The sequence below is a fragment of the Beta vulgaris genome, chromosome 9 (assembly GCF_026745355.1).
Source record: "Beta vulgaris subsp. vulgaris cultivar EL10 chromosome 9, EL10.2, whole genome shotgun sequence".
In the NCBI taxonomy this organism is placed as follows: domain Eukaryota; kingdom Viridiplantae; phylum Streptophyta; class Magnoliopsida; order Caryophyllales; family Amaranthaceae; genus Beta; species Beta vulgaris.
In genome coordinates, this window is record NC_079210.1 from 44,257,604 (window position 1) to 44,329,692 (window position 72,089).

Sequence of the window (72,089 nt, forward strand, 5' to 3'; positions counted from 1 at the left end):
CGCCACCCTAGACCGAATATACCAATAGGCCTCCTGCTTAGCATTTAGATCATCAAGTGCTGATTCGAGCTTCGCACATAAGGCGCAACTCTCGTCTGTAACGGGCCGTTGTTGAGCCTCATGCAACGACTTTTCGGCCTTCTCAATCTGTTTCGACAAGTTTCCGAAACTTTTCTTGCTCCACGCCACCAATCCAGTGGCAATAGCTTCCAGTTTAGCAGGGACCGATGAACCAACCGCGTTGACCCAAGTTTCTCGTACCACGTTCTCGCACCCCTCTTCTAAAAGCCAACTAGTCTCAAACTTGAACTTCCGCTTCCCATGTACTCTTCTCGGTTGTGTAGGTGCAGCCCATCTCAGGACAATGGGTACATGGTCAGATTTATAGCGGACCAAATGCTCAATATACGCCTCGGGAAAAAGCGAAAGCCACTCCATCGTAACCAGGAACCGGTCGAGCCTCTCTCTAACCCGCGTTTCCGGGCTACTACCCCTTTCCCAAGTATACCATTGACCTACTACTCTTAGATCTCCAAGGCTGCACTCCTCAACAACACCACGAAAACCTTCCATCTCCTTTCTTTCACGACTCGCTCCACCTTCCTTCTCCCCATATTCCATAATCTCGTTAAAGTCCCCACCAACTACCAAAGGAAGAGCAGTAGCATTACATAAAGACCGAAGAAGAGACCATGTTTTATTTTTATTGACTTCCTCCGGCCAGCCATAAACACCGACGAACCTCCACATAGCACCACCCTTACTGACCACATCTCCGCATATATGATTTTGGGAGCAGGAGACCAACGTAAAAGAAATTGTAACATTATTCCAGTAAAGGCATAGGCCACCCGAAAGACCCACACTCGAAACACCAATAGCATTCGTGAAGCCTATGCGATCCTTCAACTGTTCAGCAACATCTTTTTTTATTTTCGTTTCGGACAAAAATAATATGTCCGGAGCTAGAGACGTAGACCATCTCTTTAATTGACGAACTGTCCAGGGGTTGCCCAAGCCCCGACAGTTCCAGCACATAAGATTCATAATGCCGGGCGGGGTTGGGTTTCACCAACCACCGCCTCGACAGTTACCTCAACACTGCCAGGAATAACAACATCACCCATCTTCTGTTTTTTCACATCAGTTATATCATCTACAAGATCATCATTAACCAACATATAATCCGGAAATTTACGCTTATCACCAGGGGGACAGTTATTAGAAATAAGCGTATCATGCAGAGTAGTTTCATTAATATCCATGGGGACCACCCGAGCCTTCATTTTATTTCGTCGAGTCTTTGAGGGACCTGACTTAGCACCAGCCGTAAAAGTATAAGGAGGGGAAGGAAGGGTTGAAAACTCCAGAGACTTACTTGGGTCAGCAGGGAGCATGGTGGTAGCCATTATGGTACCCTGAGCAGGACCCGAGGCACAAGCCTCATGACTTGGCTCGGATGGAGGGATAGGGGTCACATGAATACCTCTTGTCTCCTTAGGTGGCGAGGAGGGACTGCCATCAAAGTTGATGGTGCGAGCACAGTTAAGAAAAGCTTTCGTTTCCTCCTCTAGCCTTTGGCGTCCTTTTCGCGGAGAGGCTCGCAGCCATGAGCCCCACTGCTTATCAAACTCCTTGTCATCTTCATGGTTTACCGGACAATCGCGCTCGATATGGCCTATGGTGCCACACACATAACAGAAGGTTGGAAGTCGTTCATATTTTAATTCAACTAAGGCAGTTTCGCCCTTCCTCAGCGCAATTCTTTGAACCCTACGCAAAGGTTGAGTAACATCCAGCATCACACGTAGCCTTGCCGACTTGTCCCACCGAATCCCGTCAAAATCAACTTCCAGAACCTCTCCCAAACTATCTCCAATAAGGCGTATATGTTTTTCAGTCCTGAATGATAAGGGCAAATTATAGAGCCGTACCCAGAAGGGGCAAGACTTTAGGGAAATATTTGAGGGTTGCAAATCCCCATCAATCTCCTGTAGTAGAACTAAGTTTTGATCAAAAGTCCAGGGCCGCCCAGCCAAAACCTTAGTTTTATCTTTATTCGTAGCAAATTGAATAACAAAAAGACCGTTCTCGATCGGCCGAAACAAAGCACCATTAGAGAGTGACCACACTTGGTTGAGCGTACGTTTTAGGGCTTCAAAATTGAAAGAACGCACAGTCAAAACCTTCCCCACCAATGACAAATTGATATCTTGATGACTTTCATCACTGTCAACTCCATCAAGAGATATCAGATTGTCCTCAGCTTCTGTTATTTTCAGATTCGAGACTTTAAAAGAGATCTCGTCAGCCATAGCAAGAAAGCCACAATCCCAAGAAGGGATTCGAAGGCTCGAACTATCGAGTAGAAATAATGGAACACCAAGACTTCAGAAAACTCGAAACCCTAGAGAGAAACCCTAGCTCGAGACTATAGATGCACTTTAATTCACTCGAACTTGAGCCGGATTTGGAGCTTTTGCAACCCAATTTATTTCTCTTATCTCTAATTTTCTCTCTTCTTCATTATTTTTCACTTCCAAATTTCTCTCTCCCTAGCTGTTTTTCAACTCCAAAATTTTCTCCTACATTGTTTCTCTCTCTCTCCTTCAAATTTTTAACATTGATTGAAATTAATGAATAGCAGAATAGCAAAAACAAATATTTGAGCTTCAAATTTCATCAAAGGTGAAATTTATTTCAAATTTGAATTCAACACTAGAGTTTGCAATAGTCTTCAAGGCCGGAATTGATGGTTGATAATGCAAAAGATGATTTAAGAGTCAACTAGTTTTAGATTTCTCTTACCTCAAAATTTCTCTCATTCAAAGTTTCACTCTCCTTCAGGCTTCATGGTCTTTCTCAACTTAATCAAACAAATTGATGAACTATAAAATATGATTTGAGAAAGTTAGGTTTCATCAATAGCTAAAACAAATAATGAAGTTCATCAATGATGGACTTATTTTGACATTTGAAATCAATATTGTTGTTCCAAATGAGCCAACACTGATGTTCATTTAAGTTAATAATCAAAAATGTTTGCTCATTTTCACTAACATAGAAATGTTTTCCCATATGAGAAAGTTTGCTCATGTGAGCGAATGAGCACAAGTTATTAGAAATGAGTAGAATGTGTTCATTTGGAAAATTTCAAATGAGCAATGAGAAAAAAATAGTATTAGATATACCATGAGCATTGTATACTCGATTTTACTACAAATTTTCTTTCCCCATTTGCTTTTAAATATCTAGAGTGACACGGTCTCTTGGGTTAAAACAAAAAAAAAATCTTCAATTTGACCATAACTCCATTTTAAATATCTAGGGTACTAATCATCACCCTATCATTCTGATTGAGAAATTATGTGACTAAGAAACAAATTAAACATATTTTATAAGTTTAAATTGCAACAAGTCACATAAAAACACAATCTTACAAATGAGAGTTTTAGTTCATTTAATCCATGTAAATAAAAAAAATTAGAAATTGCATGGCATAAGTTTTGATCCCATGACATCAAGTTCATATACTAAAGTTTTAACCACTAGACCAAGTTGTATTTTGTGTTATCATGTTAAAGTCCAATATTGATAAATGAAAATTTTTGTTACCCGCGACATAGCTCGGGACTAAAAACTAGTTTTTAATTAAAAGGTGGTATATATTGAATATTTGGGTACTGTCAAATTGAATTTCTAACAAAACATATCAAAAATCAAGATATACCTTATATAATAAATTTCTTTCAATATATTAACATTTTACCATTAACACAATAATTGAATCACCAATTAATTGCTTTTCTTTCTTCCTCTTTCTCTTTTCTTGCTATTCCACCGACAGCAACACTACGTCGATTGTCATTTATCAATTAGTATTAATTATAATCGTAAAATGGTAATATATTAAAAAAAATTGTTATATAAGATAGTTTTTTAAAAGAAAAATTTTAAAAGGTAATTTTTTGAAAAAAGTTGATTATAAAAAATATTTTTTAGAAAATTTTCCTAAGAGTCATCAAAACTTCTCGAGGAAAATACCAAGGGCACCTCCAAAATATTTTGCTAGTTAAGATAGTCTAAAATTAATCTAGAATTGAGGAAAATGCAAGTATAGTTGCTTTTGATTAAAAAATTGAGGATGAAACCTTATAAAATGCAACAATCAGGAAAGATTCATAAAATGCAAATACAAAGTCCTTTATTCCTTGCAAAGGAAATTCAATCATCACTCTCACAACACATCAACAAGATGAGGATGAAGTTCTGACTGCAAATCATACCTCAATATGTTCATCCTTTAGCACAACACTGCAAATATTGTCGAGTACAAACCCATTGCATTGCATTCCATAAAATATATTCCAAAACTGGGCCGCTTACAAAGAATTATTTACAGTTTCATCTGGGCAAATTTCAGATTATACACAATGCAGTAATGTTCATCTTTTACCACCATATCGAGCTAAGAATTCCGGGAGGACGGCATTGAAGAGAGATAGTAAAAGGTAGAAGGGAGATGGTACGACAAATGGGGTCGAAAAACGACACCCACTTCTCTTCACTACCGGCCTGAAAGTTTTCAATATATGTTAGAGAAGAGCAACGAGTCCCAGAAAACAGAACACTATGATTATGCTAGCAGCAATAAGTTGAGGAACAGCCAAACCTGAAGATGCTCTGCTACCTCTTGAATGCAAGTACATCATTGTTTTGTTCACTAATGGTAGTTCACCAGCCATTACTCTTCGCTTACCCAGCAATTTTAGGCTGCAAATGTTTTCAGAGTATTATTTTGAGAAGCAACCATTACCATATGCATGAGTGCGTGAGATATATCTTTAAGGGTAAAAGTACAATAGCAGAGGCCATAAGGAGAAGTTTGATCTAGAATTTCCTATAGTCGTGAGGTAGAGCTAGAACCACTACGTTACTCGGACTCTTCATGGTATCTTGTATACCCATGCCAGATCCTCGACATTTCGACATGAGTACAGACAATTCGAGACTTCATCTTGGTCCAAAATCATGGAAATTTTTCCTAAATAAAGTTTAGTCAAACACTTAAACATGTATTCATGTCAAATACCAGTACCCATATCCGAGTAACAGAAAATGATATAATTGTTATTATTATGAGTATGAAGTCCTAAAAAGCTTGATAAAGGGGACAGGTATATCAGTGCCAGCACAGTGCTTCAACCTACGGAATTTTACTGGTCAAAATGACAACGAGAAAAGTGGGGAAGACTTCCAGAAATTTCATTGTCTAAAGCAATGAGCTCAAAAAAACAGAGCATTTAGCCATTTACTGTAAGTCTAGAACTATCTCATCTCCCTTCAAAAGAAAAAAAAAACTATTTCATCTTAATTTAATTCTTTCTACTCAAAATAAGTAATTACCCAAACAATATTGACTATAGGGTATAGACCAGCTTCATACCAATAATTTTGGTGCTCGAGGCAAGGTTAAGAAGATTGAGTGCTAGGCGTAGCAGACGTCACTCCTCAATGACCAGAAACATTCAGAATATACAGCTCACCACTAGGTGGCTCAGTGGCACAAGAGAAGCAATAGATTTAAGTGCAAGATGGAAAAGAACAGTTTAAAAATATGACCTGTGGCTAAGATGATCTTTCTCACAAACACAAAAAAGTAATTCATCATATATTGTATCAACATTAGAATTCACCAGATTCATTATGTTGCATTAACAGCAAGTGGAGTTCCTAAGATCTCAAAGATGCGTTTTTTTCCTTAGGTGATGAAACTGGCATGGGCCATTAGGCCAAGGCAGTAAATTACCCCTAATGAAACTTGAACTCATGATCACAAGCTATAACCACTAAAGGCAATCTTGGTAATCTGACCTGGGGTACACAAATAGACAATGCATGCGTATAACCACAAAAGTAGAGGAAGGGCAGTGCTAAGATCTCGAAGATAGCTTAATTATAAGGCTTAACAGTTAACACGATCAAACACTTAGTAAGATAGCATTATCAGAGCTATCTGATATTCTGATGTCATATGCAGATCCAATCCACCATTCAATGGATGCAGTCTTACATCTAATTTCAGTGACAGATACTACATGCAGACCACAGGTCAAACCAATTATATTGAATTGAAAGCAAGATGGAAAGTATACAAATAACAGAGAAAAGTACCCCATCTACATGTACTAATGATAAAAGCCTTCTCAGAAATACAATGTCTATAGAAACCAGTCTATCATGTCTTCAGTTACCAATACTCCAACATTGTAAAACACAATGGAATGCAAAGACTATTTCCCTTTCCGGCTTTCAGACAGAACATAAAAATAAAAAAGGGACAACCTTTTCATTTTTCAGATTTAAGGATTTGTATATCCTAGAGGCCTGGACTTCTACTTTTCCCCACTTCAACTAGTTTACATCATGTCAACAATTATCAATGTCTCCTGTTTTGTTTAGGTCTAATGTCACCAGGAATTCACATACATCTCCCAACATCTTATTATGAGAAAAAATCAAATGGCCATCTAGTAGTAATAATGATGTCCTGCTTGAGTACTGCAAACAAATCAGTACTTGTATCCTAGCTACTTGACTTTTTACCATAGCCAAAGTAATCCCATGTTCATGACAGTGATGTTCCCTAAGGAACTCTTAAGTTTCAACCCTCTTCCCTTCTCATAGGGGCACCGGAGTTATGGAAGGTAAAACAAATGATCAGCATCATCATCAGCAAATCTGAGGAAATCTAGTTTTCCCATTAGCCAAAAGGGTGGTGTTAGAAATTAAAAATCAAAAAAAGAAAAGAATAAAAAGCAGCATCAACTATGATGGGTATCAACAAATGATTTGTTCTTATCAAAGCCAAGAGGCATATACACAGCTCTCTCTCATAATACGAAAGGGAAAAAAATGAGAGAAAAGAACGAGACGAAAGAACTAGAAGGAAACGGCTGGAGTTTCGAAAACGAGGAAACATAAGGTGCCAGCCATTTCCAGGCTGCATTAGCAATAAAACAGTTGGAGTTTCGAGAATCCAAACGTTTAAAGGAAACCTTGGGTCCCCAAGGTTATTTGTGCTCTATGGCCCAACACCAAAACTTGGAGCTTTACTAAAGCAGAATCAATGATATAAAAAAATAGAACAACCCAAAATTTGAAAGATTATACTCAAATCGCATAGCGGAGTAGACATGTGCTACTATGCTGCACTGCACTTGCATATTAGCTTTTAAAGTGGAGTTAGCTTTTGGCTTCAGTAAGGACAGAGTAGCAATACTGCTCCAAATGAAGTGTGGAAGATCAGAGAGCTGACGGAATAGCTGAATAAACAAGCATATCTCGGATCTGAGACCTTTCACATAAACAAAAAACACAGAAAGAATCAGGTTGGGATTCGATATGTTCCTGTGCTGGGAGAATGCAACTTATAATTGGCAAAGCATTTTCAATGGCCAGTCAACCTTTCTCTTTCATGACAAAATGATCAAGGTGGTAAATGTAAACATTATGCATCTCCTTTAAAAGTAATCAATATATCAAATTCCCACTGGTTGGTTGACAAACAGCATATGCTCTATTCTTTTAAGCCCATTAGATGTTTCATTGCCTGGAACATAGCTGAGGATTCTATGCATTCCTAGAAATTTACTCAAAAAGCTGATACAAGGGTTATTAAAAAGCCTCTATCTACTTGAAGGAAAGACTGACCTACCACTTCCAGAGTTCCAGTCCTATTTTTTTCCACACTCTGCAGCAGCTACAATTAGATTACCTTTACGGAGAAAATGTAAGGTTACACATGTTCTAGGGTTATCAGATGCTGAAAAAGGGCCAGTCAAAGGAGTGATGCATGTCGAAATTCGAACCAACTACTAATTTTCTTCGATAGTCTACCTTGCATTTCAGAGAAGGTGGCTTCCTAAAGCTACATCAAATCTTAAAAGCTCCTCACTGATATTTTAGCACCCATCTCCTCTAATGCATGAAGGAACTTTTTTCCTTTTTGAAGTGTAATGCTTGAGAGATATCAGCGTATTAGTTTTGGCTACACTTATCCTCTAATTTTTTTCAGCAAGTGATGTGTATAGCAAGGGATGGAAAACATAATTCTTCATAATTTGTGTAATTTATCAAAGATAAAGTAGAAGCAACCAATGCAGGTCCAGATGAGTATGTGACTGGTGCCAACTATAGAGTTGCTTAGTATAAAACTATAGATTTTAAAAGTTGTCATGTTATCTTAGGTCAAGTCTTGCCTTTCCGAAGCTGGTTAGTACAGCATCTTGGCTATGCCTAGATCCTTTAAAGCCTTTTTCAGAGTAATGGTAAAATCCACTCACATCCCTCACCCATAAATAATGAGACCATATGTCTGAGAAAACTTGGGGAAGTCGATCACAATTCTCAAATAGTGAATTACTGGCAAAACATAGGAGTGATATTCTCTTTAAAAGATAGAAGCTTCAGATAAAGATGTCGAACACTGTCCCAGTGGTACGAGTTTTCTCAGGCGGAAATATTAATGAGCAGTAGGAACTTAGCCTAGACAACAAGTTGGCCACAAAAAAGGAGCCACTGATTAATACATACACATGTTATCTAACGAGAAAAGTAAACACGGATAACATCTCAATGAAGTTAGGATTAAATCCCTAGATGGTAAAAAAAATAGCAAGGTTCTTGCAATAAACCTTGTTTACATTGTGTACAGGCTCTATTTGGAATTCAAAATCAAGCAGCAGTGCTTAGCTTGTTCTCTCCAGAAGCAGCCATGTGTGATGCATGTGACAAAACAATGGTAGTTTATGGAAACACAGCTTCAAGTTCCTCTTTAATATCAGCTGTTAAATAACAGACCTACCTTTTGCCTTTTAGCCACATGTCTAATAGGCTACCAATTACTTTCCCTACACCTTTCCTCGAGTGTGTAAGCAACTCAATATTCTGTTTAGTTCCTGATTTCAGACCCATAATGCCTCATTGTCCATACTTTTCTTCCTTTAGAAAACGCAGAATCACTTACGAACGGGTTACAACTTACAAGTAGTCAAGTACTTGTACCAGAAGGAGCTTTTACCAAAAATTATAAAAAGCTTTCAAAATCTTCCTTTCACAACTTCAATTAGGAAGCCTTTCAATTAACTAGGTTAGCCCTTCATTTACGAACATTTTCTTCTGCTCTTATAGGCAGTAGCGCTATTAGCTTATCGCCAATTACAGGGTTTCCTTAAAACTTTTCCTAGTTTTCCTTCTTCTCTAGTAAAGATGTCCTATGAGAACTTACGAGTTTGAGCTATTAACTTGTATTTCACTGTCTTCAACTTCCTCAGTATGACCACAATAACTTTCACATGATTAATCCAACCCTTAAATACTTCAAATCAAGAAATAACTGCCTAGATAGATACCAATACACACTCAGCTAGGGGTATATCAGATCCCACTGTCTTAATACTCCCTTCCTAGCATACCTACTTTGTGATACTCCATTTAATTCACAATGTGGAAGCGTTTATCCCCATTAAGCGCAAAAAAACAATTAGGAAGGGAAACAAAAAAGACCCTCCTTACGACGATGAAGCCATATCCAAGGAGTGTGTGGTAAGCTCCTTGATACCAAGGACGTGAAAAACCACTCGACTTGGACTAGCCCAAAACCACCACCCTTGCGAAGTCTACTTGTTATATTAAACTATCTAAACCATCATCTTTATATAGAATCCTTCAAAGCTTGGTAATGTATATGCTAATGCTGCACAGTATGCATCTTTGCTATAATTGCTCTCATCAACAAACCAAGTTGCCAGCTCATAAATCTAATCAAGCAATCCCCACTTTGCTTACAAAAGTGGACTACCACACCACATATTTTTATCTCTCAACTTTTTTCATCTGACCCACCAAAAGCTTTCTTCCATTATTACCTAATTGGCATAATCTATCTCTCAAATAACTTTCTAATTATTTTTCTCCTCTTATCTTTTATAATCAAAATCAAGTAACAGTCCACATGAAAACATGTTATACAGAATAACACAATAAACCATCAATAATTATATACCGCCTATGTAAATGTTGCACAATAAAGAGTAACTAAACCGCAAATAGTAAGTAAACTGCAGAGAGTAACGGAACTGAACGGAATGACTGAACTAACTGAAAATAAGTCCAAAAGAACGGGGTCTAATCTAAATGAAACTTGTTCATGCGCATAACATCTAAATAATTTATAAACACGAAGGAGAAACCAAATAATTACCTGGTATAAGGAGGAGGGCAAAAAACGATGATATAATCAGCAGAACCACAAGTAAAAGTACTAGTCTTATCATCATAAGCATAACTATACGAACGTGGACAAGCTTCCTTAAAAAAAACCGAGTACACCGACGGCGGACACGTGTCAGGCGTATCATATCCTTCACTACAACAATACTGTGGGTCCCCAAAAGCCTCACACGCGCTCTTACACGCGACAACACCACTCCCACGTGCGCCGCCAACACTAAGCTCTCTAGGACACGCGCGGTTGATGTCCACTAAACACCCAGTTGGGCTACAATCACCTCCACGCCCGCCAAGTGGCACCACCAGAATGGGCAGATTATAACCGTCAACGAGGCTGACGTCATAAAAGTCAAGCCCACCTGCGCCGTTTAAGGTGAACTCTGCCAGCGTGGCAGGAGGAATAGCGCCGGCGCCACCGCAGCCGAGTTTACCGGAGGCGCAATCTCCGGTGAGACAGGTGAGTTTTCCGGCGGATGGGTCGCCGGAGCAGAGGGTACGGGCCCAGATTCGGCCCGACCATGATTTGGGGAAGGTGAGAGTGCGGGATTTTCCGGTGAGGAGAGAGAAACCGGTGGTGGGGACAGGTGGGGAAGTTGCGCCGGAGAGAAGACCTGGCCATATTGTGTGTCTGCACTTGTTTACTAGTCGGAATTTTGCAGCTTCACTTGTTTCTATTTATGGAGATAATAATTATTATTATTATGTGATGTTAGAGAGTAATTGATTAGTTAATGATAGGAAAAAGGAAGGAAAGAGAAGAGGATTACCTGATGAGAGGAGAGAGAAAGTGATGAGGAAGAAGAAGATGAAATTGCGAGCCATTGGAATTTGGAAAGGAAGGAGGGAATGGGATGATACTTTGCCGGGAAAAGAGGATTTTGTAAAAAGGAGTGAAGAAATAAAAGCAAGGTTTCCACTTAACTCTTCTTTCTTCTTCTTCCTTCTTTTATTATTTTATTTTTTGAAAAGAAATAAAGCAAGTTTTCCAAATAAAGCTAACCTTCTTTTTATTCATCAACCCGTCTTGTGTGGACCCGTTTCACATTAAAAATAGTATGAATCAGGCTTAGACATGTGCCCCACTACAAACTAATCACTTCCGCTCTCCAAAATCCGCGCGATTTTCTCTCTTTTCAATAAAATTCTCTCGCCCTAAAATTTTAACAGAAACAGTTGTTCAGAACAAACATACACTATATCATTTTAAAATACACTATATCATGTCAAAATACACTATCATGTCAAACACTACAACGATCGATTATGATAATTTTGTGTAATATACAAATGAACTACACTATAACATTTCAAAATACACTATATTATGTCAAAACACATTATATCATGCAACACTATCATGTCAACAAACACAGCAAAATACTATCATATCAAAATACACTATATCATTTCAAAAAACACTATATCATGTCAATATACACAGTGGCGGATCTAGGATTTCTATGTAGGGTGGGCCGACCTTATTGATTAATTTCTTTGAAAATCGCCTGCTCCACCATACCTATTTGCATTACTATCCCAAATAGGTTACTTATAATTATCTAGGATCATGGGGTGGGCCGAAGCCCGGGTAGGCCACCCCCTAGATCCGCCCCTGAATAATACACTATAACATGCAACACTATCATGACAAAAAACTCAACAAAACACTATGATTTTAAAATACACTATATCATTTTAAAATACACTATATTATTTCAAAATACACTATATTATTTTAAAAATCCACTATCAAGAGAGTGAAGTTATTAGAGGATAAAAAAGTTATCAGGAGAGAGTTAAGAGCGGAAGATTGGATGTGACAAAAACAGAAAGTTGTAATCATTAAAACTCACGTGAGATGGATATAGTATATACTAAGTTAGTGTGCATCGGGTTCATATTAGTTTTTTTCTTTATTCATTTATTTTGGGTTGTTGATATAGCCAGCAAAATAGATGTGTACCCATCACCCGACTCGAGACCCACTTTTCACCTGAAAATAACTACTCGAAGTACAATTGTTATTTGAAATAACCCAACTCGAATAACTCAACCATAAATGACCCGAAAATGATAACTTGAACCCCAAGCGGCCCAAAAATAATAATGAACATTTTTCATAAACATTAATTACGTGTTTTATTTGTCTGCGAGAAAAAAAGCGGACATTACCTGAATTGATCCGACCCAAACCAACCCGAAATCAAATGGAACCTCCCCAATGTTAATCTGACTCATCAAAACAAGCACCCGGACATACTAAGACACGAAGATGACTCGAATGTGACCCGACCCAAATCAAACTAAAATCAATTGGAACTGACCCAATGTTGATCTGACGCATCAAAACTAGAGGTGATCATCTGCGACCTTGGACGGGTTGCGGGGCGAGCGTAATCTTTAATTTTTGTCCAACAGGCCTAATATGCCTAATCCAAGCCATTTTATGCTACACCAAGGGCTGCGGGCCAAAAAACGCAGACCTTAGGGCTATTTTGACCGCATCCCTTGATGTTTTTTCCACTAGTGTTTTGGAACAAAATAAAATTTTGGTTTGATTTGGACCAGTTGGATTTTGATTTTATAATTTCGGTATGGTTTGAGATGCATTTTGGTTTGTATTTGGACTTGAAATGCTAAGAACGAATTTGATTCGGTTGGTTTGGTTTTACCCCAAAACTGAATCGAAAACCGAACTTACATCTATATATTCAGTTTATCGATCAAAATGCTACTTCATCCATTATTTTTTAATTGCAACATTTCTCTTACTTGAGAGTTTCATACTGATTACAACATTTCATTGTTAATATATATTTTTTATCTCTCCTATACCACATGGGTCCTACCTTCTATCTATCTTTATATTTCTCCTCTTCACATGAGTTATTTAAAAAATGCGTCAATGAGGTATGTTACAATTATTGTAGGACAGAAGAAGTACAACATTTTGTCTATAGTTACTTTTGTTGAGTGTAAGGACCTCTATTGATTACTCATCTCTTATTGTTGTTGCATTTAGGAAAAACCCAATTTTAGTGTTTTGGCCCGGGCGATGCCACAAGTCAGTTACAATTATCAAATATATTTATTACTCATAAATTTCATACTTGATTTTATTGGCTTTTCGTAACATTTTGTCTAGTGAGAAAGTAGATTATGGACGTTAGGCATGATAAATCGTTTAGAGAAAGCTTATAAGGTATTAGGGATAAGAAAAACAATTTCAATGAAATTAGGATAAGAGAATTTTATTACTTAATAAAAGTGTTAGATACAAGCATAAGATTTTATTATGTTTTACTTTGAAACATTAAGCATTGAAATTTTAGTGGATTAGTGGTTAAAATCTCACATTTGTTTCAAAAGTGATGTGTTCAAATCTTAATACCTACATACTGTTCATATTTTTAAATGAGATTATAAACATGTGTATTGAAAAGTTTGAGAAGAATGATATGTGACACCGTTCATTTGATAGGAACACCTTTTAATATATTTGTATAGATGGTGACTTAAAATGCCATGGTATACATATTCGTTGATTGACCATCCAATTTTGTGTATCCTCCACATTAACATCTCCCCTTCTTATACTACTCAAATTAATATAGACCTTTACAAAATCACAACAAGTGACCACCTTCAATGTGTTAGCTATAGCCTATATAGGCTCGCCAATTCCGTGTGATATTATTATAATCTAGGTCTTTAAAAAAGTTGTAGCAACCCTAAGGTCTAATAAAAGTCAGAAAAAAAACTTTATCTATTTAGTGGGTAATTCATCCACTAATAATAGACATTAATAATTAGTTGAGTACAATTCAATAACATAAAATATATTTTAATTGTATATTTTTACTTTTTTAGTAGATAAACTAGTTAGTAGTCCCGGGCTATGCCCCGGGTAAGAAAAAACTTCATTTATTAATATAATACTTTATGATAATAACACCAAATACAACTTAGCCTAGTGGTTAAAACTTTAGTATATGTACTTGAGGTATCGGGATCAAATCCTATACTATGCAATTTCTTAATTTTTTATTGTACATGGATTACATGAACTAAAACTCCTTAGGGAGAGCGCCACGTGGCACAGTTTCTTGTTCTCGCACGCCTTTTAATATATTTGTATAGATGTATCAATCTCCATAAAAAAACCTAATTATAAGCTCATAATTGTAGTTCAAATGTCTAATGGACTTAAACCAGATTGAAACAAATGTGTCCACAAGAAAGCAAAGTTCCAGGCCTAATAAGAAGCTGTTGGACAATGAGGAATGAAGATGCTTCAATTTGGGCTATGCATCATGTTATCAAAGTTAAAATAGATTATTGTACCCGAATTTGTTTGGATCGCCAAGATAATTGGGCCTTAACTCGCATGTAAGGTATAAGAGTAGCAGGTTCTTAAGATTTGAAACAATACAGGCCCATCATGTTATAGATTTGATACCAACATTGAGTGCGCTTCAGCTTTTCACTTGGAGCTCCTGCATAGTGCATATCCAGAACCATTCCTAAAAAACAAAAAGTAAGAGGCAAAAAGGGGCGTTCCGAGAATCGAACTCGGGACCTCTTGCACCCAAAGCAAGAATCATACCACTAGACCAAACGCCCGGCAATAATAATAAAAATAGTTGTCAGATATTAGTTATGATAATTTTGTTTTTCTCCTTGGGTTTTTCTATATCGTACCCTTGTGTTTTATGAAAGTTTATATTGTACCTGATGTTTTTGAAATTTCCACGTTATACCCCTAAGATTTATTAAAGTTACACAAAATACCCTTTTACACGATATAAAACAGTAGATTTTGGGACTTTCTTACCTTGTGGGCATAAAGTAGGATTTTGTAGCCTTGTTAGATTACTGACGTTTGGAATATGATCTGATAAATTAAAGACTAAATAAGATTTAGGGTAGAAATTTTTATTAGTAAGGGTATTTAATTTGTGTGACATTTGTAGAGTTTAGGGGTACAATATGTAGAGTTCAAAAAGATTGGGTGCAACGTAAAATTTCGAAAAACACAGGGGTACTACGTAGAAAAACCCTTTCTGCTTTGATTATTTCGATTGAATTTTCCTTAAAAAAAAAGAAAATATATTTCTTCTAATAATAAATTTGAATTCATAAATCCCAAAGTTTGGTATGTTCCTGTATAAAATTTATGTGTACATCTTGCATATTACTCCAACATGTTTTGTGGCCTAATCCTATCTCATAAGTTGTATTTTGCCATTTTTGTTGATTTAAATTATATTCTTCTTTGAATTTTACACTTACTAGGTTGTCACGAGTCATGACCAATTGAGGAAGAGGTGGTAGCTCAGTAGAGTACCACCCGGAATTTCAGAGAATTGTCCAAGGTTCGAATCTTCATCCCAACAATATGTTCGTCATTTAATTTTGGGATGTTAAGCCTTATACACAACCTTTGAGTTGTGTGCCTTGCAGGCTACTAGCCTAGTAGAAGTTGGTCTTCGGACCAATTATCTTTCCTAATAAAAAAAAATGAGTCATGACCAATTGGAGGATGACACAAAGTTTTTTGTTAAATAGATCAACTTTGATTTGGGACCCATATGGGAAAAATATTTGAAAACTTGGGAGTGATTGTTTATTTCGATCTTAATAACTGGTACATCGAGAGTCTTATTTTAATACAAAAGTCATTTAATGCATAAATTAATTTGAGGGAGTAATGTATGAATGTAGGTTCCTTATCCAACATCCGGAAACACTCGATAGCATTTGCCGATTTATAAATAACTAAATTTAAAATTTTACATGAGAAGGCACTTAAGCTTGGTATTACAATGTCAATTTTCATCAATACGTGATTAATATATTTTCTTAAAGCTGGTTTTCCAAAAAAAAAAAATCATAGATGTCGACTCAAGGGCCCACGTCTTTTAAGTTAGGCTCCTACAAATATTTTGTTCATATATTAAATGAGGCCTCCATCGACATTAAGGAGATTGTTGGTGTAGTTGTTAATGACTTGGTGAAAGTTTAAGTGGTTAGGAGGTCGAGTCTCTTGAAAACAAAATTTCTATGTCTCACAATTACAAATTCTTGGCGTCGTTCCTGTGAGGGTTGCTAAGCAAGTCTACGCGCCACGTGACATTCTCCCTTTAGTTGTTTCATTCTGCATGTTCTTATTATACATACATTTAAAAAAAATCAGAAACATACTCCAAATAAAATTCGATCATGTGACCTCAAGTTATTATACTAAAAAGCTCTAACCAACAAGCTATATGCAACATCAGATGATATTTTGAATATGAAAATGTTAATAACTTGAGGAATCGCCCGGGAATAAAAGCTAGTTTTCATTGTAAAAGAGGTTAAGATAATTGGCAGCCATGGCAGGAGTGATTCTGAAGATTCAACGAATGATATAATCAAAAGAGTAAAATGTTCCTTATTAAAAAAAATATGTAATACTCCATCCGTTTCTTTTTAATGGTTACACTTTGAGTTTTGATATTATTCACAAATTTATGTTTCACTATCATTTGTGATTAATAGGTAAAGAAAAATATAGTCATGTGAGATCTTGCTTGATTCCTCTCGATATGTACTTTTGGATAATCAACTTTTTAGAATTTTTACAAATGCAAATTTAGAGATATTAATGTTCAAATATTTACATTGACAAGTGTGAAAAGGTAAAGTGGAATTATTTAAAAGAAATGGAGGGGTACTACATATATGAGTAAAATATAAAGCAATTTCAGACTTCTGATGCAATTTAATGACTGAAAATAATCTTTTGATCTAAGAAAATTGAACAAAGCCCATCAGCAGAAGAAAGACATAATGTTGTTTTCATAGCCGAAAAGAATGGCCTTTATCATAATGCTGCTAGCAACAATTGTAAGCAGATACTAATGGAGCTGACCACTAATCAATGCATGAGTAGGAATGATCAAAACAAGCAAAAAGAGATTGTAAGAAACATAAAAGGATCTGGATAAATGACCCACATATTTAGTAAGTTCATCTTCATCATTCATCATCCTAAGTCAAATGTTACCAAAGTCCAAATGTTTCTTTATGTTGTTTGCTGTAAAACAAAGTTTATTTTTGATCTCAATCATTACATAGCAATGTTTCACACTTCTGACTTCACACTAAGTCTACCACCAAAACTACGGTTAAAAAGTTGTTTATCGTTTTAATCTGGTTCTTCACACTAAGTCTACCACCAAAACTACAGTCAAAAAGTTGTTTATCGTTTTAATCTGGTTAGGATATATCCAAATAACTCGTTGGATCTTAACTATGTTGAAAGATGAATATTTGTGAACAACTTTTTGTTAAATAATATATTCGCATCAGGTCAATCTTGGTTACAATTAAAATCTAATCATATAATTTCAAGAAAGATTGATGTCACATGCTAATTTTAAAACGTATTTTCTTAATGGTACGTTTTCTCGATGTTAAAAAAATTTATAATAATTGAATACACTTAATTTTGTAAGGTTTGGTTGATAATCTATATTAATACTCCAAATTAAGAGAGTTAGCAAGTGGATTATTAGTCAGCACAACATCATCATACCCTATTGATCAAATATGTAATGACTAATTAGCTCTTGTAGTTCTTACCCTTTTTATCTGATTGTATGATAGATGTGTTATTCGTTGTTCATCATGAGCAACTTTAGCGTGATACACTACAATATGTTTAGCAATTGATTTGCGAGCAACAATGTTGTGGGCGCCCCCATGGCATGCTTATTTTTCAGAGCAACAAACATAATTAACGTTTCTTGTCTATTCATTTCATCATATAAGGTTATTAAGGCTTGTGCATCCAAGGCAAGCCAGTGGGTCAGATTTATATACTATGTATTGTGTACTCCAAATGTGAATAAAAAGATCATGATATTAAGCAAAAATTGTCAACAACTATCTAATAAATATCACTTTTCATAAACAACTACCTAATATAAAACTTTTTTAATTCAACTACCTAATATAGCTATTCCGTCAACATAACACTACCAAAATCGTTAACTTTTGAATTTTCCGTCAATTTTTCGAAAATCCCCAATTACATGAACACTAATTTCAATCATTTCAAGAAACCCCATTTTGATGAACCTTAATTTCATCAATTTTTCCACAAATTCCAATTTATAAACTCAGATTTCATTAATTCCCCAAAACCCCAATTTTAAAACCCTTATTAAATCAAGGGATCATAAACAAGCAAAGCACAAAGCCCATTATGAAGTTGAATGTATCTGTACAATCTGCTAGCATTCGGTGACTTTTTCACTAAATTATCCGATAAGAATGTCACTGCTCCTCCTCTTATTGTCATTCTTCTTCTATCAAATTAATCAAAAACCCTAAACACAAAATCTTCCACACTTATTAAATTGTGGATTATAGTTGCAAGAGCTTAGGATCAAACACAAATGTGGGGTTGGTTTCTTGTGTTCTTCCCTTTGCTCCACAAAATGGATGTGACGTGTACAGGGAGATGAATTCTTGAAGGGAGATGAAGAGCAACCCAGAAGGGAAATGAACAAATTCCTAGCATGTGAGTCTTAGTCTCAGTCTAAGGGTTTCTGGATTTGGGGGAATCGAATAAATTTTAAATAAACCAAACAGACCATCATGCATGATTCAATCCAAAATCCATCCAAAATCCAATGTAAAAATCACCAAATTAACAACAATCACCAGCACCTGCACAACCAAAATACCCAGTAAGATGCTGCCAAACCATATGGTAAAAAGCCCACCTAAAAAAAATGCTCAAAACCCCCAAAAATCTGGGATTACTTTGAAAGATTCAGTTAAACTTTCACTGCATGGAGAAAGCTCAAATATGTATTTGCATCCATGAATTTTGGTGGAGCATTTCTACTTAAGGAAAATTAATGAAATCCCCAATTACTTAACAAATAAGGGTTTAGAAATTGGAGTTTTTGGGAAATTAATGAAATATGGGTTTATAAATTGGGATTTGGGGAAAAATTGATGAAATTAAGATTTACTAAAATGGGGTTTGAAATGGTTAAAGTTAGGGTTCATGTAATTGGGGATTTTCGAAAAGTTAACGGAAAATTCAAAAGTTAACGGTTTTGGTAGTGTTATGTTGACGGAATAGCTGTATTAGGTAGTTGAATTAAAAAAGTTTTATATTAGGTAGTTGTTTATGAAAAGTGATATATATATATTACGTAGTTGTTGACAATTTTAGTTGATCTTAACCATATAACAAGAGCAACAAGTGATATACTAGTGGTATTGACATTATCTCAGATTCCAAGATTATGGAATTGAGTCTCACTTGTAAGAGGAATCCCCAATTTCCACCCGAACCATTTTCACCAAGCAATTCTTGGGAGTTCTATTATTTTAGCAAAAAGAAGAATTATATAACTAACTAAGAATATGTTTAGAATGTATTATTTAATACTCCATCCGTTTCAATTTAATCTACACACTTACACTTTTCATGCATGCCAATGCAAAATTTTGAGGACATATATCTTTAGTTTTGTATTTGTAAAAATTATAAAAAGTACATATTAATAAAATACATATTATGATGAATCTAACAAGATCCCACATGACTATATATTCATCCACGTATAAATCACAAATGATGGTCAAAGTGAAATTTGTGAATAGTGTAAAATGTCAAAGTGTGTAGATTAAATTGAAACAGAGGGAGTATATTAATGCTTAAAGTTTTGATTTGGCGAACATGCAAAATAGAAATGGTAGAACTAAAAAAATGGACGAAGTATCTCGCTAAAGTAAGAGATAGGAGGATAGTAGATTCCATATCGAGTATAACTACAAAATTATTCCTAATAAAATCATGAGACAAAATTAAGCTAACACGATTTTAGCCAGATAACTATCTATACCTTTTATCCACAAGTTCTCCCAAACATTTCTTAAACATATTTTGAAGATTGAGAAATCTCCTTATTTAGTTTCAAGTAGGACATTGTGTAACCGTCTAAAACAAGTATAGATTTACTGGGCAACATATTCCTGTAAAATTCTTTGTTTTTTGTTTTCCTTTTCAGTTGTATCAGAATTGACGGTATCATTTTCCTTCAAAAAAAAAAAAAAACATTGACGTTATCATTGGAAGTAAAAACTTTAATTTGATGGTTCAGACATTTCCGAGCCACATCTGATATATTCTGTATTGAGCAGCAGTACTGCAAAGGCTCTGCTAACTACTAAGCATGACATTATGGTATAAGGAGAAGCATCATAGAATGTTGAGGTGAGGTGTCCCGTTATCATTTCATCACGACTAGGATAGATTACAAAAAGGAATGAGTGAAATTTAGATGTACGTAGGTCTCCTATATATGAGTGCTTATTCATCTATAATTGTGGTCTTGTGGAAGTCTAATATTCTAGACTCTTACAAGGATATTTGGGTTTATATTCGTTAGAATTTGGTATTAAAAATGGTTAAATTTACAACTAATAAGAGCAGGGCCGTCTTGCACATTTCGGAGGCCCTGTGCACAATTTTAGATGAGGGCCTTGGTTTTTTTAAGCAAAAATTAAATGGTGAAAACAATATTCATATTTTTATGGTTGGAAGAATTTTTTTTGACAATTCGAATATGTCAAAATATTTCAAAATAGAAGACTTTGTTTTGGAAGCGAGAAGTTATAAAAAGTTGTATGAAAGAATGGATACCTATGCTTGTTGAGAAAAATATACAATATGTTACTCGTACTCTCAACATGTTCTGATCTCTTCATTTTTATTCAAATTAATATATAGTATTTAATATTTTAATAGAATGAGGAGAACTTGTTGAGGTAGAGGGAGTATGATTTTAGTGTCTTTTCTAAATAATTTTTTTTATTACAAAGAGAAATTGATTTATGTTAATGTATCTTAGAAAATTTCATAATGGAAACAAAGTGATTAATAAAGGATATAAAAAAAGACCATGATAATCAATAAATTATATTGGACCAAGATAGGGAGAAGAAAAGAAATCAACACAGTTATTGCAAACCAAAGCAAAAAAAATAAAAGATTAAAAGAAGAATGGAAACAAAGGAACTAGCAAGTAGCAAAAAAGTAAAGGGATAAAAGAAAAGAAATCAAGATAGTCATCGCAAACCAAAGGAAAAAAAACAAAAGAATAAAAGAAAAATGGAAACAAAAGAAGGAACTAGCAAGTAGCAAAAAACTAAAGGGATATACAACGTGAAGAGTCGAACTCGCGTTGTCAGGGCCTCAAAGGATTACTTTGCAACTCCCGCCTTTAACCACGGGGTTAAGCAGAAATACGTTTATATTGTTCTTAATTTAATATATGAGCAATGTTTCCCTGTATTTGGGCCCCCAAAAACGGAGGCCATGTGCGGTCGCACAGGCTGCACATGCTAGTAGCCGACCCTGAATAAGAGATACTCAAGTTAGATTTACAGCTACATCAAGTTCAATATCGATAATTGTATAGGTTTTAACCTTACGCTTATTTTCTTTTTCTATTGGCTTCGTAAGAGCGAGGGATGTTAAGATAAAATTACACAAACAAATAAATTGAACCTATTGTCCCATACTCCCATATTGAAATGTACAATAAATGATAACTAAGATAGTTGTAAGACTAGTGGATTAGCCTATTTATTGCTTTTATGTGCTTGTCTAGTGTAGATTAACATAATTGTCCATATCAAACCACAAGATTAATTGTCACGAAGGTAAATTAGTGCATATAAGCAGCTCAATATTGTTAATTACCCTAGTGTGCATAAACGACATTGTCATTCGCGTCGTGAAGCTGTAGCAAACATGGCATACTCGATAATGCATCACTAATGAGTAGTGAGGATAGATGTAAAGCTAAAATAATAAACTTGTTTTTAAATGCTTGAGCATTATACTTCCTCCGCTTAAAATTAGTTGCACCATTTGCATAATGTTTATTTACAACTTACACTTTGACTATTTTTGGTGATTTATACATTTATGAAAAACATAGTCATATTTTATCTTGTTATATTCGTTTTAATGTATATTTTTTTAATATTAACTTTTTATAATTTTTAGTCATTAATAATTGAAGATATTAATATTTGAAACCATGCATCGGCAAGCGTGAAAACATGAAACGGTGCAACTATTTCTAAACGGAGGAAGTATTACCTAGCAATTACCTATAATGGATATAAAAAAAACCTAGTAATTACCTATATATTCAACAAAACAATTACAGTAAGAAATTTTCAAGACATGATACCATTATTATCGAATAAACATAAACTAGTAGGATTATTTGAACCATTTACATTATTTAAGCATAGGATCAGATTGTAAGAACATTAAGGATTGATTGTTTTGAAAGGCATTAGGCACGTGTTTCCATGTGTTACATGTCCAAAATCTCACATTAAGAAAGAGATCATGTGTATATATCTTTGTTCTTTTAGTTTTGGTTCAAATATTCGGTCAAAGAAATTTCAAGATTCCTGTTTGTTTGGACTTTGGAAGTGAGAATTTTATCTTCATAGTCAATATAGAATGTATACTTTTCCTAGCGAAAATACAATTGAAAATGAAATAACCAAACAAGCCTTTCAAGTAAGTATATGATATGTAAGTAATGTAGCATCTTTTGTGGACAATATTTCTCCTTCAAATTCACTACTGTTTTCTTGAAGTAGTGATAGGTAACAGTGATTGCTTGCATGACTTTTGTTGCCCAATTCAGTATCCAGAATGTTTAATTCTTTTTGTATTTTTGCTGACTGTATTTATTCCTCAAAGCAGCTTTCTATCACTTATAGAATCATGTTTTTCCAGCTTTTATCATAATAATAGTAATTATTAAAAATATTTACTCTCAAAAGCATTTTTGTACTAAAATATTTTCAGAGACTTGGCCCCCTTAGCTTTATTTTTCTTTTGATGAGAGGAATTACCCTTTTCTAAAACTAGTACAGTGAGTATATTCAATACCAAAAAGAAAGCCCAAGCAAGCAAACACGATAATGAATGAAATTTGTTTCAATAACTTGGATTGTGTTTGGTTGGGAGCACTGTTATCAGGATCGAGATCCTACTTTGGGTCGTAGGGTTTGGTAGGATCGAATCGGTGGGATCGGATCGTAGGATCGTAAGATCCTCCAATTTCGTAAAATAGAGATAATTATGCTAGAATATAGTGAGAAACTCATGTTGAAAATTTATAGAAATTAATAATGACTTATTTCATTAACAAATGGTGATAGTTTTCCAATACTATAAGATTGAAGTAACATGCAACCAAAATCTAATAGGAGAAATCTAATATGTGAAATTACTTTATGATTTTTTTACCGATAGAATCGGATCGTAGAGTCGTAGCATCATTGAATCATATTAAGATCCTGCCATGTGATTTTTTGTGGTTGCCTGGTTGGGTAGGATTGTAAGATCTTACGAAACTAAGATCCTACGTAGGATCGGGATCGGTGAGATTGTTCCGAATCGTAGAATCGTAGGATCGTAAGATCCGGATCAGGATTTTAACAACCACGGTTGGGAGTAAAACCTTTTTCTCGAATAGTATATTTTTTTTCTTCATTTAGCTTGTAAAAGGTGGAAAACAGTTTTCCATTTGGCCAGTGTAAAATAGTTTTTCAATGCTGGAAAATACTTTCCTTCTCAATGGAAGGGTAAACAAATTTATGTCATCTCCAAATGCATTACATTCTCTCTTTTCTTCCTAACTGTTCATGTAAGGAACAAATAAGGGAAAATTAAGTTTCAATTCTGTTTCTGTTAGAAAGTAACTTTTCAAGAAAAAATCATTTTACATTGAAAATGTTTCATATCCAATTAGATGGAGGATTGCTGGAGCTCAAATGGTTAAAGAATTAGTGTGGCTCAACCAATGTTTATTAGTTGGATGTAATGTTCTTTTTTTTTTAGGTTTTTCTTGATACGGGCTTTGCTACTTACAACATCCTTAATAGGCATAAAAAAATTGTGGTTCCAATCTTTTCAATTGTTTCTCTTAAGAGAAAAACGAAAAGAATGTCCAACAATTGATCATCAAAATATGGCATGGCACAATGAAATCAATTAGGGGTGGGGCAAATATGGACAAAAATAATGAGGGCCTGTATAAGTTTCTTAATTGGGCCATTCATTTATAGTTTAAAGAAAATAGAAGTATAAGACTCGTGTTTAAAAGTTTAAACAACAAAACTTTGATGAATTTCATGTTCTCATTATTCTTTCTCTTAACACTTTTACTACTGATCCAAATGTTTTCCTTTCGTCTGTTCTTTATACCATTAAAAATAAATATATTTTGGGGCCATTATATTTTGGGAGCCTTATTCTGTCGCTGTGATTATATGGCTCAAGAAGCACCCCTGAAATCAACAACTCGTCGTCAATGGGAAAGCAATTCATCAGCCACTAAATGTTTGTCATTTATCACATGCTAGAGCATACAGGGGAAAAAAAGTCTCTTGCACAATTCTAAATTGCTACTCCATCTGTTTCAAAATATAAGGCATTCACTTTTTACGAAATTTGCTTTGACCATAAATATCTCTCATATACGATAGAAACGGAGGGAGTATATGTTAAAGAATGTTAGATTTTGGGAAAACTCCTTAATCTTGGAGTCGATGTATATTAATGATTATATAGGTTACACAAATGTTAGTGCTAACTATTAGGGAATCTGAAGAAATAAGGATAATTATGTATAAAATAATCCTAGTCATATACAAAAATATATCTCTAAACATGTGGAGAAAATATCCTAAATATATTTACTATCACACACCCACAGCCATAACGGGAGGAGGACATACGCTTTATGCTTGGATTTGAAATCCAAGCAGAGTTAGTGAGGTAGTCCTTTCGTGAAAATGTTTGCAATTAGAGTTAGTGAGGTAGTCCTTTCAGGACGAGTAAAAGTGAGAAACTAAAGAGCACCTGCCAATTAGCTGCAGTATTTGGTAGGGTCCAAAAAGTTTGGACTAGAATTTGCACAAAGTTTCGACTTAGTGTCAATAATAGGAGTGTCAATAAGAGTGCCAACAGGTTTATTTACACTGGCTTATACATGCACGCTCCAGAATCTCCAATGTATTCTTCTACTGTAAGAAAAGCATAAAGATGGAGCCCGTGTGACAACAATACCTAAAAAAATAACTAAGGAAACCCACATGAGACATAGAAGACTCAATTTTCGACTTAGTAATAACCCCTTCACGCAAACTGTCAGAAAAAGTGGCAAAAATAATATCATTGACGTATAGAAGCGAATAAGCCATACCAGTACCCTGATGAAAAGTGAAGGGAGAATAGTCATTCTTAGTAATAACGAACCCCAAATGCAGAAGATGATTTGCAAACTGTTGGTACCATGTCAGGGCCTTGTTTAAGACCATATAATGAGTTCTTGGAATACCAATAGCTCTAATTTTTCAAGATCCATAAATACAAATCCATTTTGTTCTAATTTTGACACGCTTTATTTTCTATAGATTGTGTTGGAACATTTATAGTTAAATGTGTTTGTAAGGTGTGTGTGTATTGTTTGTTATATACTTAGGAGTTGTGCAGTTTAAGTATAACATGATCCAAGAGGTTGTTTGAGAGTAAGGGACAAACTTGTGTTCGCATCTCGCGACGTACTTCACACCTCGCGAAGAGTGTATATCTGCAAATCCAGAAATGCAACATTGTTGGGAAGAACTGGGTCGCTCCTCACCACGGGCCATCATTAGTCGTGAGTCGTGACATTAGTATGCGAACCTGTTTTCTGGTGCGATTTTCCTTTTCTCTGGTGACATTTTGAGTGAAACAATGCAATATTTTGGTCATATAATATATATATATATATATATATTATATATATATATATATATATTAATATATATTATATATATATATATATATATATGTATGTATGGAGACTACACATATAGAGAATGGTGAAAATCTTCCCATGGTACTTGCTTAGTGCATGAAATTCTGTTGTATTTTCTCTAAACACTGGGGGAAAAAAAAGGAAGGGCTGCGCTTTTTCTATAAGCGCAACCCTACTAGTGAAGGCTGCGCTTTTCTTCAAAAGCGCAGCCCTACATAACAGAAGGGCTGCGCTTTTTCTAAAAGCGCAACCCTTCACTTAGTAGGGCTGCGCTTTTAAAAAAAGCGCAGCCCTTCTCACAGTAAGAAGGGCTGCGCTTGTCTAAAAAACGCAGCCCTTCTAAAGAAGGACTGCGTTTTTTAGACAAGCGCATCCCTTTATGGGCTTTTTTTTTATTTGAAAAGAAGTGGCATTGGGCTTGTAAAATAATAAGTGGGCTACTAGGGTTTTCATTCTCACGCCCTCATTCTCACGCCATTATTCTCTCCCTTCACTCATTTTCTCTCTCTCACAAACGCTGCAGTTCCCAGTTTCATTCTCTCTCTCATTCCCAGTTTCATTCTCTCACAAACGATTTCACTCATTTTCATTCTCTCTCTCACAAACGATTTCACTAATTTTCTCATCAATTACCGATTTAATTCAAGATCGTTCGTTCGAAAAAGAAGGTGAAGTTACTAAGGGACTATGAATAGGAAGAGACGAAGAAGGTGAAGCAACGAAGATGAAGATACGAAGAAGGAAACTATGATAATTCAAGATCTCGATTTAATTGAGTTTTTTTTTTCTTACTAATTACCGATTTTTTTTCTTGATTTTTCGTTCAATTTTAATTTTTGGTTGATTTTTGTTTAGATCTAGGCTTTGTAAATTTTTTCAATCATATTCTCATTTCTCTCTTGTATTGTAATTTGCTTGTTCCTTTTTTTTTTCATTTTCGTTCTTTACTCTATTTATGTTTTTTAAATTGTAAAAAAAAAAACTCTATTCTTCAATTACGTTGCAGAAAAGAAGTATATGGTTGTTCCAATTGCTACTGTAATTCTTTTCCTACAGTTGCTGATTTGTTGCTGTAAACTTGTAAATTTGTAAATTTGTAATCTTGTTGTTGTAAACATGTACTTTCGTTATAGCATCTCTTTGTTTTGTGAGATTGTAGGAATTCAGTAAAGCACTTAAATGTTCCTTTTTTTTCATTTTGGTTCTGCGCTTTGGATTTGGATGGTTTACTTTAAGATTTAATGCAAATGTTAAAATTCAGAAAATATGAGTAAAAAAACATCAAAAAAAAAAAATTTATTTTTTTTATTAGGAAGGGCTGCGTTTTAACCTAAAAAGCGCAACCCTTTTAGCTTAAAAGGGTTGCACTTTTACCTAAAAAGCGCAGCCCTTCTAAGCTTAAAGGGCTGCGCTTTACTAGCGCAACCCTACTTGAAAAGTGAAGGGCTGCTATTGAAAGGGCTGCTGTCAAAAAGCGCAGCCCTAAGGGCCTTTTTTAGCGCAGCCCTTCCTTATTTTTCCACTAGTGAAACAAAATCAAACTACAAACTCTTGTTGGGATTGTTTCTTGTTAACAATCAAAATTCAATGGTTTCTTATTCGTATCTCACAAGTATTACCGTGATACTCGTTGTGTGAATCGGTAAATAGCTTATAGAAAATCGTATCTAATAAGTACATGCTTGGAACATTGTTTATCTGGTTACTCACAATTATATCCATACATCAATAACAAATTGGGGGATGTCTTTTTGTTTTGTGGTCATTAATAAGAGAAAATATTGGGAAACTATTGTGCGGGTGATCTTTTAGTGTAGATGAAGTTAGATGATCTTTATAGATGGTAATCTTAGTATTAATTAAAAGGTATTGTCATGGAAGTTTATGTACCTGGTGGCACTCTTCTATCATGTAAAGATCTCATCTTGATGTCAGCTCCTCGAACAAAACTATATATTTTTGCTACAAAGACATGGCATTTGAATTAGAAAATACTTCCTTTGTCCCTTTTTACTTTTCTCTTTAAAGAGGTTTTAAAATACCGTCTCATACTAATAACCATGAAAATTGACCATTTGCTCTCATATTCACTACATTTTGTCCCTTTAGTCTCATTTTTTTATCAACTCCATCCAACCAAAAATCTAAAAGTAACATAACCCTAATACAGCAAACAAGAAGAGACAAATGGAGTATTATCCATCAATAATCAAATCAATCTCACAGCTTCATATTCCAAAAAAAATCAATAATTACGATTATGAAACTTTATATCTCCTTATGAGCATCACAAATATATTTACTCCTTTAACCATTTTATAGATATATTGATAGAGTACATATATTGTTTTATTTTCTTACTAAAATACTTGTGAATATTGTATCACAATATTTACTTCAATACAAATTATTATAATAGGCGGTCTAATTTTAACATAATATTAGACGAACCTAATATATAATTTTTCTAACAAGCCCATTACATTTCACTCTAACCCAACACTATCCTAATCATCATCTATCCCTTCTCTTGTCCTTCCTTTTTTTTTCTTGATTATCGAACTACAACAAATTAATTTTTAAAAATAATTCGGTAGTTTTACCGAACGGATTAAACTAGTCACTAAATGGATTAAACTAGTCACTGAATGAATTAAAGAATGTCATTATTGAATAGATTAAGCTGGTCACGAAATAGATTAACTTGGTCACGAAATAGATTAAACTAGTCACTATATTGAAAAATGTGACATGTTATCCTCTTAATATTGAGATTGGATCGTGCCTAATTTTAAGTTAAAATTAGGCGGTCTCTTACAAGACCAATTGTTACTTTCAAAGGATATAATTTACATTCCAACCATATCAAGGGCATCACCAAAGCCACAACTTATCGATAAAAATTTCCTTATCACATAATTATCGTTATATAGATATTTTTTTTTCTTGAGGGGAATCGTTATATAGATATATTGCCTAGGCTATTAATTAGTTTAGTTGGCTATAGTACAAAAAGATCGTATTCAAGACTTGAAATCATATTCTATCTACGTGATATGTCTTTATGACTCTCTAACTACTCCCTCCGTCCTAATTTATTTGCTACATTTTGCCATTTAGGTGTGTCCCAATTAGGTACAATTGACAATAACATGTTGATTGAGAAGTAAAAACCCCATTCTCTCTCTTGACCTTTCACCTTCCCTCAACCCCCCTTAAAACCCTTGCTTTCCCTGCGGCGGCGCCGTCCGCGCTGCTCCTTCCGGCGTGCGTCGCCGCAGGGTCATCCCGTTCATCCTCTTTTCACTGTTAATCAATGCCCCTTCACCTTCTTCCCCCTCTTCCCTAGTTTTCTCTCTGCTTTAATTTCCAAAACCCTCTCTCAATCAAATTTCTCCAATATCTTATGTCCCTGTTTCTACCATTTTTCAAAGTGTTTTGTTTTGCTGCTGCGAGTCTGCACATGAGTCAAGGGAGGTGCTCGATTGAAGCTCGAATATGGAAATTCAAATCAAAGGTAAAACTTTTCATTTAGAGTTGAGTAATGGTTTCTTAAAAATTGGTGAGTTATACAACAATCGAAAAAAGGTGGATTAAGGGTTTCTGGTACCCTTCAAGATTGTTCAAAGTTGATTGAATTTGAGCATTGTAGACGATTTGGTTGTCTTTGGTGGAAAATTCAATCTGGTTGTAATCGATGGGGGTGGTTTTTGAAGTTAAGTGTGAAGATTAAAGGTTTATGGTATTCAGTTTTTGTCTATGCTTTAGGTAGTGATAATCCTTGGAAAAATTTTGTTCATGCCTTTTTACATGTTGCTCAAGAGGAATTGAAGGTTGTTGGTTTTGATGGTGACTGTCATAATGCCTGTTTGGATTCCTTTTCTATTTTTCAGCACGATATTTCCCCCTTACTCATGATAGTGAGCTAAAATTAGAAGCGGATGCTCTGCTCATCTTAGAAAATATGCAGATTGGTTCAAGTCATCCTAATTTAGAAAGTGAGATTCATAATGTTAAGGAATCTAGTATATTTGACTGTGTCCCTTTAGAGAATGTTGGTGTTATAAAGGAGATGATGTTAGAAAATCCGGAGAGGTTGCAGGGAAGTGTTGGTTTGAGTGGCATTGCTAGTGCTCTTTCATTTGCAAACGAGATACGCATCAATGGAGGAAGTTCACTTTGTGTTGACGGAGATGAGGGTTCTTCTTGTGATAAAGGAAATGGCACAATATTAGATTCAGTTGGGGTTGTCAGCGAGGTTTCAATTTTATCACCGAATTCAATTATGAGCAACGTTGTGCCAAAGTCTTCTGTTCGGAGGCTAGTAAAGAAAAATCAATGTCCATTGCTTAATCATCTTGGTTTCAATCGTAGCATGGAGAAGAAAAATGGGATTCAAGTATCAAAGAGGCGGTGTAGTGTGAGTTATCCCAATGGTTAATTTGGTGTCGTTGATTTAAAATCGTCTTATGGAGTTTATGATTTTTTTGATGTTGTCTTAGTTTGTTGTTTTTCAGTCAGTAGGCTTGAGTGTTTCTCGGTTCTTCAATGTGGTTGGGGTGTTGTTTCTTGTTTGTTATAGTGGTGATATTGTTGTAGGGCCTTTATTGTGTTTGGAGCGTTTTGGTTGGCATTTTCATGTATTTGTCTTTCAAGATGTTGTAATCTTGACACTTCATTATTGTATGCCTTTAACTCTATTTTGAGTTTTAATGAAACGAACTAAATTATCAAAAAAAAAAAGGTGTGTCCCAATTTATTTGCTACATTTGCACATATTTACATATATAGTACATAGGTCCCACACTTTAAATACAGATTTGTCATAACTTTCTCCTTGTTTTTGTAAATATTTCCATATATAGTACATAGGTCCCACAATTTACCTATTTGTTTTTTTTGTTAATTCTTGTTATGGCAATGGTCCCCACTCCCTCCTTGGTCTTTGTGATAAAGCAAATGTAATAAATAAATTGGGACGGAGGGAGTATATCACAAAGGGAATCACATACACTCACAAGTTGTATTCCTTGATTTCTTGAAAAGTACTTTCTTATAAGATTGAGTTTCTTTATATAAAAAAAATCTTTTCGGAAAAAATAGAAGATGATTGTGTTTTAGGATATTGGGCCGTGATGGTGAAGGTGGGGGAAAGTGGGTTTTCCAAGTCCAGAAAGGAAGGGGGATTGAAATATCAAGATTAGAAGGGAAGAAGGGCATGTGAGAAAAGCAACTTTGTTCTTCTTATAAAGCGACCACGCCCGTTTTGTAGCAATCATTTGGTCTACTTTGTTATTATTTCCATCTTCACTCCTTCTTCATACTTCTCCATTTCTTAAACTTTTCTTTTGTCTCCCCAACTTAACCTTGTTTCTCTACACCCTTTTTAAATTGGTCAAATTGTTCCCTATGTTTCTGCTATTTCTAATTTTTATATATTTATTGTTGATTGTATAATTATCCTGGTTATGTTTTACTTCTAAATATAAGTTAGTGCTTTATATGTAGCTAATGATGTCATAATTACGTATCATCTTGTCTTATGTGGCCTTGAAGAAGACACTAATCAGCTTGAGAATATTTATTGTTGTGAACATGGACTACAATGATAACACACACTTAAACTATTTTTATATGCAATTTTCTAACTTTTTACAACTTTGGAATGTAAGGTTTGGAAATTTGTTATGAAAATTAGTTTAATCACTATAACTAGAGTCGGCTTTACTCGGTAACTAGATACTTCTATAAGAAAGACAAGAAAGAAAAAATGTTAGTAAAAATGTCTTTGTTGAATCAATGAAGTATAATTCAATGCACCAAAAAGATGAAGTAAAATTCAATTTTTGATAATTCCGAATGAAATTAGATTAGAGCCTTGAGCTTAAGCTATTGCAAAAGAAAAATATTAGAATTTTTCTACATAGTTCCCATGTATTTTACGAAATTCTGCGTTGCATCCGGCCTTTTTATAATTTCCACAATGTATCCTAAATTTTTATAAACGTCATACAAAATGCCCTTACTAGTAGAAAATCCTACCCCAAACCTCACTAAGCCTTCCAATTCTCATATTCTATCCAAAACCCCAGTCAACTAACAAGACACAAAAATCCTACTCTATACCCACAGGGAAAAAAAGTCCCAAAATCTACTATTTGATATTTTGTGTAACGTTTAGAAAATTTAGGTGTACAACGTGAAAAGTTCAAAAATGTCGTACAACAAAGAATTTCGTAAAACTCAAGGGCACTATGTAAAAAAACCCATTGTTAATAAATACTACTATATATATTGACTTTCACGATTGCCAATGCAGAGCGCTGACCAATATATATTTAATTACGGATCGGAAACATAAAAATTCATATTTGAAAACTACATATTGAGACGAATCTAATAAAATCTCACCTGACTATGTTTTTCATTATGTATAAGTAATATATGATAGTCAAATTGAAGTATGTGAAATAAAGCAAAAGAAAGTGAGTAGATTAAGGGTGCGTTCTCTTCACCTTATAAACTCTCATCTTAACTAAGCTAAACTTATCTGAGACTTAACTGAACTTGTTGGACCTGATTGGAACTTATTGGACCTGATTGTAACTTATTAGACCTGATTGAAACTTAGTAGACCTAATTGAAACTTATTGGTCATTGATTATTTACCTTATTGGAACTTATTGAACCTGAACTTATTAGACTTGATTGGAACTTGTTGGACCTGATCAGACCTAATTGAACCTTATTGAAACTTATCTAAATTGATTGGACCTAAAACTTAATTTTTAAAGTGAATAAAACCCACTATGTTAAGATCACTGGCTCATATAGTAACATATGCATGCAATAAACAATATTTTGAATGTAAAATCAAGAATTGGAAGAAATTAAAACCACAAAAATCAACTAGCAATTTATAATAATGTATGTGCGATGACTAGCAAGTAAAAGGCTCTTCATTTATCTTTATAATCACACAAACACATTTAAACCTAATCGTGTTTAAATCTCATTAAAAATCTCAAAGAACCTAGGCATAGCAACCTTTATATTAATTAGGGTTGATTATTCTCAAAGTCAGTCAGAAAGCACGTCGCACAAACAAGTTTGTTAGAAAACGGAGTGTTGTATTTTGATTAATGCGGAATAAGTCAATGAAATAATAAAGATGAGAAAAAAAAATAAAGGTGAACAAACAAAGGAGTACAAGGATTTACGTGGTTCGGTCAAAATAGATCTACGTCCACATGTGAGGGATTTGAGCTTCTTCATAATGAAGAAAATCTAGAGAGAATAATACAAGGAAAACTAAATTCTAGAAGCTAAAAGTGTTCCACAAGTTGTGTCTAATAATGAATACCAAGGAGGTCCTTTTATAACATAAGGAACCTCATACAAAAAACCCTAGAATATACTCCATAAAAAAAACCTAAAAGAATCGAATTCGAAAAATGCATCGCGACAAAAATTTTAGCCGCCTTATCGGGTCAGGCGACATCCACCCGATCGGGTGGTCAATTTCTTCAAGCCATATTTTTCTCGGGCACGATAGGGCACTGTTTGCCTGGTCGTGATTCGCGGAGGACGCCCAATCGGGCACCCGGTCCTGCGAAGACCCAAATTTTGACGAGATTCAAGGCACCAAACCATCAAAATTAATGCAGCACGGTCGTATTGTAAGCATGTTATGCTTAATACGAACATGTTACTGTAGACGCAGGTGTTTAGCCCACCAGTTTTCTTTGGTATTAAACTTTAAGCCACAAATCATCCTTGCCCCTACAGGGATTGGCGCACCTAAAGTTGCAGACATGCTGCCAACCTGCGAGATTGGCGAGAAAGGTCACTATAAGAGACAATGCCTGTAATACCCCTCATGATTGCTTTAAAGGGATTTAGCAGGCTACTCATTCCAACAAGATGCATCTTTCTTTTAGGGAGCTTATTTCCTTAGTTACTCCACAGTTAAGCGTGCTTGGCTGGGAGTAGTCTTGGGATGGGTGACCTCCTGGGAAGTTTCTCAGAGTGTGCATGAGTGAGGACAAAATGCGCCGGAAGAACTTGTGTTGGCTATTGAGGACAGTTGTTGGCCCTGGATGCGCATTGGTGACAATATACTCGACTCCGTATGGGTCGGGGTGTTACAATGCCAGGATTACATAGACACTGAGGAGGGAAAAAAGGAGGATCAAGATAGTGATGAAGTGATTCTTCGACGAACTCGGTAATGGAGTATGTTTATGATGCTTTGGTGGTAAGCAGTGCAAAGAGCTCAACTACCTCATGGATCTTAGACTTGGGTTATTCATTTCATTTTTCGCCCTACAAGGAGTTATTTCAAAATCTGAAATTAGAGGAACTCGAGAAAGTGTACCTTGCAGATGATAGACCATTAGAGGTTGAAGACAAGGGAAATGTGAGCGTGAATCTTGCAAGTTGTGAGATGTTTGAGTTGAAAGATGTCAAGTTCATCCCTGATTTACTAGTAAAAAATTACCTTATTGCAGCTACTGATTTGCTGCGGTTTTTCCATAGCAGCAACATATGACGCAAAAAAGGTAAAGAAAGATCGAGAACGACCTATTGCTATGGTTTTTAAGAGAAACCACAACAATATATTAAATAATAAAAATATTTTAATCTATTGCTGCGGTTTCTCATAGAACCCGTAACAATAGGTATTCTTAATGAACAAAAGACGCTTAGGGTTTATAATATTAGTGCACCGTTTCAATCTTTCATTCACACATCAACTTTCTTCTCTCCCTCCTCTCATTTCTCACTCCAACGGGTCCAGTCCAACCACCCCCATTCTCTCCTTCCTCACCTCCTCCACCGTCTCGAATTCTTCTAATTCCTTCACCGTCTTGAATTCCTCAACTTCCTCCACCGCTCTCGATTTTCTCACTTCTCCGTCAGCTTTTGACCATCTCTATATTCGTCTCTCTAGCCGGGATTCAGACGACGCAGCGGACTTAAGGTGGGTGGAGCTTGACGCGGCAACTTAAGGCGAGCGGAGCTTGACGCTGGAGATCGAAAGAAACACTAAGAACTTCAGGCGAGCGATCCTTCCCTCGTGCTTGAAGAACTCGAAGATCTGGATTCGCTCGCTCGCTTGAAGAGCGTTAGGGATGAGAAGGAATGGCCGGATGGGGAATCCCCAAGATCTGTAATTTTCATTTGTTTTTTTCTTGATTGTGAACGTCATGGACAAATTTTGGGTGTGCAAACGAGGGTATTTGATTTTTTTTTACAGTAATCTTCATTTGTTAATTTTTTATTTTGGTTTGTTAAATTATGTTTTTGTTGGATCTGGTATTCAGTTTGTTTTGCTCGACTTCTTTTGATCCGTAGTAATGGTGAAAGTTTCAATGTAATTGAATAAATCCTATGATGAGTATTTTCAAGTTTTCAAATTGTAATTGTCCGTTGAATATTCTTCCATCGTGATAACAACGATACATTTATCTTTTAATTTTTTTTGGCTAGAAGCTATTGCTACGAGTTTGGGCAACAACCGCAACAATAGGTTGATTGATTTCCTACGATGCAAAATACGCAACAATATGTCTTTTAAAAACCACAGCAAAACGAGATGATTCTACTAGTGATTTATAGAAAAACTTGATATCAATTAATGAACTAACAAGTTTAGCTACAAGGTTGTATTCGAGGGTGGTTCTTGGAAAGTTAATAAGGGTGCTATGGTAGTAGCTCGAGGTGCAAGCAGCAGAACAATGTACACTATGGGGAGCACGACAAAGGTAGCTCATGAAGAGATGAAGAACACTTCACAAAAGAGTGTTGTTCGGTCAAAAGTTTGAATATAGTAGGCCTGTGAAGAAGAACCATGGTGGTAAAGTCGGTGGCTCTTCGGCTAGAGTGAACCATGAAATGAAAAAGGTGAAGAAAGCACACATGAGTGTGGTGCGTGAGAAGTCAAGCCTATAAAATGTTGTTTTATTCTAGTGAGAGCATTGTCGGGATGCTCATAGAACTATGAAGAGTCCTTGTGATTCGTGTTGTGATGATAGAGACTCAGAAACGAGAGAGGCATCGGTGTTGCTTCCTATGTGAGTAGGAAGTGTTTCTGCACTATGTGATCGATGTATGGAGAGTTATGATGAGATGTTGAAATTGTGGCTACATATTTATAAGGGTATGTTCTTCATTCATACGGATCTTCAAGGTGAGAGATTATTGTTGAGTATGTGCTGAAGATAATCGATGAAGGTGCGTGTTGTCGATGAGTATTAGCAACGAGCTAGCGTCAAGCTAGGTACAACAGTAAGGCAACAACGAGCATAACACGAGTTAGCACAAACATTGTGTCCCACAGCGGTAGCGTGCTAGAATTCTCCCTACGCTCGCAAGGATTGGCGCACCTAAAGTTGCAAACATGCTGCCAGCCCGCGGGATTGGGCCTGCGCCCGCAGGTTCTGCCTCTCGGGGTCTTATTTCTTCCTTTGTTCCGTTTTCCTAGGTTTTCTAGGATATTGCGTCTTTTCCCTGGTATAAATATGTTTTAGTCGTTTATTGTTTTATTTATGCCACACCATGAAGAGATAGATTATTATTAAATCTGGAGAGACTAGTCACTAGAGAACATAGAAAAAGATTAGAGAGTCTAGAAAGATTAAAAAATTCTCCTTGTATCACATCTCATGTTTAAAGTCCTAGTGCAGTGTTCGTGATTTTCTCCCTATTCAAGGATTTTCATGTTAAATTTTCTTGTGTTCTTTATTGCTTTATTTCTTAATTACTCCCATATTATACTTCAAATGCTTAATTTGTTAACGCCTACTATACGTATTCCTAATACAACAATTTTTGTAGCTATTTGTTTCTCATATAGCTCTTCTGGAAAACAAATTATTATGACCAAAGACTTTAGGGTACCATAATAACATCATAACAGTAATATGCATGTTTAATTTAGGTAAATTAAGAAACATAATCATAGGCTTGGGAAGCGGGAGACCCACTCGTGCGGACAAACAACTCACGCTCAATTAATTATCATCCAAAAAATGGTATTACTATTAAACTCTATGATAATGTTGAATATTTTGTGATATGAGACAAAGAGAATTCTGGAAAAACCAACCAAAGACAATATAATATACACAATATTTTTCAAGAAAAACAAAATTCTTAAAACCGAGCTCGAAGACCGTAGTATTAGTCAAAACCAACAATACCTTTACAGTTTTAATACTACAATAATATAATCGGAATTTATTATCCCTTTATTTCTCTTTAATAATGAATTGAAGATGCTCAATGATTTTTTTAGTTGCTATATTTTAGTATTTAGATATGTATCTTTTTGGTTGCTATATTTGTCAAATATTTTCAGGGAAAAGCTATATGCAGCTCTAATCTCTATTATATAAGCCAAGGCGGCAAGGAGGGAGGTGTGGTGTCCTCTTTTGAAGTGACTAAAATACCCTCTAATAATTTAAAACATATTTTTCTTTTTATAAAAAATTGAAAAATGAGAATCAATGGAAACTTGCCATATGAGTAGATCAGAAATGGAATATGCAATAAGCAATACCATTAATAACTTGAACAACTAGATTGACACAATCAATTCACGAAATCAATTAGAATCTTCAACCAAAAAAAGTTAGCAATATACCGTGATAACATAATATTTCATATTTATAAAGTTCAAACAATATGGTTTATTAACAATTATAATTGTTAAAGAGCTATGCTAAAGTCGCTAAAAAAAATTATTAAATCATCGACCAAATTTTACAGTGACAGTATTGAACAGTTAAAAATCATTCACCTTTAATTTAAAAAGATAATAACATCTACAAAAGAACCTTAATAATTTACATCACTATCAAAATAATTTTAGATTAAAAAAAAACATATCCATTTGTATATAACTACATAAATTTGTCAATGCAGTCATCGCGTGCATATGCAATTAGTAGCTGTATATAAGAAGTTAAAAATGGAAATAAGTTACATTAATTGATCATTCAATACATCGGTTGATGCAAAATTTTTCTATAAATTCACAACTTATTTCCATTTTAAGTAGTGTATTTATGTCTTATATGCAACCCTAAGGGCTGCATATAGCGCAATCCATATTTTTATTTTTAGTATGTGGTATGACTGGTACCTACATATTATTTATTTTTTGACGTTTATTTTTGTCTTCATCATACAAGAAAACAATTAATTTATGTTTTATTGCTCTACTTTTTAATGGTTCCATATGTTTTTTTTTATTTGTGTGCTAAAGTAAATAAAGCAATTAAAACAACAAAAATTATTAAAAGAGGGTTTAATTTTAATATAAAAGTAGACGTAGTCACCGAAAGAAATTAACCTAGTAACTATTGGGCTTACTATTGCCTAATTTTAATTTAAAAGTGGGCGATCTCTTACAAGACAAACTCTTAAAATAAAGGAGTACTATAATAGTATTTTAGCAAAGACAAAAACTTTACACCTTTTAAGAAGGCGGATGTCGTGTATAAATACCTTCAAGCCTAAGCATAAGTTCCTTAAACCCACGCCATTTTCACCTTCCAATAACCAAACAATCCCCAACATACCATCCTCTATATTCTACAAAATCCATCAACGTAGCATCAAGTTACTAGGAAATAAAAAGGGGGAATTACAAAAAGTTAGCGAAAAAAGAGAAAAAAATATAAACTTGTTATATTAAAGGGGTACGCATATTTACCAAAATGGCTGTAGTTTCATCATCAGACAAGGAGAAAGAGGTTGAGACAGTGATTATAGGAAGTTACATAGAAATGGAGAAAGATGAAGCTAAGCCTTCAAGCTTTAAATCTGCTTTCTCTAACTTCCTTTGGCATGGTGGTTCTACTTATGATGCTTGGTTTAGCTGTGCTTCCAATCAGGTAAGATAATAAGGTTGCGCATATTTCAACTTTTAAAATTTCCCCGTAGATTAACAAGAAACGAAGGTAGTACTAATTACTACTACTATAATAGCGTCAATATATATATATATATATATATATATATATATATATATATACTTTGTTCTCTATCGATTGGTAATTTGTGTAGTGTTATTATGGACGTTGCTAAGACGAATTCGCATTCTCCATTTCATAATAGTCGCTAGTCGCTACACTTTTCATTATCAGAAGTTTCACATTACTTGCTACACTTCCTTTTTGGGTAATAAACTTTTTCTATTTCTTTCCTCTCACATGGATCCCTTTTATTTTTACTCTCTACCTCTTTCTTCTCCAAAAATTGCCTAGAAGTCTGTGAATTGAGAAGTGTAGCGAGTAATATGAAACGGATGAAGTATAAATATGGATTATTGATGTTATTGTTCGATGTGAATATTGAAGTTTTTTGGTGGTCATTTTATTAAGATCATTATCAAATGATATATTCTTCCTAGATCATAATGTGTATGATTAACCTTTTTGATTATGTTTGTTTTGTTGTTTAACAAATGCGCAGGTAGCACAAGTGCTGTTGACACTACCATACTCATTCTCACAACTAGGGATGTTATCAGGAATTGCATTCCAGCTATTTTATGGTATATTAGGAAGTTGGACTGCTTATTTAATTAGTATCCTTTATGTTGAGTATAGAACTAGGAAGGAGAGAGAAAAGGTTGATTTCAGGAATCATGTCATTCAGGTAATTAATTACTATGTCCAAACAAAAACATTTTCATTTAATTATTTTAATTATGAGATAATTATTATACTAATCAATAACAATCATACTTAATTAATTAATAAATGCAGTGGTTTGAGGTGCTAGATGGGCTACTAGGGAAACATTGGAGAAATGTTGGTTTGGCATTTAACTGCACTTTTCTTCTGTTTGGATCTGTAATTCAACTTATTGCATGCGCAAGGTATCTTAGCTTAGCTTCTCATCTTGTTTTTTACCTATCTTTTTTTGGTATATAGCTACCTAAATTAGTACTCTTTTCAGTAATTAATGAGAGTAAATGATGATTTCTGACACTAATTAAGTTGGTGTTTCAATATATTATTACTAATTATTTGTTTTGATGTAAACATTTGCAGCAACATATACTACATAAATGATAATCTGGACAAAAGAACTTGGACCTACATCTTTGGTGCATGCTGTGCGACCACTGTGTTTATTCCTTCTTTTCACAACTACAGAATTTGGTCTTTCCTTGGTTTAGTCATGACTACCTATACTGCTTGGTATCTAACCATTGCTTCTTATCTTCATGGCCAGGTACTTAATTTATAGTCTTACTATTCTTCGTCGGTACTCTCTATGTCCTAGATTAGTTATCGTAATTTAAATATCAGGGTAACTAATACGAACAAATATAAGGTATTACTTCCTTCGTTTTGTTTTAAATGCAACAAATGAATATTTTGTATCTCACAAATAATACTAAGTACTTTATTGTATTTAAAACGAAATGGAGGAAGTAATAAAGTAGTAAATAGTAATGTGTTAACTAGTTACTTTTGTACTGGTAGCATTCTTGTCAATGAAATCTATTTGTTTAACAAGTTAGGCAACTAAAAAAATTAAAATATCTTAATTAATTCCCTTAATTAACAAGGGAATATTTGTTTTTTTGTATAGTATAAACTAATTATCTCCACTTATGAATAAATCATGATGATGCTTTCGGCTTTCCTGAGTATATGACTACATATAAATGGTTTTAATTTTGGTGTGACATATGTGTACAATATGGCATCTAGCTAGTTGCAACTCATAATCTATGTTATATGTAAAGTTAATTAGTATTATTTGCAGATTCTTTACCTAAAGTAACAGAAAACTCATTATCTTAAAAAAGCTTGAGGCAATGTTCCATGTGATATTTCCACTACTAATCAATATATATGTGTTTTGTATTAAAGCAATCCTGTTAATCAGGAGCACAACGGCTGCCACTATGATGATTCTAAATCTTTTTAGAAGAAAATTTCTCTATGATGCAACTTATCCCCAAAAAGCCTCAACACCCAAGTTTTGAGGCACAAATTAAAACCATTTACAAACAAAATACAGTGGAGCCAACACCAATATATTCATGCTTTCTATCCTAATAATATCTTTCCCATCTAACTTAGTATGTCATATATTAGCAAGCGTATTTGACTTAGTGATAAAGATAGTTTTCATACTCGTAATGTGATGATCAAACCCGGCCCCCCATCAAAGACTATTTATCAAGAGTCCGACATACTAAACTAGACTGGTTAGTTTGCAAGAGGTGTTGAGCAACTAATTCTGTAAAAAAAAAATCACTTTTATACAAATGTGGAGAATAATTGTGTCAACCTGATTAGATTAACCCTGACATTTAATAATTAATATATATAATGTTCACAATACAGACCTAAGAGTAGTAAAAGTCTTTACTATTCTTTTACATACAATATTACTCTAATAAATTTACCAAATTACCATTTAATTTAACTAAACTAAAAGTGGATGTTATTATATCCATGTTTCATAAGAAATGAACCAGTAAGAACTTCATATGGTTGCATGGGATACCCATGCACTTGGTAAAACCAATGTAGTTTCACGTGTCGCATCTTGCAATTGCCTTGGATTAATTAGTTTTAATAACTTTCATGTATATGTCGTTATTAGTTTCTAAACTAGCGTAAAATCCAACACCCTTTATGTTCGTATTATGTGATTCACAGCATAGTTTAATACAGAATTATGTAAAAATGTACTCTCTTGGTTAATAAGTACTTCTATAATCATGTAACTAGTACTCCGGGAGTAGTAATTAATGTGGTGACTAATATGTGATTAAATATATGATTAGGTGGAGGGAGTGAAGCACTCAGGGCCGACCAAGTTGGTGCTATACTTCACAGGGGCCACAAACATTCTTTACACGTTTGGAGGACATGCTGTTACTGTGTAAGACAAACTTTCATTCTACCCAATATTCTTGTCTTTTTAAATCCCATTCTCTTTCAAAAAAAGAATTACCCAATGGTCAAACTTCAACGTTGCTTCATTTTATTTTTGGAGATCTGGTCTTTGTCCCAAGGGCAAATCTGTCTTTTTCATTTTTACCAGGTGTGGGCAAATCTGTCATTTCACACTTACTAACATAACATAAGCCAATTGATGAAATTGACGTATCACTATTTCTCTTTAGACATTTTCTGACTAATCTTTTTATGTAATGACCAATCCTTATCCTATAGGCTATAGTAGTTTGCAAGGGGTTTTTTTTTTTTTTTTTCATACTATACCACTAATTTCGTCTCATTTTTATTTTGGGTGTTTCAAAATAATGTTGTTCACATTTTCCTTATTTTTATTTTTAACATCACTTTTTATTCTCTTTGTCCACTTTTTTACATGGGTTTTGACACCTTCATTTAATATTCTGTCAACCTCATTGGTGGCGTATAATAAAACACATTTTTTACTTGCCCACCCTTTAATGTTCTAATTTTTTTCATTTTTTTATAATAATAATTTCAAAAAGCACAACAACTCCTGGTGTACATAATAATCATTATTTCCTTAATTTTCATGCCTACGGTGAAACGAGAACTATAATGAGATTGAGAGAGTACTATACAACAAATAATCTACTATTTTGATGTTATGATTCTTTATGCAAATTTACATAATTTTAGTATGGCGTGCCAAGATAAAAGGTTTTGCTTTATTTGCCTTTTCCTTGAGGAAACCACCTTTTCTTTCTTTTTTCATATTGTAGAAAGTAATTGATCTTTTTCAACTCAGCTTTAGCTCTAGGAGTACTTTTCTCATGTTTTGATTTACAGTCATCACTCATGAAGAATGGGTTCCAACTAATTTTAGCCTCTGTTTCTCTCTTTTTTACTATTGCTTTTTCTGTCTTCATACTTGATAGGTCTAAAATGTACTGCGTACTGCTGATGATGGAGTCTTATGTATTCTATCTGATTTGATATAATTGAAGATCCTTTATCTTTTGTTTGATATTTCGGACATCCTAAGAGTAGTGAAATACAAAAAACCGGTAATACCTAAAGTAACTTTAAAATAAAGTAGTATGGAGACTTAGAGAGTACGATGTTGGAGCATGTTCTCTCCAACTTATTTTCAGTTCAATTCAATTCAGTTCCAATTAGTTCAGTTCAGTTCAGTTCAATTCAACTATCGTCGCTGTATGGCCTGAATTGTACTTTTAAAATCTTGAACAGTTTGGCTTTTACATTTAACAAATCAAAATTTATTTTTTTGGGATCTTGAATTCGAATAAGTACTATTAGTTTGATTAATCAAATTCTTGGTTTGGTATAGGGAGGTAATGCACGCAATGTGGAAGCCACAGAAGTTCAAAGCCATATATCTACTTGCTACAATATATGTGCTTACCTTGACCCTCCCCTCAGCATCAGCAGTATATTGGGCATTTGGAGACATGCTTCTTGATCACTCCAACGCTTTCTCTCTCCTCCCTCGCTCTCCTTACCGCGACATGGCTGTCATTCTCATGCTCATCCACCAGGTATGATCATTAATTTTATATGCTTCCTCCGTTAATTCTAAATATGGTTGTAACAAAATAGATGTTACATTTCTTTTTTACGCAACCGTCTCTTTTTACTTTTTTTTCTATCTCTCTTCTTCAAAAAAAAAAATTGACTAGAAAAGCGTGATTTTGAAAGTTTAACATCTATTTTGTTACGAAGGAAGTATTTTTCTTTTGTTTATGTAATTTGAATCAATTGTATACGATGATTAACAATTCACTAATTGCCTTATGTTATGTAATGCAGTTTATTACGTTTGGATTTGCATGCACACCTTTGTATTTCGTATGGGAGAAGGCAATAGGGTTGCATGATTGTAAGAGTATGTGTAAACGAGCAGCTGCAAGACTTCCCGTTGTCGTCCCAATTTGGTTCTTGGCCATAATTTTCCCTTTCTTCGGACCCATTAATTCCGCCGTTGGATCACTCCTTGTTAGCTTCACCGTCTATATCATCCCCGCCTTAGCTCACATGTTCACCTTTCGGTCTGCCGCTGCCCGCGAGGTAATATAATGGATACTTTGATTTTGTATTCAAATATTCTAGCCGATTTTATAAATGCAACACTGTCACTTTCACATATGTGCTAGGCAAGATATACGATCAAAAGTTTGATCACAAAAGTCGCAGTGTTGTATTTATTCTGAAATGAAGAGAGTAGATTTATTAGGATTTAAAATTGGAAGAGTACTTACCTTAATCATATAAGTAGATTTTATATAGTCAATTATTCATATAAAGAATATAGTTATTAGATAACATTGTATGTAAAAAGATAAAATAGTTTTTAACTAGTTATAGACCTGTATTGTAAACTTATATATATTGAATGTCAGCGTTAACTACATCAGGTTAATACAATTATTTTCCACACTTGTACATGGTAACACTTGTACAATAGTCAATGATTATTCTAATAATTGTGTGTTAATAATCAATGCAGAGCGCAGTGGAGCAACCACCTAAATTTGTAGGAAGGTGGGCAGGATCATTTGCCATAAATATCTTTGTGGTAATATGGGTGCTTATAGTTGGGTTTGGTTTTGGAGGATGGGCTAGCATGATCAATTTTGTACACCAAATTGACACATTTGGATTGTTCACTAAATGTTACCAATGCCCTTCGCCTAAAGTTGCCAATGTCACCGCTCCTTCGCCTACGCCGGTTAACCTCAACCACACTCACCACCTTGTCCATCGCCTTTGATCGATCAGTTTTGCTAGGGCGTGATTAGTCAATTACATGCGTTATGAATTCGGGTCATCGACTGTGGTTATAGTGTTTAGAGGCAAAATGCATGATGCAATGTACGTCTTTTGAGTTGTCATGAGTCAAATATTGAGCTACTAGATGAATTGATATCAGAGGTTTGAAGGTGGATGGCTTAGTTTGAGAAAGTGAATTAGAAAAAGGAAAATTTTAGATTAGATCTTTGTTATGATTTTGAAAATCTCTTGTATGAAATATTTTGAGAGTATGTAATTTAGCGATGAGTAACGGCTTCCAAAAAAGGATATGCTATGTCTTTCTCTACTATCTTTTGGCTTACATCTTTATCTTTCAATAATTTTGAATTTATGGTATCTTATAATTTCCACGTTTGCTAACTTGGCTTAAAAGAATAGCCACAGTATTTTGATATTTGCCGTAACATTATTCATGTTTGATATTTGAAGTATAAGGAAAGGGAGGAGCTATAGTGTCCCCTTATAAATTTACTGAATTGTCGAGTAAAACTACTACTATTACAAAAAAAGGGAAAATCAAAGTCAACTTCAAATATACCATTAAAAAATTATCTTAAATGTTGAAGGCAATCAAGTTATAATTGTACCACCAAAATAAGAAACATTGACTATAAGATTACATCAATCAAATATCTAATAATTAATTCACAAACACAATCAAGTGTTATATCAAAACGAAATTAATCAATTAACAAAGTGAAATGATTTATCTAACACAAAAGACTAATACAACGTACGAAATTCTAAAATTAATTCACTTAAATTTTTTTATCGTTCATCAAATTTAATTTTGAAAACTCTAAAGAAAGATAAGTAGAAAAAAATTAATAAAAGAAGGGTTAAGTGATAGAGACTTAACCACGAAATTTAGCCAAAAGGAATATCTAATATTCAAACTTTTAACCTTGATTATTCCCAATTCAAGAGGCTAGAATTTATGTTTGAAAAAAGCAGCAGGCACGCATCACGTATATAAATCGCAAGTAAAGGGAATAAGCGTTTTCGCCAGCCAAGAATTGTCCCATAAGGCCGTCACAATTCCTTGTCAATCTACCAGTCAATTTATTTGCCCTTGTTACTCTATATTTACACCAAAGGGGTATAGAATAATACTAAGACGCTGAACTTAATTTGTTTGAATTGAAATGAACTTAATTTGTCTAAACTGAACTGACATCGTGAGAGATTACTAAAAGAATTGAACTAAACTTGCCTAAACAAAACCGAACTGCCTAGACTGAATATTTCATTAACTTTGTCCAAAAGAACGGAGCCAAAATCCCTACCCTGTCATTATTTCCTTGGTTCGTCGGACATCGCACTCCGAAAGGAGGGATTATGCACCGGGGTATACAATGCTCATTGTGCATCCGAAAGAACACACCATTTATATAAAAGAGAGGAACTTTTTTCAACAACTTTTCAAGATAAACAAAGCACACATTATAAAAGAACATAGGTCCTAATAAAAAGAACATATTGTAAATGAACATCTAGTTTAAATTAAAAGAACATACCTTTTAAATTCAAATTTTTTTAAAAAGAATCTCACCAATAGCCATCTTTTTTCTTTTATTGAAAAGTAAAACAAATTGCAAGATTTAAGTAAGCGAATAACAATATTTTTCTTAAAATCATGAGCGCCTAAAATATTAAAACTACGTCGTTAAGCAGAGGGTGCACCATAATATACATGTACTTGAGTGCATGTTCCTATTTGCATCACAAACCTATCAACTCTCCCTCACACTCTGCCCGTTGCTCTTCGGTTGCAGTCCCAAAAATCCCGTCCAATCCTTGTAAAATATTAGACCGATCTAAGTTTTATTTTATATGAAGAAGATGAAGATCGAAATAATAAAATAAATAAAATTATGGTTTCTTTCTTTTTAATTGATTGTTTTGGAATTTTTTCCTTAAATAATGCAAAAGTGGGTTTTAATTCCCAAAATATGCCCAAAAAAATTAAAATTCCCTGCGTACCGTCCACGTAGGACGGCACGCGAGAAATTTTTTTTTTTTTTTGTTTTAACCCACGGAAACCGCTACTCAAAGTAGCGGTTTAATTTTAAAATAAACCGCTACTCTGAGTAGCGGTTTATAAATATAAACCGCTACTCGGACGCTACTCGAAGTAGCGGTTTATAAATATAAACCGAGTAGCGATTTACCTGCGCAAAATATGGTAAGCAGATATCAGTTTTCATAATAAACCGCTACTCCGAGTAGCGGTTTTACCTAAGTTGAAAAAAAAAAAAAATTCTCGGCACTTGTAAACCGCTACTGCAAGTAGCGGTTTTACTAAAAAAAAAATTCTCGCGTGCCGTCCTACGTGGACGGTACGCAGGGAATTTTAGTTTTTTTGGGCATATTTTGGGAATTAAAACCCAATTTTGCATTATCCAAGGAAAAAATTCGATTGTTTTGGGATGGGAGATTCGAGCGTGAAGCAGTTTCAACTAATTTATTTGCATAGTGTTAGGATAGATTTAGGAGTATTTTCTAAATTTAGATAGTCTTTCTTGATATTTTATTTAGTTTAAAATATGCTTTTTTTTATGGTAACAGCAGACCATTTATTCATTCTTTAAATCCAACTAATTAAGAGATTACAAAGATATTCGCCTCTTAAGGCACTTCTTCCATCCAAACTCGCAATTCCCCAAAACGACGACTAAGATGAGCAAGGTTACGAGCAACCTTGTTTCTTTCTCTACCTATATGATCATAAGATTATCAGACAATATTCCCAAACCCTGTCTGCTCTCTCTTACCTTTTTTGTTCAAATGATTGAAGAGCTTGACGATCCGCAATTCCTTCCGCTTCGCTAATCTCGAGCCTCCCCTTCACCTTTACACACAGCGATGTCATGACATCTCCTTCCGCATCTCGCATAACCTCGCCTAGCGCCACAGTACCATCCCCGAAAACAACAACATCAGAATTAATTTTGTAGTGCCCACGCACTGTTCGGCGGCTTCCACACATTCACCACTTCATTCCCAGAGTTGAGGTGGCTAATCATTTCAACTCCTTGTCGGCATTCCTCAACTAATAGACCCACAACCTTAGCTTGCGAATAACATCATCTACATGAATCCTCCTCTTCTCATAAATCCAGGCGTTGCGGCGCAGCCACACACCACACACTCCCACAGTAAACTCCAAAAAATATCCCACCACACTTCCACCTTCACAATCTTCACCAGACTTTCGCACCATGTTAGCAAACACCTTGCAACATCCTCTTTCACCTCCAAGCGCAGAGGACACACCCTCCAAATCTGTTGTGCATGTACATGTTATGGTTTATGCACATATTATGTTTTGATGATGAAAATTAATATAATATGTTATAGTATGAAAGTATGTAACAGTTGAAACAGATGCATGAAGAAATGAATTAATAAATGAAGACTTTGAAGAAAAGAAGAATCAAGATTGAAGTCAAGTTTATATGTTCCTTAGAATAGTTACTTTGTGTAAAAATGTAATAGGCTTGAACTAGGTGATATACTATGTGCTAAATATAGAAATATAAAATTAGTATAATTATTATTTTCTTAGAGTTAAGAAAATAAATAATTGTATTAATATTGTATGTCTATATAAAAAGGAAATTAGTTTATAAAATAAGATAAAAGATTTTCATAAAAAATGTTTTAGAAAAAGAATTTTATAAAAAACGTGGTTTTAGAAAAATATTTTTACAAACGTGTTTATAAAATAATTTTATGAAAACGAGTTTTAGAAAAGAATTTTAGTAAACAACGTAATTTGGTTTTCAAAAAGGATTTGGAAAATATTTTTTGATAAAAACAAAATTTTAGTTGAAAAGAAAATCTAATAAGAAAAAACTTATCTTTTTGAGATTAAAGATAAAGATAGAAAAAGATAAAGTTTGTTTTTTCTAAAAAGAGAGTTTTATCCCTTAAATTAAGGATTAAAAGATAAAGATATTTTTGAAGGATTTTCGTCCAAACCAAGTCTTATAAAAGGGATTTATAATTCACTTTTAGATCTCACGCACGTTTTCAGAGAGAAAAATCGGAGATATTAAGAGCTGAAAACTATTTCCTTTCGCACAGAGTATAGCACTGTTTGAGTCAGATTCAAGTAACGAATATACGAGTGTAATTGTCCTCTAATTGCTTGACTAAGAAGCACACGTTTGAGGATTCTTTCTTTCTGTAATTTCACTATTATGGAGAGTGTCAATTCTTAGAGTTAAGAGTTGGTTAGCACTACTAGGGTTAGTAGTGAGGGAGTCTTATTGTATCAAGAGGTTGGTATCTTAAGATTCAAAGAAATAAAGAGTTTTGTTTCGTGTGGACGTAGATCTCAGAGGTGAGATTGAACCACGTTATATTCTGTGTTTGTGCATCAAATTATACGTAATTTAAGTTTTAGTTTTCGCAAAAACTCAAATTAGAGATTTACGATTATTTCGCACAGTGGCTGGCACTGTGCAATAACGAAGGTTTTGCGAAAATCAATCAAATTTCGTCACTCAATTCAACCCCCCCCCCCTTCTTGAGTGTCACCTTGGGTTCTAACAAAATCCATCTAATTTCCGAGAATAAAACAAGAGCATGTGACACTGATTAGTTTTCTTCACCACATGCAGGAAAAATTCTATCAACCCCAATTCTCCTCAGTTTAAGATAATGTTTTCATAGTTATAACTAATAGGCAGGTTATATTTGATATACTATAAATGTTCCTTTTGGGGTTAATGAGAACACGTTTATATACTCATTTTTATGTGATATATATGTGTGTTTCCATCATATTTTCCCCATATATTCAATCTTTTAAAGCTATTCTTCTTTATTTTTCGCTATTACTCTGCTTGGGTGTGTTTTGTTTTTGTGGGATTATGGCGTTTATTGCTAGGATTATGGAGTTGATTGGAATTTGCACGAAAGCTTGGATGATTGTGGAGCGTTCAGATCGATTGATAGCTTATTCTGCGATGCTTTTGAAGACCTATTGCACTATGGCGTTGGTAACTCATTAATTACCATACACGCCTAAGAAGCAACAAATTAGACTTTTGAAACATAAACATTAAGATTGTGATGGATTGGTGGTTAAACTCTCACTTTTCATTTCAAAGGTCATGGGTTTGATTTTTAGTAGGTACGCATTATTAAACATGTAACATATACATTGAAGAGTGGCATATAACATTATTTTTTTGATAGGAATATCTTTTAAATATTTGTATAGATCATTTCTTTAAATACTTCTATGACTCAACTTCATAAATAGACAAATGGGCTTTGATAGGTGAGCATGAAGATGAGATCAGCACTTTTGCATAATTGATGGGCTTGAGCACGGGGCCTCTTAATAAGTCACGCCCGCATGTTCAAGGTAACATGAACTGTTCCCGACAATTCGACTTGGGCTACGTGATTTTTACCTTGGGGGTACCAACTGACTCCATGTACTTAATCTGAAACCGAACACAAAATTTGGCGAGTAAACTCAAACCCAAAACTCCTCCGTTATTACATACATGTAACATTTGTATTATTAGTAACCACTATCATCCAATGATTTAATTCCATTTTTTCTTATACATTTAAAAATGGATTTTTCACCCATTATTCCTGAGATTTTACGAAATTAAAGAGTGACTTTTACGATTTCAAAGATTCATCTGTATCTCTTAAATTTACAAATAATATACCACACCCTCAATTATTACTGATATTGATTATATTAACTTAAATGACCTGAAATCGATTAAACCTCTATTTAGTTCGCCTATTAATCCACAAAGCGTGGATTATGCACTAGGGTGCACCATGCTCATTGTGCACCCAAAAAGAACATGCAATTTATATAAAAGAACACGAACATTTTTCAACAACTTTTCTATGTTAGAAAAAGAACACACGACTTACGATTAAAGAACGTGTATATTTATATTTATAAAGGAACGAATGTCATGATGAAAAGAACATATAATAAATGAACATCTACACTTAAGGTAAAAGAACATATACCTTTTAAATTTAAATTTGAAAAAGGAATCTTTAGTTGCAAAATTTAAGGAAGCAAATAACAATAATTTTCTAAAATTATAGACTCTAAAAATGATAAAACGACGTAATTTAGAAAAGGGTGCACCATGCTCCACATGCACTTGGGTGTATGTACTTATTTGCGATTAATCCACACTATACCAAAAATGTCCTTTCGTAATGATATAAATCGTTTTTTTCCTTTGGTCAAAATAGTTCTAATAGTGGTTTAAGAACTTCTTAAGCAATTATTTTTGCTTTTAGAAGACTTTGTTGGACAATAATGTGAAATATTAGGAAAATTAGGATATGAGTCGACTTAGTTTGGGTCATTTATTTTAACAAAATCAACACCATTAAATTATTAAATTATGTAACCTTAATTTTTTAAATCCATTTATATACTGATATCGAGTTTAGAAAAAAAAAGTATTTCTTCCCCTTCCTTTAAATCTATACTAATATATTAAAAGGCGTGCGTAAATCAAGAACGGTGCCACGTGGCGCTCTCTCTAGGGAGTTTAAGATCATGTAATCCATGTACAATAAAAAAAATTAGAAATTGCATAGTATAGGTTTTGATCTCGTGACCTCAAGTTCATGTGCTAAAGTTTTAACCACTAGATCAAGTAGTATTTAGTGCTATTATATCAAAGTACAATATTTATAAATAAAAATTTTCTTACCCGGGGCATAGCCCGGGCCTAATAACTAGTTTATATCTATTTTATGTGGTCGAATCTCTTTCCATCCTAGCTCTAATCTTCATATATCATAATTATATGCTACATCATCAAAGCTCTTAAACACCTCGTCAACACTTCCATTTTTGTATGTGCATTTCGTTTGAATTTAGTTGCTTTTGAATATTGTAAAATTCTCTTGTATTATAGGAGTATGTACATGATAATGAGTTGTGAATGTCGACTCAATTACTCATAAATCACCAATAAATTTATTTTGACACATCATCTTCTTCTTTGGTTGATCTCATGAGCTTACATTTGGAAATTATATATGGATATATTTCGTATTAGCTAACTTCTAGTTTGATCGAAGTTTAGTGATGGATGTTTCCATAGATGTTGGATTATAGTTGTGTTGTTGGCATTATTGTTATACATTTGCAGAAGTGTTGTTATTCGTCAATTATAAGAATTTTCAGTTTCATAATTTTGATGGAAATGATAGTTTAGTGATGGTGAGGTCAGGGGTTAATATTAATCTAAAAAAGTAACTTTATAAATTCATCTAACTATTAATCTTTCACATTTTAAGTGTAATCATAACTATAGTACGGATGAAGGATATAATAAACGATTTTTTGAACAGGTACCCCTGAGGTTTCTTAATATTCACCTGGTACCCTCACGTTTTGCAAAATTCACAAGTACCCATGTAGTTTGGAAAAATCATCATAATACCCTTAATGACTAGTGGTCGTCAACTTCGTTAATCATTAAGGCTAAATCAACTAAACTAACCCCTAACTAACCTAATTAATACTAATTAATCCTAATTAACTCTAATTAAACCTAATTAATACTTTTAAACCCTAATTAACCTATCTCTCTCCCTAACCCCTAAATTCACCACCTGACCCCACCTCACCCTAATGTCCTAACCACCCAAAGCCCACCACCCCACCACCCTTAAGCCTCCCACCACCATGACCCTCCCTACCGCAACCCCTCCCACCACCCCGGCCCCTCCCCTTGCACAGCGCCTCCCCCCACCCCTCGTCGAATTTTGCGTTCCCCTCCCCTACCCCCGTGGGAGGTTGAGGGTTAGGGTTAGTGGTTAGGGTAGGGTTAGAAGTTAAGGTTAATTAACCTTTTTTAGGGTTATATTCAATATAAAGTTGACGGTAGGGTCACGTTAGGTATTTTCCAAACCACAGGGGTACCAAGTTTTGGAAAACGCGAGGGTACCAGATGAATATTAAGAAACCTCAGGAGTACCTGGTGAAAAAACCGTATAATAAAATAGCAAGTTTTGATATTAATGCATGTATCGTGTGCATATAAGGCTAGTTTCACATATGTAAAGAGACTTAATATTTCTCACTTTGCTATCACACAACAAGAATCCGTCTTTATAGCGTCTGCACGTAGCGTCCGCCAAAAAATCAGACGGTATCCGTCAAAATACCGTCCGTTCTTTGGGCGGACGCTATTTAGCATCCGATTTTTGGAATTTACCGTCCGCGGAAAAGACAGACGGAATTTAACGTCCATTTGTGAAACTTACCGTCTGCTTTTTGGCGGACGCTAAGTTTACGTCCGTCAGGCGGACTCTACAGGGTATTTGACGGACGCTAAAATCTCGGGTATAATATTAGCAAACACGACCCTTGCAATCACATTTCGACCACATATCTACGAAACTCCAAACCCAACCCCTCTATTCTCTCAGGCGAACAGCGGCCCTTTACTCTCTCCGGTGAACCGCTGCGCCGCCATAGTCGCCGGAGGACCGCCACCGCCACTCCAATCGCGTTCCCTAACCCCTCTATTCTTTCGCACCTCTGCGCCTCGTGTCTGTCCACACTCTCGACGCTTGCCGCCTGCACTGCACCGCCTGCCGCTGCTCCTACCGCTGCTCCTGCCGGAACTTCACCGGCGTCGTGCCGCCGCCGCCTTGAGTCTCCCTTCTACAGAAACATATGGTATGAACTTGTACCTTAGTTTTGTTAATTTTTGGCTTGAATTCCTTGTTGTTGATTGAGATTTTTGGTATATTGATTTGATGTTGTTGTTGTGAAAGATGATTGTTGTTGTTGGTGTTTTCAATTGCATTGTTGTTGATGTTGTTAAGGGAATTTGTTGTTGTTGTTGGTGTTTGAATTTGTTATTGTTGTTGGTGTTTGAATTTGTTATTGTTGTTAAGTGAACTTGTGGTTGATAATTAAATTGATATTATAGTTGCTAGCTGTTGTTTTAATATTAATTTGTGTGACATTGTCAATGTAATATAATGGGTAGTTGAATGTTGGTGAATTGTTTGCTCATTATTTTCCATATAAGTTATGACTCATCTGAGCATTATCTTAGTTATAGCATGTAGGAAAATGCCCAATTTTAAATAACTAGTGGTCCTATAATAATGAGTATCATCTGATATTCTGTTTGGCTTGTGGGGTTTGTTGGTTGACTCTCAATTTATTCAACTTTAATACAAAACGAAAACATTTAGTTTTGAGGACAGATGATCACTTATCATGGTTATTGAGTCAAAGAAAGTATCGGTCTTGACTTTGTTTTGTATGTTTAGAATAATAGATCTAGTATATGTTCAGTATATATATATATATATGAATGTATTTATTATATACTTACTTTGCTTTATTTATTATGTAGTGCTGTTAATCTTTTGGATTTGTTAGTAATTCTTATTATTCATAAATTGTCTAATATTTGTCTACTACATATCTTACGTACTCCTATTAACAAGTAGTGAATATAGTGAATTGATATTTTCTAGTTGTATGTAGAGTTTTAAATTATGAAAAGGAAGGAACGTAGCTGGATGTATAACATACTTGATGGGCGTGCCCTTAGAACTGAGTATGTGAAAGGAGTTGATAAGTTCATTGAGTTTGTTTACAACATCCTCATTTAAATTGACGGTGATAAGATAAAATGTCCATGCATGAGTGTAATAACTTGCGTTATTTGGATGTGGACACGGTCAAAGTACATTTGTACAGTAAGGGTTTTAAACCGAATTACTTTGACTGGTTATGTCATGGTGAACGTGCTACGGGGTCCTCCTCATCTTCTGCTCAGTCAAATCCGTATATGGATATGGTTGTGGATGCTTTAGGGAATACTGAAGATCATGCTATGCTTGCCGGTTCAAACTCAGTTGAAGAAGAACCGAATGGTGAAGCAAAGAAGTTTTTCGACCTTCTCAAGGCGGCCGAGAATCCCTTGTATGAAGGGAGCAAATGTCCGTGCTGGAGATGGCTTCTAGAATCATAAGTTTAAGTGTGAGTATAACCTACCACACAGGTGTGTTGATGGGTTTCTTAGTTTATTGAATGAGGTGATACCCAGAACAACAACATGGAAAAACTTTCTACGAGACAAAGAAAGTTCTAAAGGGTTTGGAGCTTCTCATGAGAGGATACATGCATGTCCTAAAGGTTGTATGTTGTTTTGGAAGGGCGATGCTCACTTAGATAAATGTAGTGTATGCGGTAGTGATCGGTACAAGAAAACTTCTAAGGGCAAGCTTATTCCTGCAAAAGTGTTAATCTACTTTCCAATCACACCGAGGTTGCAGAGGTTGTTTGCAACTAGAACATCTCTCAGGAAATGACATGGCATGCCGACAATCCTCGAATGCAAGGTACCTTAGCACATCCAAGTGACAGTGAAGCATGGAAACACTTTGATAGAACCTTTCCCGATTTCGCTGCGAGGCTCGAAATGTTAGACTCGGGCTGTGCACCGACGGATTTTCTCCATATGGTAAGTTCGGAGGGCAATATTCATGCTGGCCAGTTATCCTCACACCATACAATTTGCCTCCATCCATGTGCATGAAGAAACCATTCATGTTTCTTTCTTTGCTCGTTCCGGGCCTAAAAATCCCAAAGAAACTTGGATGTGTTTATGCAACCTCTAGTTGAAGATTGAAGCAGTTGTGGCATATTGGGGCTATGACCTATGATGTTTCAAGGAAGCAAAATTTCAACCTTCGAGCAGCGCTGCTTTGGACAATTAGTGACTTTCCTGCGTATGTATTGTCCGGATGGTTATCGTGCTCGGTAAGTGTTCTTACTGCTGGAAAGAAGGCATGCCCTTATTGCATGGATAAAAGTAAGGCATTCTGGCTTGAACATGGGGGTAAAGTGACATGGTTCGATTGTCATCGACAATTTCTTCTTCTGACCACCCATTTCGAAAAGATAAGACTGCTTTTTGTAAGAATAAGGTTGAGAATGGCGTAGCTCCTCACATAATGTCTGGAGAGGAACTGTGGCAGTGCGTGAAAGACTTACCTAAAGCAACTGATGGTCCCGAGGCGCTGAACCGATTGAAGAAGGATAAAAAAGGTTGATTGAAACAGAATATTTTGTGGGAGCTTCCATATTGGAAATATTTGATTATCCGTCACAACTTAGATGTCATGCATGTTGAGAAGAATTTTTTCGACCAACTCATTAACACTGTGATGGATGTGAAGGGTCAAACTTCAGACACCCTTAGTGCAAGAAAGGACATGGACGTGTTTGCAAACGCGAGGAACTGGAGCTTGTTGATGATGGTGTGGGGAATTTGCAAGCCTAAAGCACCTTACACACTCGACAAGGCTCAGAAAAAGGTATTTTGTGAGTGGGTACGTGATTGAAGTTTCCAGATGGCTTTGCATCGAACTTGAGTAGATGCGTGGATCTTAGTTTCAGTAAATTGCAAGGATTGAAGAGTCATGACTGTCATGTATTCATGGAGAGGTTGTGCCGGTTGGTCTAAAAGAATTGCTTCCTTTGCATGTTTGGAAGGCGATAACCGAAATAAGTCAATTCTTTCGAGACTTGTGTGCGTCCACAATCAAAGTCAGTGAGATGAAGCGCTTAGAGAACAACATCGCTGAGATCTTATGCAAGTTGGAAAAAATCTTTCCTCCATCATTTTTTAATTCAATGGAGCACTTGCCGGTTCACTTGCCTTATGAAGCAAAAGTTGGTGGCCCTCGTCCAGTATAGGTGGATGTACCCTTTCGAAAGGTAACTGGAATTTGTTTTAAGTGTCATATAATACTGAATTCATACATAAAGTGCTAATCCTCACCTTACTGACAGGTTGCTTAACCACTTAAAACGTAAAGTGGGAAACAAAGCACGTGTTGAAGGTTCAATATGCAATGCCTACTTTAACTGAGGAGACAGCGAACTTCTGCTCCAACTACTTTCAGCCCGGGGTTCACACAAAATCAAGGGACTTAGGCAGAAATGTCAATCCTGATGTTCTAGCACACATGGTCTTGGTGTCCCCGAGTTGTTCAGGGAAGACTGCGGTCGACCGGGAACAGATGGACGTTTGCGATGGTTGCAAGACAAGGAGTACGATCGAGCACATCTTTACGTACTTGCAAACAGTGGCATCTTAAGTGATTATGAAAGGTAATTTGGTGAGAAGTTGTAGACCCATTGTGTTACATTCTACTTGTCCTTTGCCTAACGTGTGTAACATTACTTACTCAAGGCGATTCGAGGATTATATTGTCAATTCAAGACCGAACATTGCTAAGGATGATGTGTGGAGCAAATGCGAAGCCGAGTTCCCTAGTTGGTTCAAGACAAATGTGAGTTTCGTACATTATTTGTTATAACCATTGAGATTCCTTCATGAACTAACTTAGTCCCTAAAATCAGGTCCTTGGTGCCATGACAAGTGACGATGTCACTCGAGCTCTTGCTATGGGTCCTTCCAGACAAGTGAGAATGTGGAATCAGTTTTTTGTGAATGGATATAACTTTCATACACAGGAATATGGCAAGAATAAGTCAACTATGAACTATGGTGTATGTGTACAAGCTGCTGATAGAGCTGATTACTTTGGCATTTTGGAGGAGGTTATTGAACTGGTGTACCATGGTAATTTGGTGTTTATAAGACAATTTTGTTCAAGTGCAATTGGATGGACTCGGACAAGGGTATGAACATTCATGAACATACAAACTTGTGGAAGTCAATCACACCAAAAATACCCAAAATATGATCCGTTTGTATTGTCGTACCAAGTTAGCCAAGTATACTACGCGCCGTATCCCAGTCTTAGGAGGGATAAAGTGCAATGGTGGGCTGTGTTTAAAACGAAGGCAAGGTCCGAAGTTGATGCCCCGGTTGATTTGGATGTTCTCCAGGAGGAAAGAGTTGATACCGCTGCAGTTCTTTGTGCTCCGATGAGATACCAGATTATGATGCTGGTGACGACAACAATAATGATGAGATCATGGAATTTGAGGCGCCGAATGAACAAGGAGAACCAAGTGAATATGAAAGCAGCGACGAGACTGGTGATTTGACTGACGATGATGATGATGACGAGGATGATTTGTTTGATGACGTTTAGTGTATTTTGTTACCTTATGTAGTTTGCTTTTGTTGTAAGACAATATGTTTGTCATTTTATCGCTAGTGCAGACCTCTATGTGTAAGACATATTATTTATTTTCTATTATATGTGTTTAGTCATTTAATATGTTTTTAATTTGAAGCTTTTTCCAAATTGATTAATTATGTGATTTTCAATATTTTGTACTACGGTTTTATAATTTGTTTATGATTAATTTCATAGTTTATTGATTATAATATGTTATTACTTTCAAGCTTTTGCAGATGTCATCAGGTACCGGATCCGGAGGTGGTCCTCGTGATGGGGGTAGTGAGCCTCAGCCTGAGCGTGATGGCGAGTTGGAGAGGGACGAGGATAATCATGAGGCTGGGGTAGGTGACAAGAAAAAGGAGTTGGATCCCAATGGACTTTGGTAAGTTATATTATGAGCGTAATACTTTATTACTTTTAATAGATTTTATTGGTGTTATTCACTTGGTTTTAATTGCTTTTTATCAGGTTTGAAGACAATGGAGTCATTCGCAACATGACTAAATGCTTCAAGCAACATTTCCATCATCCATGGAGGAACTATTCGCAGGTTGATGACGATACAAAAAACCTTTGGTTCTCTATTTTCAAGGTGAAATCATATTTGTTAAGTTTATAATATGTAAAAATATTAACTCGTTGTGTTAGTTTTCTTATATATGTAAACTAACCCTTTATACTTAAGTTTATAATATGTAAACTAACCCTTTGTGATTGGTTTCTTATATGCATCATGCATGTAGGGCTCATATAAATGGAGGGAGGAGCTTCAATCCCAAGTGAGGTCTACATATGACAGGAAAATGGCCAAAAGATTGAAAGATAATCACCACTCGATAGTAAAGAAGAAGGGTGGTGTTTGTCCGACATGGTTGTCTCTGAGCATTCACGAGCAGATGATGAAGAATGCTCAAGACAAGGAGTTCAAAGCACGATCTCAGAAGGCTAGCAAGAACCGGCGAGGAGGTGACTTGACTAGCAGCATACCTCCTTCTCATGTCCAGGGCTCTATTTCCTCAGCAGAGCGCGCCAAGAGATTGGTAAGTGTAACTTGTTTGAATACATTTAATACAAAAACTTGATTTAATTAATGTCTTTGAACGTGTAGGCCGCACAGCATGGAGGGATGCTGCCTTCCGCTGTGGACTTGTTCATGGACACACACATGAGGGATGAGTCTGGAAAGAAGGTGCCGATCAACGACAAAGTCCAAAAAATCAAGGTAAGTGTCTAAACTTGTTAGAATCATACAACTAAGTAGTAGAATATTAAGGAACATGAAACCCAAAAAAGGGCTCGAAATGCTTAGTTTTTCTCATTTTATTGGCTAAGTGTTTAAACTTGCTTAGAATCATACAACCAAGTAGTAGAAAGTTTAAATGAGTATTTAGGACTTGCATGAGCCATTAGAACTTGGAAAGGCATAGAGTAGGATTATAGGAACATGAAACCCAAAAAAGGCTCGAAATGGCTTAGTTTTCTCATTTTCATTGGCTAAGTGTCTTAAACTTGCTTAGAATCATACAACCAAGTAGTAGAAAGTTTAAATGAGTATTTAGGACTTGCATGAGCCATTAGAACTTGAAATAGGCATAGAGTAGGATTATAGGAACATGAAACCAAAAAGGCTCGAAATGGCTTAGTTTTTTCATTTCATTGGCTAAGTGCTTAAACTTGCTTAGAACTACAAGTAGTAGAAAGTTTAAATGAGTATTTAGGACTTGCATGACATTAGAACTTGAATAGGCATAGAGGTAGGATTATAGGAACATGAAACCCAAAAAAGGGCTCGAAATGGCTTAGTTTTCTATCATTTTATTGGCTAAGTGTTATTAAACTTGCTTAGAATCATACAACCAAGTAGTAGAAAGTTTAAATGAGTATTTAGGACTTGCATGAGATTAGAACTTGAAAAGGCATAGAGGTAGGATTATAGGAACATGAAACCCAAAAAAGGCTCGAAATGGCTTAGTTTTTCATTTTCATTGGTAAGTGTCTTAAACTTGCTTAGAATCATACAACCAAGTAGTAGAAAGTTTAAATGAGTATTTAGGACTTGCATGAGCCATTAGAACTTGAAATAGGCATAGAGGTAGGATTATAGGAACATGAAACCCAAAAAAGGCTCGAAATGGCTTAGTTTTTCTCATTTTCATTGGCTAAGTGTCTTAAACTTGCTTAGAATCATACAACCAAGTAGTAGAAAGTTTAAATGAGTATTCTAGGACTTGCATGAGCATTAGAACTTGAAATAGGCATAGAGGTAGGATTATAGGAACATGAAACCCAAAAAAGGCTCGAAATGGCTTAGTTTCTATCATTTTCATTGGCTAAGTGTTTAAACTTGCTTAGAATCATACAACCAAGTAGTAGAAAGTTTAAATGAGTATTCTAGGACTTGCATGAGCATTAGAACTTGAAATAGGCATAGAGTAGGATTATAGGAACATGAAACCCAAAAAAGGGCTCGAAATGGCTTAGTTTTTCTCATTTTCATTGGCTAAGTGTCTTAAACTTGCTTAATCCATTCTTGCAGGAAAGTTATGACAAAACTCTTGCTCAATGTGAAGAAAGAGGTGAAACCAAGGCCCCGAACCAGATTTTCTTTGAGACTGTTGGTGGCAGAAAGAAAGGGTGGGTTCCTGGTTTGGGGACGAGTGCAGACCTCTATTTTGAGAGGTCTTCGAGGGGAGGAGGTAGTTCGTCCTCCAGTTGCAATCCTTCCATGTTTTCTCAGTTGTCTGCGAAGTTCGAGGAAGAGAGAGCCGAGATGCAAAGAGAACGTGAGCGGATGCAGAAGGTGATAGAAGAGGAACGCATCGCCAGGCAAAAGGAGAGAGAGGAGGATCGCAGGGTGTATGATGAGTACCTGGCGCAGATGAGGGCGACTATGGAGACATACAGCCAGATGATGAGCCAGTGTGGTGGTTCATTCCCCTCTCCGGGCCTCGAGACCCCCCACCGGCGGTGGTGATGCGTGTGCGATTTAGGATCCTACATTAGCTTACACTATCTATTTTGTTTACATTTCGGGACGTGAAAACATATAATTTAGTTAAAACCGTTAACGTATGTTTATGTATGTATAGATTTATATTAGTGTATTTACGAATTTATATTTAATGCAAACAGGTCATTAGTGCAGAATTCGTGGCATTAGCGGACAGCTTGAGTATATATTTTGTTGGAAAACGATACAGGTTAAAAACTATTCAAATACAATTAGCTTGTTTAAAAAAAAAAAAGGAATTGCGTCCGCCTATGAAGTTAACGTCCGCTAAAAGAAATTCGAACCATGCAAGAGGTCGAGCAATTAGCGACTGGTTTCTTAAGTTAGCGTCCGCTGACACAGACGCCAAGTAGCGTCCGACTTTGTGGCGGACGCTAATTACCGTCCGGCTAACCCGACGCTAATTAGCGTCCGTCCATAAATCGGACGCTACGTGGTGTCTGTTGAAGGACCAGACGTTACTTTCAAAAAATCGGACGCAAAACTTTTGCGTCCGTCGTGCGGACGCTAAACACCGAATTAGCGACCAGGGTTTTTGCATCAGCCGTTTTGCGTCCGTTGTCGGATACTAATTTTATTAGCGACCGTCTCCGTGTTTTTACCGTCCGATTTAGTCGGACGATAAAGCCTTACATTGTTGTTGTGTCATGTGCAACTCACATGTAAACTAGCTTAGGTGTCTTAGTCTCTTTTGTCTTTACTTGTAATCTATCTTTCAAAACATTGCTTCCTTAGTTTGCTCTCTACTATATAAAGAGAATTAGGTTGGTTGTAAGGATTATCACAACAGAATATAATACAAAAGGTAGACTCGTCATTCAAGGCCACCAACGTCAAGCTCCTTTAACTATCAACTGTTAGCAGCCTTCATTCTCTCACCTTCATTTTGTCTTCATGGTATCAGAGCTTGAGAGGTAAGTGAAGAAGCTGTTAAAGTAAGTCACTTTATTAGTATTGCTAGTTAGTGCAAAGTTGTTATCTTTGAGTGTCTATCTACTGCTGAAACAAAAACAACTTTAGGTATTTTTATTCTTTCTGTCAAAGTTTCGAACTTTGTGTTCCTAAAAAAACTCCAAGCTGAAGTTATGGCTGGAGGAGAAAACAACAAAACCATCATAGAATGTAATAGTCCATTGCACTTACACCCTTCTGATGGTCCTAATACCTTGAAAGTAGAACCACAACTCACAGGAACTGCTGATTACATACCATAGTAGAGATCCATGTAGATTTCTCTTGCTACCAAGAAAAAGCTTGGTTTTCACTAGTAAAATAATTGTTTATTGCTACGGTGATATTGCTGCGGTTTTACTCATATGCAGCAATATATCACGTAAAAGAAAATGAAAAATAAAAAATAACCATATTGCTGCGGCTTCGGCCAAACCGCGGCAATATGGTTTCAACGGATTTTTTTTGAAATTTTTTGACTATTTGACCAAATATATTGCTGCGGTTTCTAGTAAGAACCGCAACAATATAGTAAAACAATATAAAAAATATTATTTGAACCTATTGCTTCGGTTCCTATACAAAACCGCAGCAATAGGCTTTTAAAATTCTAATAAAAGGGCCCATGGGTAGAGATGTAAATGGATCGAGTTCGGGGAGGGTGGAGCGTCACCCGCATCCACCCACTCCACCCGATCCATCCATCACCTGCATCCATCTCCACCCGAATCCATCCATCCATTTGTAACCGGGTTAAACAGATGGATCGGGTGATTAACGGGTGAATCAAATAGTATTAGGAGAAGAAAGAAAAATTCTAACAAGAACCACTAATCCATTTATATAATTCTACTTACTATGTAAAATCGTCTCCAAACTAACCCTAATCCACATTATTAATATTTATATACTTATATTATCATCTTGTAACTTTTGGGATATAGATTAATAAAGCTGTAAAAATGAAAAAAGCCCAAAATTAAAAAAAATTATATATTTTTTTACTTTAAACGGGTGACGGATCGGGTGGTAAACAGATGATGGGTCGGGTGATGGATGAAAAAATATCACCCGAACCCGACCCGCATCCATCACCCGATTATCCGTCACCCGGCTATCATCTGTTTAAACCGGGTTTTTCACCTACTTAATAAACCGGGTGGAGCGGATGGTCGGGTGATCCACTGGATATTGCCATCTCTACCCATGGGTGCGTTTATTTCTCTGATTTACCCAGTTAGGGTTTCCCCCCCCTCTCTCTCTCTTTCCTCCTCTTTTCCTCTCATCATTTCACGCCTCCCCCTCATCTTCTCTCTCTCCTCCCCTCCCCTCATCTTCTCTCTCTCCTCCCAATCAAGCCGGTTAAGCGTTCGAAATCAACGGCTCAATCACGTCGGTCGACCGTTCGAAATTAACGGCGACGCAAGGTCGCTCGCCAGAATCGCAAGGTCGCCGTCGACCGTTCTTTGTCGTCGTTCGTCAACCCTGTCTCGTGGGTCGCTCGCCAGATTCACAAGGTCGTCGTCGACTGTTCGTTGGTCGTTCGTTCCTCAACCTTCTCTCGTGGGTCGTTCGTTCCTCAACCGTCCCTCGTGGGTCGTTCGTTCCTCAACCCCCTCTCATGGATTGTTCCTCAACCCTCTCTCGTGGTCGTCGTCGACGTTGTATTTGATAAAGTCCAGGTGTTGAAGATGTTGTGGGTCGCCGTCGTGGGTCTCTCAAGGTTTTGAAACTTACTGTTATCTCCACAGTGCCTTACGTTTAGATTGACAAACTTACTGTTGTATTTGTATATTACATTTGCATTAGTGAGGTGTTCAACATGTTGTGTAAACTCATTATTTTAGTTATTGAGAATAACAAACAAATTTTTTTTTGCCTTTTCACTAATGTTGGTATTATTGTTATTTGCTACTGTTATTATATACAATTTTTCAATTTCTTTGAGTTTGTTGTTGATACAAAACTTATATGGGTTTTCGAGTTTAGTAATAGTTGGTTGTTGATACAAAACTTCGCTCATTATAGTTGTAAGTGTTTTTTTTTTCATTTTTGCCTTTTCATTTTACTTAGTTCGTCTGCATATTTGGTGGATAGTGGATGAGTTAGTTGTCTGGTTTTAATCTTCCAAATTTGATTGCAAAATACAAAAAAAAAAAAAAAATAGTTACCAGGACCTATTGCTGCGGTTTTGGGCAACAACCGCAACAATATGTCAACCTATTGCTGCGTTTTTGGGAAAAAATCGCAGCAATACGTTGTACTTTTTTAATAATAAAAAATCTATTGTTGCGGTTTTGGCTAGGAACCGCAGCAATAGCTTGACATATTGCTGTGGTTAAAAACCGCAGCAATGTAGTAATTACCTATTGCTACCCCCTAAATTGTTGCGCGGCCAAAACCGCCGCAATAGGCCACTTAATGACCGAAGCAATAAGCGTTTATTCTACTAGTGTTTGTTACCGGTGCTTTGACAAAATTAAGCACTGGCCCTGTGTTAAAAGAAGCGTGGGAAGCTTGTAATAATATGGTGACATCTTGGTTGCTTAACAACTTGTTTGAATCAATAAAAAGATCAGTCATGCACATTACCATCTAAGGAATTTGGATGAGCTTAAGAAATAGGAAAAAAAACACTATGAGCAATGAGAACACAAAATACAGGCTAAACAAGAGCACCTATGAAGTGAAACAAAATGAAAGACATGTGTCTGACTATTATACTGACTTGAGAGTTCTTTGGGAAGATATTGAGTCAATGAATGATTACCTTCCTATTACAAACGTTAACTCTGAAATTACTACTTTCATAGAAGCAATAGATCAACAGAAGGAAGAACATAAGCTAATTCAGTTCCTTAATGGACTAGACTTGGGTTATGGGGCTCTATGGAGTCAAATCATGCTTATGTGCATATTGCCTACTGTTGAAACAGTTGTATCAATGGTACAACAAGAGAAGTCTCATAATGAGGTTTTGGGAAAGGAAAAAGAGGAGAGTGCTGGCATAACTCTTTATAGCAAGAATGAAAACAAACCTTTCTCCACAGTTTGTAAGAAGACTAACCACACAGCTGACAAGTGTTGGTTCAAGATAGGTTTTCCATCTGGGAACGACAAAACAATCAGAACAATAACTTTGAAAATGTTCATGAGAAAGGATGGTTTCATGGAAAAAAAAAAAGAGGTCAAGGACGCTACGGTGGCCACAATGCAAAGAAGAAAGCTGGTTATAATGGTCAGATGAATGTTGGAAGTACTGAGCTTGTACCTGCAATAGCTCAACAGCTTCAAAGAATGATGAAATTGCGTGGAAGCTCAAGTAATGTTATTGTAAAACAGAATGATGACACTGATGAAGAACTTGAAAATCATTTTGCAGGTATGATATATTGTCACTATGTGAGAAACACATAAAGTGTCTGGCACTAGTAGAATAAATGCTATTTGCTGCGGTTAAAAAATGCTTTATTGCTGCGGTTTAGGGCGCGCAACAATTAAGGGTGCAGCAATAAGTATTAATTATATTGCTGCGGTTTTTAGGCCAAACCGCAGCAATATTATTATTTATTATCTGGTTAAAACGTAATATTGCTGCGGTTTCTGGCCCAAAACAACAGCAATAGGCGCCAGGCAGGTAAAAAAAAAATAAAAAATTTCAAGGCCTAAATTTTTTGTGGCTATAGAAACATTATTATAATATGTTATATTAGCTACAACAATGTTATAAAAACTCAATATAAAAAGAAACTAAAAGGCAGAAAATATATTAAAAATTCATTGTAATAAAATTATAATTACAAAATTAAACAAAAAAGCAGAAAAATATATTACAAACAAAAATCTGAAAATCGAAAAAAAAAAAAAAAATATCACCACTAACAATTTCATTACAGTAGAGGAGGAGAAAAAAGAAAAGAAATTCAGATCCAAAAACGAAAAAAAAGAAACAATGGTTAAAAGCGTATGAATTCATCGACAAACTATCTGGATCGAGGCCGGTGGGCTTGGCGGCTTCGTCGCGTCGTCCGTTCTAAGGTTGCAGTCGAGAACGCCGGTGAAATTGTCGCTCCATTCGAAGCTTGGCAGCTTCGTCGCGTTGTCCGTTCGAAGGTTTTGCAATCGAGAATGCCGGTGAAATTGTCGCTCCGTTCGAAGCTTGGCGGCTTCGTCGTGTCGTCCGTTCGAATGTCGCAGTCGAGGCTGAGAGAGAACGTATCCGGTGGCAGAACGCCGGTGAAATTATCGCTCGGTTCGAAGGTTGTCAGGAGGAGTGGAGTCCGGTGGACAGAACGCCGGTGAAAGTTGAAATAGAAGGGATGTTGAGAGACAGAGAGAGAAGAGAGCTTGAGAGAGAGAGAGAGGAGGTTGAGAGAGAGATAGGAGATTGAGAGGCTATGAGAACAGAGAAGTGAGGAGTGGGAAATAATCCTAATGAGTGAGGCGTGGGAAATGATGCGCGTTTTATATTTTTTTAAAATGGTATTGCTGCGGTTCCTTGTAACAACCGCAACAATATATTAAAATATTATTTTTTAATAATATTTCAGTATATTGCTGCGGTTCTTGACAAAAACCGCAGCAATATGTCTTGTCAAATAGTTAATTTTTTTTAATTTTTTTCTGTTAATACTATATTGATGCGGTTTTAAGCAGAAACCGCAACAATATCTTTATTTTATATTTTATTTTTATTTTTACGTGATATATTGCTGCGTATGGGTAAAACCGCAGCAATACCTCCGCAGCAAATAGCATTTATTCTACTAGTGTGGATTATAGATTTAGGTGCTTCTTGTCATATGATAGCCATTCACAATGTTAGGCAATTGATGCATAAACCTAAAATAAATTTATGTAATGGAGGGATAGCATATGTAACTCATATTGGCAATGCTTATCTCTCTAATAAAATTGAGTTAAAAGAAGTTCTATTTGTCCCTGAATTTAAACAAAACTTGTCTGTTCAAAAACTTTGTGAAAATGATAATTGCTCAGTCACTTTTTACAAAGATTATTGTGTTCTATAGTAATGCATCATACAGAAAACTAAAGACATAGGGACTGCCACTGGTGGGATTTACTATCTACAAAATCAGCCTTTTCTAAGCCAAGACTCAAGATCTTTTTCCAGCTCAAACGCAACCCAAGAAAAGAAGTTTAAAAGTGTGTCCAAGAATCCTAAGGTAAATCTTAGCCAAGCTTATGAATTAAGTGTTAGTTGTTCTAAAAATGTCAAACTTGTTGATGACAATTTTGTAATGATTTGATATCTTGCAATGGAAAGTTTTCTGACTATTCCTTGTGGCATGTTAGACTTGGACATGCATCTTTAGGTAAACTCAAACACATTTCATGCTTGAAAAACTGCATTGAGAAACAAGAAACTAAAATCTATCTTTCATGTCCCATGGCTAAACTCACAAAATCTCCCTTCTGTTTGAGTGAAACCACAGTGACAGGACCATTTGATCTTATTTACATTGATATTTGGGGCCCTTATAAGGTTGCCTACAAGGAGAAATATAGATTCTTCTTGACTATAGTTGATGATCATTATACAAGGGCAACCTGTGTTCATCTTCTTAAAAATAAGTCTGATTCATTCACAACTATCAAGGATTTATGTGCATATGCAAAGAATCAATTTGATAGAAAATGTTAAAATTATTAGGTCTGATAATGCTTTTAAATTTAAAGATCAAGACTGTGTTGCTCTGTTCACTGAAAGGGGAATTGTACATTAGACTAGCTGTGTTGATAGGCCACAACAGAATGGAGTGGTGGAAAGAAAACCCAAGCATCTACTTGAAATTAGTAGAGCCCTGAGGTTTTTTGGTGCAGGATTGCCTTTGTCATATTGGGGTGACTGTGTGCTAGCAGTTGCTTACATTATAAACAAGTTGTCTTCTCCTGTGATTAAAAACAAGACCCCATATGAAATGATGTATGTAAATCACCTGATTATCATCATCTTAAGTATTTTGGTTATCTGGCAATTGCATATAACCCAAATAGAACCAAAGACAAGTTTAAAGCAAGAGTTGTACCCTGCTTGTTCTTGGGGTATCCAACAACTCAAAAAGGCTATAAACTTCAAAACATTCTCACAAAACAACAATTTATCTCTAGGGATGTTCATTTCTATGAACATGTCTTTCCCATGGTTAAAACTCAAATACATAACTTTATGACCCCTATTCCTATACAGGTTCCCTCACAATCACCTCCTATAGATATCTATAATGAACCCACATTAGACACTCACAACAACCCTGTAGAACCTGCCTTCATCCAACCTAAAACACATACCATACCTACACAAATTCCTAGCCCTACAGCCTCACCTATGCCACTTGTACATGAACTTGTACCCTTAAGAAAGTCTACTAGGGTGTCAAAGCTACCTGGGTGGTCAGATGATTTTGTCACTCCAATCTCTCATACTAACACTAGCCAACCAATGTTACTAAGCATTTTGCCAATATGGTTGGAAAAATCATTGAAACTGAAGAGCTTAAAAGTTATTATGAAGCAACTACTCAACCAGGATGGGTTGAAGCAATGAATAAAGAGATTCAAGCCTTAATGAATAATGTACTAGGGAAATCACTAAACTTCCTAGTGGTAAAAAGGCCATTGGGTGTGGGTGGGTATATAAAACAAAATACAAAGCTGAGATTTTGAAAGAAAGAAAGCTAGGCTAGTGATACAAGGGTACAATCAAAAGAAAGGGGTATGAATACACTCACGCCTATGCTCTTGTGGCTAAAATGAGCACAATCATTGCTTTGCTAGCTGTAGTTGCCATGAATCAATGACATACATGTCAGATGGATATGCAAAATGCATTTTTGCATGCAGTCTTACAAGAGGAGATCTATATGAACATTCCATTAGGCTATGATGAAGTTTTTCACTCTACAAATGAGAGGGAGTTTGGAACACCAGTATAAGTTAAAGAAAGCCTTGTATGGCTTGAAGCAAGCACCTAGACATTGGTTTACCAAGCTTTTAAGTGCATTGTTGTCATTTAGATTTCTTTAGTCTCATGCAGATCACTCCTTGTTTATACAAGACAAGTATGACTCTTTCACAGCTATATTGATCTATGTTGATGATCTCATCATCACAGGCAACTACAGCAAGGCTATATTCACTATTTTGAGCACTCAGTTTCACACGAAGGACTTAGGTGATCTGAGTTACTTCTTGGGAATAAAATTCATCAAATCTTCTCAAGACATCTTTGTGTCACAAAGAAAATATGCCTTATACCTTCTTAAGGAGTATGGTGTTGAAAAAAAGAAGCCTCTCAAGCTTCCCTTGGATGCTCATATGAAACTAGAACCTCAAAAGGGCACACTTCTTTCTAATCCTGAATCCTATAGAAGACTTGTAGGTCAATATTATCTCACCATATCTAGACCTAACATTGCATTTTCTGTGCAACTTCTTAGCCAGTTTATGCAAGCACCTACATCCAGTCATATGCAAGCAGCAAGAAGAGTACATAGGTACCTCAAGTAGGCTCCTGGACTAGGCATCTTGTTAGCCAGCAATGTAGCAGCAAGACTAATTGCCTACTGTGATTCCGACTGGGCCTCATATCCATACTCTAGAAGATCTAGTACTGGGTATTGTATACTTCTAGGCACATCTCCAATCTCATGGAAAAGCAAGAAACAGATTGTTGTAGCAAGATCCTCACCAGAAGCTGAGTATAGAGCAATTGCTCTCACTACCTGTGAAGTTACTTGGCTCATGTCTCTTCTCAAAGATATGGACTAAGAAAAATGCAAGTTTCTGCCTTGAAATGTGACAATCAAACTATTCTATTGCTACTAATCCTATTTATCACGAAAGAACAAAACAGATAAAGGTGGACTGTCACTTCATTATTAGAGAGAAAGTGAATCAAGGCACCATCAAGACATCCTATATATGTTCCCTCGCTCTAAGGAACAACTAGCATACATGCTCACAAAAGCTCTTCATTTCAGCAGCATAACAAGCTTTTATCCAAGATGGGAGTGCAGCACTCACCTCACTCACGTCTTGAGAGGAAGTTCAAAGAGACTTAATATTTCTCACTTTGCTATCATGTGCAACTCACATGTAAACTAGCTTAGGTGTCGTACTCTCTTTTGTCTTTACTTGTAATTAATATTTCTAGGGATTGTTTCCTTAGTTTGTTCTCTACTATATAAAGATAATCATGTTGGTTGCAAGGATTATCACAATAGAATATAATACAAAAGGTAGAACTGTCATTCAAGGCCACCAACCTCAAGCTCCTTCTAGATGCTTGCTGATGACTGTTAGCTGCCTTCATTCTCTGACATTCATTTTGTCTTCACATATCATCCAACAAGTTCATATATTTTTTGGTCCATCAAACTTTAGATTAAGAGAGTTCATGCTCATTTTTTTTTCAAGAAAACATGTTCACTCTTAGAGGTGTGTGTTTTTGTTAATAAAGTATCCTCTCTCTAACTACTAAATCATGAAAAATAAAAAATAAATACTTTGTAATCTGATACAATCCATCAGCATGAAATTAGACTCAAATTCTGTTTCTAACAAAATAACTTTCATAATTAATTATTTCTAATCATTTGGAGCTATTTTTTTATAGACAATTGGTTTAATGACGATATAGTAAAGTTATTCCAAAATGCAACCAAATGAGTCTACTTTCTTTTTCTTCTTCTCCCTTTTTTTTTGAACGGGAGAGTTCTAAGTTACTTTCTCCATGAGATATTGTTATAAACTTACTGTGGGTGCTACACGAGGAATTATAAAACACCACCAATTAGAGGGCAACTTGCTCACTATTAGGGACAATATTGTAATTTGAACATATTAATTAACACACACAAACATATATAGGTAGGATAATAGATAACAAGTGTCTAAGACTCACAAATAGGGGTTGGTTTATAAATAATCAGTGTTCTAAACACACAAACATGAGTTTTCATAAAATCAAGCTGCACTTAGGGGGGAGTTGGAGAAAACAAACAAATTGAGATAAATTTACGTTTTGTCAGAAATCATAGTGTTACTTTTTGACAAAAGTTACATTTAATTCACACCAACAAGGATTATTTTATAAGTAACAAGTGTATCAAACACATAAACATGGGTTGCTTTATCAGTAAGTCACTAACAAGTGTTTTTGATACACAAACATGGGTTTATAAAATACTTCAACATTGTCCCTAATAGTGGGGAAGTTTAGCTGATGAGTGGTAAAACGCTAACCGCTAGTGGGCATCTTTGCCCGCTAACGGGGTAATTATGTAAATACACAAATAGGGGTTCTTATAAATAACCAATTGTACTTTTTGGAGGAAAAGTTTAACGGAACAAGCAAATCAATACAAATTTGTATTTTGTGGCTGAGATTACATGCTTTTGACAAATCAATGCATTGAACTTTTTACACGCAAATCAATACCTGATACCATATTTTAATTTCCCCCTGTTAGTAGGCAAAGGTGTCCACTAATGATTATCGTTTTATCATCCCTCCTAACTGATAGTGTTTTATCATTCTTTGGTGCTACACTGATATTTTAGTATATACTTCCTCCATAGAAGCCATAACTAATGTCATGTTAGGCTCCATTTTTTTGAACTGTGAGATAATCTGAATTGAACTAAAAATAATAAAAAAGAATAGAGCCTTAATCTATTTCTCCTAATAAATATGGAAATTTGTAATATGGACTTGACGAAAGTAGAGTAACTCTGAAAAATGATCATCAGTATTTGTCTAAATCATCGGATTAGTCGTCGTTTTCATTTGAAATTTGAACTCTTTTGACATGCAAGTATGAAGTTATGAACTTCAAAAAATAAGAAAATCAGGCTAGAATACCTAGGTCATCTGTCTTTATGTTTACTCAGGGACTTTTTATTCAGGTAGTAACACTTGAAAATATGACAGGGAAGATGTGACAAATCAGCTACTCCCTC

General features: G+C 35.4%; 4 protein-coding genes and 1 non-coding gene across 6 annotated transcripts; 3 read left to right on the forward strand and 2 right to left on the reverse strand.

The window, feature by feature from the left end:
• Positions 1-4,184: 4,184 nt before the first annotated feature.
• LOC104903948 (thaumatin-like protein 1b) lies at positions 4,185-11,245 on the reverse strand. 2 transcript variants are annotated; one of them, XM_010692094.4, is made up of 4 exons: positions 11,061-11,242; positions 10,265-10,964; positions 4,673-4,773; positions 4,185-4,575 (listed from the first exon to the last, which is right to left on the reverse strand). In XM_010692094.4, exons 1-4 carry the CDS (start codon positions 11,113-11,115, stop codon positions 4,568-4,570), a joined length of 864 nt encoding a protein of 287 aa, XP_010690396.1. In that variant the 5' UTR covers positions 11,116-11,242; the 3' UTR covers positions 4,185-4,567. The 2 variants fall into 2 exon arrangements, 1 of the variants encoding a protein (XP_010690396.1); XR_007269601.2 differs by lacking the exon at positions 4,185-4,575 and adding an exon at positions 5,447-7,357 and having other exon boundaries at positions 11,061-11,245.
• Positions 11,246-14,844: 3,599 nt separating this feature from the next.
• On the reverse strand, positions 14,845-14,916 carry TRNAP-UGG (transfer RNA proline (anticodon UGG)). The gene has a single exon. It is a non-coding gene; the product is annotated as a tRNA-Pro (tRNA).
• A 23,809-nt stretch (positions 14,917-38,725) lies between these two features.
• LOC104903949 (auxin transporter-like protein 2) lies at positions 38,726-45,336 on the forward strand. The gene is made up of 8 exons (XM_010692095.4): positions 38,726-39,106; positions 39,687-39,872; positions 39,983-40,095; positions 40,271-40,454; positions 42,028-42,125; positions 43,512-43,719; positions 43,991-44,248; positions 44,688-45,336. The coding sequence occupies exons 1-8, from the start codon at positions 38,930-38,932 to the stop codon at positions 44,949-44,951; spliced, it is 1,488 nt and encodes a 495-aa protein (XP_010690397.1). The 5' UTR covers positions 38,726-38,929; the 3' UTR covers positions 44,952-45,336.
• A 12,897-nt stretch (positions 45,337-58,233) lies between these two features.
• Positions 58,234-59,226, forward strand: LOC130590233 (uncharacterized). Its single transcript, XM_057392277.1, has 3 exons — positions 58,234-58,526; positions 58,613-58,736; positions 58,888-59,226. The coding sequence occupies exons 1-3, from the start codon at positions 58,378-58,380 to the stop codon at positions 59,224-59,226; spliced, it is 612 nt and encodes a 203-aa protein (XP_057248260.1). The 5' UTR covers positions 58,234-58,377.
• Positions 59,197-61,118, forward strand: LOC130590234 (uncharacterized). The gene is made up of 2 exons (XM_057392278.1): positions 59,197-59,366; positions 60,681-61,118. The coding sequence occupies exons 1-2, from the start codon at positions 59,271-59,273 to the stop codon at positions 61,116-61,118; spliced, it is 534 nt and encodes a 177-aa protein (XP_057248261.1). The 5' UTR covers positions 59,197-59,270.
• The last annotated feature ends 10,971 nt before the right edge of the window (positions 61,119-72,089 follow it).

Bases quoted from the DNA above. Each gene is read 5' to 3' on its own strand.
- LOC104903948 (XM_010692094.4), bottom strand. From the start codon at position 11,115: ATGGCTCGCAATTTCATCTTCTTCTTCCTCATCACTTTCTCTCTCCTC. The intron at 10,965-11,060 runs GTAATCCTCTTC...CTCCATAAATAG, and splicing joins TTTCTCTCTCCTCTCATCAG to AAACAAGTGAAGCTGCAAAA. The intron at 4,774-10,264 runs GTAATTATTTGG...AAACATTTGCAG, and splicing joins TGCCCTCCTCCTTATACCAG to CCTAAAATTGCTGGGTAAGC.
- LOC130590234 (XM_057392278.1), top strand. From the start codon at position 59,271: ATGCTGCCTTCCGCTGTGGACTTGTTCATGGACACACACATGAGGGAT. The intron at 59,367-60,680 runs GTAAGTGTCTAA...CCATTCTTGCAG, and splicing joins ACAAAGTCCAAAAAATCAAG to GAAAGTTATGACAAAACTCT.
- LOC130590233 (XM_057392277.1), top strand. From the start codon at position 58,378: ATGTCATCAGGTACCGGATCCGGAGGTGGTCCTCGTGATGGGGGTAGT. The intron at 58,527-58,612 runs GTAAGTTATATT...GCTTTTTATCAG, and splicing joins TTGGATCCCAATGGACTTTG to GTTTGAAGACAATGGAGTCA. The intron at 58,737-58,887 runs GTGAAATCATAT...TCATGCATGTAG, and splicing joins TTTGGTTCTCTATTTTCAAG to GGCTCATATAAATGGAGGGA.
- LOC104903949 (XM_010692095.4), top strand. From the start codon at position 38,930: ATGGCTGTAGTTTCATCATCAGACAAGGAGAAAGAGGTTGAGACAGTG. The intron at 43,720-43,990 runs GTATGATCATTA...TATGTAATGCAG, and splicing joins TTCTCATGCTCATCCACCAG to TTTATTACGTTTGGATTTGC. The intron at 44,249-44,687 runs GTAATATAATGG...TAATCAATGCAG, and splicing joins GGTCTGCCGCTGCCCGCGAG to AGCGCAGTGGAGCAACCACC.